We start from the raw sequence: 72,089 nt of genomic DNA, 5'->3' as shown, positions 1-72,089 counted from the left end.
CTCTTTCTATCTTCCTATATTAACTGAAGGAATTCTCCATTTGCTTCACTCTCTTGTCTTTCTGTAAGCTAATGAATTGCAGCATTTGAAGTATATTTAATATTCAGGAGAAGGTGGTCAGGTTTTCATTAATATTTTTTACTTGTGAACAAGAGAATGTAAAAACTTGAATGTAAACACATTTTCTGAAGGTTTAAAAAAATCACTTAATTTTAATATAGAGGCAATAGGTTCACTTTTTTGTATTATTACATGAATTACTACAATCAAGAGCTCAACCTTTTTGGATGCTCTGACATTGACAACCAGAAAATGGCATGGAAATATATACTGATATACACATGGGGAAAACATGGTAACATAGTAAAATATAATCTGAAAATGCACTGTGATCAATTTTCATGCAGACTGTTTCTGCCATTCATAGATATGAATTAATCATGGATGTAGGCATCAATGTAGGCATCCACTATATTTTAAAATTTGTCTGTGAAGTCTGTGAAGTGTTTGAAACACTTTGTTATTGTCAATTCCCATTGCTATACATCATTTTCAAAGATAGTTATTACTTATCTGTTTATAATGAGCTCGAGTTAAATTGTTTAATAAAATAAATCAAACCAGTTATGAGAATGCTGATATATTGGATTACTCTGTTCTGAATATAATAGCACAATTTCACTTTAGTTGTGCAGTGAGATTGTGCTAAATATACTCTCGATGGATATTACAGGTGTTGTCAAGGTAACAGTATTACTACATGGAAGATGAGAAGAGGCTATTTTCAGATGGTCATGAGTTATACTAAATTGAATGTAATACTGATAAAGCAGGTAACATTTGGTTGCCTCATAAGCTAGAAGCACAAAAGGACCCAATGTACTAGAGACCGGCTAAGTATGCTAATCTAAAACAATGAATCCTCAATTGGAGCATGCTGACCTGCTCTGCTCTTCTACAGTCACAGTCAAGTCACCATGTTTTAAAACAACCTGTAATATCACAGTGTATACTCTTGTCTGACCCACACACGTATATATATATATATATATATATATATATATATATATATATATATATATATATATATATATATGTTTGTTTGTTTGTTTGTTTTAGAAAGTAACTCTGTGTTTTTATTGTGGAGTGAAGCATGCCAGTGAAAAATGTCAACAATATCCCAACTGAAGTGAATTCAAATGGGTCATATTTTACACAACATTGTATGTATGTTGTAAAGTAAGATTTCATCCACAAACAGTTTTTTTGTGAAAAAGATACAAAACTTTGCTTTAATTCCTGTCATTTTATGGGAATACACAACTAGCATGAGGCAACTAATACCAAACTAAAACAAGCAATCCTGGAGTATTACTGATGTAGATAATGAGTATAACATGAGTGATTTATGGCGCAAAATTATCAGATTTGTTTTATCCCACCATACAAAACAAACCCCACTTGATGGATAGTGAAGCATTTGTTTTCCTTATACCAATTCTTCTGACACCTCAGAGCATCAGAGGAGTTCCTAACTTTGTTTAATTAGAGTTTTGTGCTGGATTATTTGCATTATAAATGTTTCATATTTGGGAGACAACAGATGGAAAAGATTGAAGAGGCTAAGCAGGTTCAATCCATGATATTGCTAATAACAGCTTCTTGCATTTCCCTGTGGAAATGGAGTTTGGATATGTTTATTCAACTTAATTTGTGATGTATATTTGTTGTTTTCTCCATTTTGACTTATATTATTGCAGTTAAGACATGAATAAAAAGACAATAATTAAACAATAACTTTATCGTATCTTGAAGCTTTACATTTTGCAATCCATGCCTTAGTATGTGCCTCACATACATTAAATAACTTCCTGAGCCAATATGAATGCTGGGTTTGTATTTAAATTGATACATAGAGTTCAATAAAGGAACCTGTACAGCCATGTACAACTGTTACCTAATATGACAAGCCCCATTGATGCATACAGGTTTGTATTCCACTGATTATGTAAGTGAATTTCTTACATCCTCAAGATTTCTGGTTAAACCTGAAAGTGCTCATTTGCATAAAGGACATTCAGTCAGAATGGGATCACTTGCTCATTAGTAAGATATTTCAATGTTGTTGCTGCCAGTTTGTTTGTATTGGTTGTTCTACCTCCACTTTCATTTAATCTAATCTATACATACACTGACCTAAAGGATTATTAGGAACACCATACTAATACTGTGTTTGACCCCCTTTCGCCTTCAGATATGCCTTAATTCTACGTGGCATTGATTCAACAAGGTGCTGAAAGCATTCTTTAGAAATGTTGGCCCATATTGATAGGATAGCATCTTGCAGTTGATGGAGATTTGTGGGATGCACATCCAGGGCACGAAGCTCCCGTTCCACCACATCCCAAAGATGCTCTATTGGGTTGAGATCTGGTGACTGTGGGGACCAGTTTAGTACAGTGAACTCATTGTCATGTTCAAGAAACCAATTTGAAATGATTCGACCTTTGTGACATGGTGCATTATCCTGCTGGAAGTAGCCATCACCAATTTTGGTGAGCTTGTGCAAATTGTAGCCTCTTTTTCCTATTTGTAGTGGAGATGAGTGGTACCCGGTGGGGTCTTCTGCTGTTGTAGCCCATCCGCCTCAAGGTTGTACGTGTTGTGGCTTCACAAATGCTTTGCTGCATACCTCGGTTGTACCGAGTGGTTATTTCAGTCAAAGTTGCTCTTCTATCAGCTTGAATCAGTCGGCCCATTCTCCTCTGACCTCTAGCATCAACAAGGCATTTTCGCCCACAGGACTGCCGCATACTGGATGTTTTTCCCTTTTCACACCTTTCTTTGTAAACCCTAGAAATGGTTGTGCGTGAAAATCCCAGTAACTGAGCAGATTGTGAAATACCCAGACCGGCCCGTCTGGCACCAACAACCATGCCACGCTCAAAATTGCTTAAATCACCTTTCTTTCCCATTCAGACATTCAGTTTGGAGTTCAGGAGATTGTCTTGACCAGGACCACACCCCTAAATGCATTGAAGCAACTGCCATGTGATTGGTTGGTTAGATAATTGCATTAATGATAAATTGAACAGGTGTTCCTAATAATCCTTTAGGTGAGTGTATATGGGTACTATAATTTTAAATGTTTTAATGTAGCAACAAATAATTAAATGTCAATTCTCCATTACTAACTTACATATCCACCTACATGGAACAAAACCAAAAGTTATTTATAGTAATAGCTTAAAATTAATTTATAATTTGTTCAAATACATCTAATGCCAATCATCTGATTTAAATCAAAGCTGAAGAGATTTTCCAGCTAAAATAATGTTCTTATTGAGTGCAAAGTGCATATAATTGTCCTTTCATTGAATATGTTATCAGTTTCTATTTAGGGCATGTGAAGTTCAAACAATTGTTATCTAGGTTATGTTACTTCACCCATCATGCAAATCATTGCTTAACGCTTTCTGTGAGACTGCTATGATATATTGAAAAGCACAGGGTTTGTTATGACCAAATAATGGAGAAGAATGGAAAATAATCATAGAGTTAGACACAAATGAAGTTGAGTGTATATATGTATACTGCAACCTGTTTGGTTAAGAAGATAAAATTACAAACAATTTGATGTGTCTATGTATGTTTTTGTTTGAAATCACAATAGTGATATAGGGTTCTGTGGTGGCTAGATATTGATTGGACCCCTGCAGCCATAACCTTGCTATCAAAGTAATGAGCTCTCAGAGGAATTGAGGGGCACAGAGCAGTGCACAACACATTATTTGTGTTAAAAAGCAAACAAGACGTCCAAAGACTATTGAGGGAGATATGGTTGTCATGATATATTTTATTTGTTCCACCAAAAATCATGAATAGTAGTCCCATTCATTCCGAGCTTGCATTGTTGCTAGCTTGAGTTATTTCCTCACCAGACTCAACCCAAAGCGTTTTGTATTTTTTTTTTTACTGCATCTCAGGTAACTATAAACTTACGTGTACTGTGCCCCTTGGCTGAAGTTCACTATTTTTTTTCCTCTTAAAAAACACTTAATTGCTTTCCATGAATGTGGGAGGAACTAGTTTGCAGTGCCTTAAGTACATAATGTCCTGCTAGATTTGTACTTATGCTACTTTGAACTTCATATGGCATGAGAAACTTCATCAGTTAAGCTGTGTTTTGTAAATGTCTCATTATACAGCTCTTAAATGTGACAGTCTGTGTGCTGAATACTCAAATAAATAGTGATTTAGATAAATAACCATTTAACCTTGAGAACTAATGTCTAAACACCTAGGGATTAATTTACAAAATCATAGATTGTAATACACACAATTAATCAATTACCAAAATATTATACTTTGCTGTGCTTGCTGTAATTGTTTAATGCAGATAGCTCATGAAAGAAACAAATATCAAGCAAATTCATTCAAATTACATTTAACAATCAAGGATAGATAAAAATAGAAAGCATCCCTTTTATAAAGTTCAACAATAAACCAGCAAGAAACAATATTTAACTAATTAAAAAAAAAAAAAAAGTTAAGGTACATAACCAAAAACAAGCATATACATTGCTTGTACATTTCTAGATGTACCTGCTACAGATAGTGTGTGTGAATTCACTTGCATACCTTTTTCTGGATCTGGATTCCTTTTAACTAGAAAATATTTACATGTTGTTGTTTTTTTTACATACTTAGTTATTAATGGACACCAAGCGAGCATGATGGGTCGAATGGCCTCCTCTCGTTTGTGAACTTTCTTATGTTCTTATAATAATTGTAGGAGATGGATAGTGTAGCAACCTACTAGATGGCTTATTAAAAAATGCTTCAGTTGCTTTGACAAATTCTATATTTACACAGCAATTATCATTTTTTATTATTTAATCTTTGTGCTCATGCTTTCTTTAAACAAATCTGCATTTACCAGCTCTGTGCAAACCTAACATGTAGTCAACCTGCTTCTGCTCCTTGCTGCACTGTGCTTACTCATGTAACTGATCTACAGCATGGTGTGAACAGGAACCATAAAAAAAGTCTCTCTCTGACAGTGTATGCCTGACACCTGCTGGTGCAGGGCTGAAATTATCTATTTAATATTTGCTGCCATGGAGGACTGGCCCTTCACCGCACATTGCAGACAGTGTCCTGTCCTGTCCTGTCCTGTCCTGTCCTGTCCTGTCCTGTCCTGTCCTGTCCTGTCCTGTCCTGTCCTGTCCTGTCCTGGGTGTGACCACCCTGACGACCTCACTCTTTTGACCTCCGAGTACCCAACCAATCAATCAATCTCATATATACACTCACCTAAAGGATTATTAGGAACACCTGTTCAATTTCTCATTAATGCAATTATCTAACCAACCAATCACATGGCAGTTGCTTCAATGCATTTAGGGGTGTGGTCCTAGTCAAGACAATCTCCTGAACTCGAAACTGAATGTCTGAATGGGAAAGAAAGGTGATTTAAGCAATTTTGAGCGTGGCATGGTTGTTGGTGCCAGACGGGCCGGTCTGAGTATTTCACAATCTGCTCAGTTACTGGGATTTTCACGCACAACCATTTCTAGGGTTTACAAAGAATGGTGTGAAAAGGGAAAAACATCCAGTATGCGGCAGTCCTGTGGGCGAAAATGCCTTGTTGATGCTAGAGGTCAGAGGAGAATGGGCCGACTGATTCAAGCTGATAGAAGAGCAACTTTGACTGAAATAACCACTCTTTACAACCGAGGTATGCAGCAAAGCATTTGTGAAGCCACAACACGTACAACCTTGAGGCGGATGGGCTACAACAGCAGAAGACCCCACCGGGTACTACTCATCTCCACTACAAATAGGAAAAAGAGGATACAATTTGCACAAGCTCACCAAAATTGGACAGTTGAAAACTGGAAAAATGTTGCCTGGTCTGATGAGTCTCGATTTCTGTTGAGACATTCAGATGGTCAGAATTTGGCGTAAACAGAATGAGAACATGGATCCATCATGCCTTGTTACCACTGTGCAGGCTGGTGGTGGTGGTGTAATGGTGTGGGGGATGTTTTCTTGGCACACTTTAGGCCCCTTAGTGCCAATTGGGCATCGTTTAAATGCCACGGCCTACCTGAGCATTGTTTCTGACCATGTCCATCCCTTTATGACCACCATGTACCCATCCTCTGATGGCTACTTCCAGCAGGATAATGCACCATGTCACAAAGATCGAATCATTTCAAATTGGTTTCTTGAACATGACAATGAGTTCACTGTACTAAACTGGCCCCCACAGTCACCAGATCTCAACCCAATAGAGCATCTTTGGGATGTGGTGGAACGGGAGCTTCGTGCCCTGGATGTGCATCCCACAAATCTCCATCAACTGCAAGATGCTATCCTATCAATATGGGCCAACATTCCTAAAGAATGCTTTCAGCACCTTGTTGAATCAATGCCACGTAGAATTAAGGCAGTTCTGAAGGCGAAAGGAGGTCAAACACAGTATTAGTATGGTGTTCCTAATAATCCTTTAGGTGAGTGTATATATATATATATATATACAGTACTGTGCAAAAGTTTTAGGCAGGTGTGAAACAATGCTGTAACGTAAGAATGCCATCAAAAATAGACATGTTAATAGATTATATTTATCAATTAACTAAATGCAAAGTAAGTGAACAGAAGAAAAATCTAAATCAAATCCATATTTGGTGTGACCACCCTTTACCTTCAAAACAGAATAAATTCTTCTAGGTTCACTTGCACAAAGTCAGGGATTTTGTAGGCATATAGTCAGTGTTTGATTAAACAATTATACCAAACAGGTGCTAATGATCATCAATTCAATATGTAGGTTGAAACACAATCATTAACTGAAACAGAAACAGCTGTGTAGGAGTAATAAAACTGGGTGAGGAACAGCCAGACTCAGCTAACAAGGTGAGGTTGCTGAAGACAGTTTACTGTCAAAAGTCATACACCATGGCAAGACTGAGCACGGCAACAAGACACAAGGTAGTTATACTGCATCAGCAAGGTCTCTCCCACGCAGAAAGTTCAAGGCAGACAGGGGTTTCCAGATGTGCTGTCCAAGCTCTTTTGAGGAAGCACAAAGAAACAGGTAACGTTGAGGACCGTAGACACAGTGGTTGTCCAAGGAAACTTACTACAGCAGATGAAAGACGCATCATGCTTACTTCCCTTCACAATCGGAAGATGTCCAGCAGTGCCATCAGCTCAGAACTGGCAGAAAACAGTGGGACCCTGGTACACCCATCTACTGTCCATTGAAGTCTGGTCAGAAGTGGCCTTCATGGAAGACTTGTGGCCAAAAAGCAATACCTCTGACGTAGCAACAAGGTCAAACGACTCAACTATGCACGAAAACACAGGAACTGGGGTGCAGAAAAATGGCAGCAGCTGCTCTGGACTGATTAGTAAAAATGTAAAATATTTGTCTGTAGCAGAAGGCAGTTTGTTTGCTGAAGGGCTGGAGAGCGGTACACGAATGAGTGTCTGCAGGCAACAGTGAAGCATGGTGGAGGTTCCTTGCAGGTTTGGGGCTGCATTTCTGCAAATGTAGTTGGGGATTTGGTCAGAATGAATGGTCTCCTCAATGCTGAGAAGTACAGGCAGATACTTATCCATCATGCAATACCATCAGGGAGGCATCTGATTGGCCCCAAATTTATTCTGCAGCATGACAATGCCAAACATACAGCAAGTCATTAAGAACTATCTTCAGCGTAAAGAAGAACAAGGAGTCCTGGAAGTGATGGTATGGCCCCCACAGAGCCCTGATCTCAACATCGAGTCTGTCTGGGATTACATGAAGAGAGAGAAGCAACTGCGGCTGCCTAAATCCACAGAAGAACTGTGGTTAGTTCTCAAAGATGTTTGGGCCAACCTACCTGCTACGTTCCTTCAAAAACTGTGCAAGTGTACCTAGAAGAATTGATGATATTTTGAAGGCAAAGGGTGGTCACGCCAAATATTGATTTTATGAAGATTTTTCTTCTGTTCACTCACTTTGCATTTAGTTAATTGATAAATATAATCTATTAACATGTCTATTTTTGAAAGCATTCTTACTTTACAGCATTTCACACCTGCCTACAACTTTTACACAGTACTGTATATATGTAATTGTAATTTTCTAACCAGTAGAAGGCACTGTTGATTCACCCACTCTATTAAAAGACTCCACCCTTCCTGTGAGTAATCAGGAGGACAGTTGATTTCGATTCCTGCTCATCAAACAAAGTAGTTTGGTTTACTCGGTGTTACTACTGCATTGTGTACTTATGTGTGAATTAATTCCTCAGGTTGTTTATTACGTTTCATTTTTTTATATTAAGAAAATAGCATCTATATGCATAATTGTATTATCTTGGTATGAGTTATGCTCTATAATTTCTGTGTTGAATATGTGAAAAATCACAGAGCACATTCAATTAAAAAAAAAATGCCATTTACTAACATTATACATTTCATTGGGGATCACATAAATACCACTGTCATAAAAAGATTAGATTAACTAACTAACACAGACTTAGGGCTGGACCAAATCAAAACTTTGACTCACCGGTGAGTCTCAAATTACATCGCATTTTGATTAAATCAATAAATTAAACCATTATAGGGTACAGATTTGTAGTGATTTTCGGTTTTCATTTGGTCTAGAAATTAGTTAGTATGAAAGTTATTAGTATGATTAGTACAAATCAAAATCAAAGACACAAACATGCTAAACATGCAATTTTATTTTTACTTTCACAACAGGATTGAAGACAAGTCTCCAAAAAGTGCTGCACAAAAAGTAATACTTTAACATTTAGCAAGAAACATTTAAGATAACAAGTAACACTTAGGTCTTCAGCTGAGATTCTGGTTTTAAGGCTTTTTCAATTTACGTTTTTGTGACATTGTCAGGTCTGTTTTTCTAAACTGTGGATTTCTCTAAATAGTGAGTACACCAAGTGGTTTATTATAGTCTTACTTTTCTTAAGTAAAGAAGTAAAAAATCTTATATAGTGATTTTTTTAAACATTTATTTAAACTTGTAACCAGTGGGTTTGATATAATTACAAATGTTATCTATTGGATTGAATAACTCTTTTCTAACATTTCATTTTAAATAAACGTGAACGGACTGTGGGATGTAGTTCTATACAATGCAATCAGATTGATTCAATGTGTTTTAATATAAAACATCCTGATTAACAAGTGTCTGTCTGATCATCTTTCAAAGGGAAAACAAAGTACAACCATGACATTGCACTGTATAAAATAAATACAAATGATTGTTAGTGGACATGTCTGGTTGTTTCCATTTAGCTGTAACTATCCACAGAACCTGTACAATTGCCTATTCTAGTGTAACAGCATTTGCACATTTTGGAGACATACAGCATAGTTTTCATATTTCACATATTCCGAATAGAACAAAATTAAATCAATACAATTCTTAAAATTCTCTAGAGGCCATGTTTACTAAACTCACTCAGTGTTGCTAATTGAATAGTGTGAATGGGGGTGCAACATGAAAACGTTGCCTGAATTTTGCTGGAACTTCAGTGTGAATGGGGCTATACATTGTTGGAAATGCAGGAAGAGGAGGTTATGTGTTACAGACTGAACTCTGAGGTCATACTACTTTCAAACAGAGAGAATCTCACTAAGACTGTGTCTGGTGTCACTCGGAGGTCTGCGAGTCGTACTATCTACATTGCAAACTCAGGATTAATAAAAATATACAATTTTGCATAACATCTGTACAAGTGGTAAAGCATCCACACATTACACATTAATTTTAATCTTTAAAGCCTTGTTCACGCTGGCACGTTGAAGTAACTCAGATCTGATTTTTGACTCATATCTGACTCAAACACGATTTACTCTATGCAGTCTAAAAGTCTAAACAGGTATAACCCACATGGAGTCAGATATTTCAAGCCACATTTCAAACCACATTCAGAGTTGATTTAAATCCGATTAGAATTAGAAGAGTCTAAATAGTCAAATCCAATTTATGTGCCTTGAGCTCACTCAGAAAGGCTTTTTCCATCACTCCATATGTGACACAAACAACATACAAGCATGGAGGGTCATATGATTACATTTACACCTTTTGTGCTTTAAAGTTTAGCGAATGTGTTCCTGACAGAGACTAGCTATCATTCTCACAAAGAGAAAGAAAGCAAAAACCTGGGACACTCAGACTTAGTCACTTGTAAATGCTGTTCAGTCAGAATGTAAATCAGATTTGAGTCACTTCAAACTGCCAGTGTGAACAAGGCTTGATTGACAGCTAGTGAGTGAAGCCAATTAATTGCATGCACCCTGTAATGTAGAGTATTATCAAAATAATTTAAAACAAAACATTTACAATATGAACATACACTGACAACTGGTTTTGCACCCAATTAGACTAGAGCTGTAGATGCAAATTTCTTCCCTCTTCATCAACTTTGTTAGCAGTGTTAAAAACAAAACAAGGGAGTATAAGTGCTGGCCTCGGTTATATTTTATATCAATATATGACAAACAAACAAAGCATTTTTAAGTTGCTAGAATAAGTTAATTGTTATTATTTAGCATGGCACATGTGAATAGTGAGAAAACAAGTTCTTACACCGTATGCAATAAATTAGATTGTATTATAAAATTGCACTTTTAAAAAAGATATGTTTTCCATGATTTTAAGGCACATTTCCAGCTCTTATGTTTTGTTACATAATTCCTCCAAGCAGATGATCAGTGATAATTGACCTGGAAAACGAGAAGTAGAACAATTCATCAGATGAAATGTCTTATTAAGTTCTTCTGTATTGTTATTATTATTTATAGAACATATTATATTTGACAAAGATCAATCTTACATTCACATAAGGTTCCTACTATTCATAGTAGTACACAGATTGCTTACTACCCCATAATTTATTAACACAGCTTCTGCCCAGCACACAGCCAAAAATAGCAGGTTTTTCAAGAGATGTTTAAGAAAATAAATGTGCTCCTTCAGGAAAGGTGACTACAAGTCAATGTCACACAAAATATAAAATAAGAAAAACTGAGCAAAATATTTTAACAGCTCAGTGTAAGATATCTGAATATATTAAATATGTCTAACAGTGAAAATAATTAGATCACTAACATTAATTATGATATTAACATATGAGAGCTCTTTCCTTGAGGTCTAGAATTTTACACCACACTTACACCTTAAGGTGGCCCCTCTGTAATTCAAAATCATTAACATAAAGAATTAAAGCCCTCATAGCTTTTAGAGGTATAGAACAGTTAGCGTGATGTGTTGCCACATACTTGCTACATAACTTTTTAGGCACAATAACACTCACTGTCTCCTGAAAACAAACAAAAAAGGAAACATTACACATCCCTTTAAATGACATATGTTAGCAGAAGTGTTTACTGTGCTGATAAGGAAACAAGAATCACACTATACAGGGCATGCACTGTAAGCCATGGAATTTAAATATATTTGTAAGCGTTTTTAAACACACCTTAAGCGTCACCTTATGTATCCTCTGTTTCACCTGAAAACACAGGAGGGAACAAAACTAAGACTCTCAGTTCTAAGTTGAATCATATTTCAAATACAAAGAAGGGAACAAACAAACATAAAATAGTTAATTAGACAAGTGTAGTAAATCTGACTGGGGAAGAATGTCCACCCCCAAAACAATTTCACAATCATCAATGGAAAAAAAAAGAATTCTGGTCTATAGCATGCTAAAATGAATAATTTTGATACTGTACTATAATGTTTTCACAAGGGTGTTTTGTGGTTTTATACTGGCATTTAGGGTCAACAGGTAAGTCTATTCATTCCATCTATTGTAAAAGATTTCCAGTGTATATCACACAACTTCATTCTGTGTTTTCCTGTAGCTCCCCATAAGAAATATTTTAAACCACCTCCACTCCCATGTTTGGCTGTTGTTCTAGCACAACAAAAGTATTTGATTTGTTTATCCACCTGAGCTTGAGATTCACTTCCGTCAAAAGGTAGATAAACTCATAACAGGGACAAAGAATGACAACACAAGTGACTTCATGACGGGACCCTAAGGCCTTATTCACTTCTTTCACCCAGCATGTCTGCAAAGGGGGACAGTGAGAAGACTAGACATTGGAAAATAACTATTACCCGTGTCACAAACAGGTTTAATAGAAATATGAGAAGAGGGAATACACAGGCTATACTGTATTCAGGGAATAAGGAACTATTAATATTAGTGCACATAACACACCATCAAACAACAGTTTGTTGTTTTCTGTGTCTACACACTACATCCATTGTGTCCATATTACATTAGTTATAAGCTAAAAGCTATAGTAATATAGTAATATTTATCTGAATTGTGAAAGAAATGTGAGGCAAATGTGATACATTTTGCCCTTTCCTGCTGAGTAATGTTGTGAGGACTTTAGGTGTGTTTAGGTAGTTCTGTGTAACATGAATCCTGGACTCTTATATTAAACCCTAGCCTATACTAGTGCCTCTACAACAGAAAATATAGAAGGTTTGTTAAACAGAAACTGCTCCTCAGTCCCAAAATACAGGGAACAAAGGAAACATGAATAAGTAGCATTTCCTACTGTGTACCTCCATCAGGATTGGTCCCCCCTTCCTGCTCCTCACAGTTTTGATCTTTGGCTACAAATTCAATACAGAAATGTCTGATTAATATTCTTTTACATTGTACCACAGCCACTACAGACAAACAAGAACATTCGTCCCTCAGTACATGTTCTGAGTAGTAGTGGTCTTTGGCTGGCTTCTTCATAGCCTAGGGTTATAGTGATGGTAGGAGCAACAAGTAATACACTATCTCTATCTACTGAAAACATTTTTAATGTATTAACAACTAAACATGCTAAATCTGGACATGAGACAAATTCAATCACATAAAATGACCCATCCACTAACTTCAAGCTACACAGTATAAAATGGCATTTTGATTTAAGGGAAGAAGAAATAAGCCTATGAGAATGAATTTGTAATTTGCAATTAGTGGGTGGATCAGAGTTTGATTTAATTACAGGACACACCAAAAATACAAAAGAAAAACCGTAGTTATTAATAAAACTAATATTCTAAATCATAATATCTTGCTTATGAGTGTACAATAATAACAGTTCGAAATTAGAATAACTTTCACTTACCTGTAAATAAATCCTGCAAAAAAAGTACTATAATACATTAACACATACACATATACTAGTGGAATTATCAAATTGGAATTTATCAGTGGAATTTTTGCAGATGTATTTTGAAAACACAATTCTGCTTGTTGTTGCTATCTATATACCTTCAGATACTGCGTCTCCACTCTCCTGTTCGGCACATGGTGAAGGTGAGGTTTCTACTGATAGAAATAACAAATAACATGAATATGTTTATATATATCACTACCATCTAATATAGAAATAACACTTAACATGTTACAAAATCAACAAACTCGACTAACAAGAATGTGTTTATGATGCATTGCCAGTCGAACCCAATTACTGAACAGAATCTCGAGCATCTGACAATGCTATAGCAATGCACAATTATGTATCTAAATTAAAGACGCTATTTTTAAAATGTCGCTTGCTCCAGCTAACAATCTGAGATGAACTGTTTCACTCTGAGGTACTGTAGGTAATTCTACAAAACAATAATAACGAAAAGATAAATGTACAGTAGCCTTGAAAATAATTCAGAGCCTTAATTAATTGTAATTAAAACTTAATTTATAATGCAGGAGGGCAACAGAACAGTCATTACATATAAAAAGTAAATAATTGTATGACTATCACGGTGTCTGACCTCTGTGATTGCCAACAAGGGTTTTGCCACCAAGTACTAAGTTGAACGGGTTAAATACTTATTTACCTCATTAACATGCAAATCAATGTATAACTTTTTTGAAATGCGTTTTTCTGGATTTTTTTGTTGTTATTCTGTCTCTCACTGTTAAAATACACCTACCATTAAAATTATAGACTGATCATTTCTTTGTCAGTGGGCAAACGTACAAAATCATCAGGGCATCAAACACTTTTTTCCCCTCACTGTATATGTTATATATGACTATTATTTGTATGTTTTAATGACATTACATGTTTTATATATATATTTTTTGTTTAAGTGCAGCGAGAAAACCTGCATTTTTTTCCTTCAATATAAAGCTGTACTTAATACCCTGCTGCTGCGACAGAAACTTAAACAATTTGTGGTGTTAGAGATTGGACTCTGTGTCCGTCAGGTTGATCACAGCTGTAGCTTCAACACATTGCCATAGCAACTGTCTCTGAATGAACCTCAGTGCAAGAGCATCACCTGCAGACAGTTAAAAAAACTATGTGGGGCTACTTATTGAAAAATATATAAAACTTTTTCTGTCAAAAACACTAATTGAGATGTGTATCCGGTCATCCATAAGCAATTGCTGCGAGAATAAAGTGTAATTCTACACATTTTGATATGATCATTTAAGATTTTTAGCGAACAAAGTTCTTGGCACGGAACATCCACACACAACAAAACTGAAAGCACACATTTGTTACAGTTATTTTTTAAATATTATTTTTATTCCAAAAAGTGTGCAACTTCTCATCTACCTGCTTTGTTTAACTATCTTAGTGCATGACTATGCTTAAGTTTGAGGCAGAGATATAAGAATGTTATTTTTAAAATATGTCAATGGTCATAATATGTTTAAACATACATATACTAGTGGACTTTTTGCAGATGTATTTTGAAAACACAATTCTGCTTGTTGTTGCTATATACCTTCAGATAGTGCGTTTCCATCCTCCTGTTCAGCAGATGGTGAAGGTGAGGTTTCTACTGATAGAAATACAACAGAGAAATGTTTCATGAATATGTTTATATATATATCGCTACCATCTAATATAGACATAACACATAACATGAAACAAAATCAACAAACTCGACTAACAAGAATGTGTTTATGATGCATTGCCGGTCGAACCCAATCACTGAACAGAATCTCAAGCATCTGACAATGCTATAGCGATGCACAAATATGTATCTAATAGGGCTGTCAGTCAATTAAAATATTTGATCGGTTAATCAGTGGGCATTAGTTGATTAATCGGTAGATTAAGCCACAACTGAGTACAGTTCTGTAGTTTTCGAATAGCTGGTGGGTAATCCCAGCCTAAATTCAAGTCACAATCTCTACCTCACCTGTCCACAGTCCTTCATGTGCTTGAAAAACACACTCATTCTATAGCATGACAAGTGTCTTCTTACAACTGTACACTGTGGACACTGAGAGCGATTACACCACAAATCAACACAAAATAATGTATTTGTTTTGTCTGTGCAGTGTATGCGTTTAGAAAGAAAAAGCACTTTGATGTTATTTATATCAATCATTTTTATGTTCATATTTACATTTCAATACCCTACTCCATGTGTGCTAGTTTTATTCATTCATTTGCTTTTCATTATACTACAGCGGTTAAATTAATCGAGGCAGCCGATTAATGTCGCTTGCTCCTGCTAACAATCTGAGATTAACTGTTTCACTCTGAGGTACTGTAGGTAATTCTACAAAACAATAATTAGTAAAAGATAAATGTACAGTAGCCTTCAAAATAATTCATATCCTTGATGAATTGTAACTAAAAGTTACAATTAATAGTAATATTTAGCAGGAGGGTAGCAGTACAGTCATTACATATAAAAAGTAAATAATTGTATGACTATCAATAGCCCCTTAACGACTGGGTAGTGCACAGGGATGTGTGCTCAATGATTTGGACTTTGTACCTTCGTCATGTGTGTTATTTTCCTTGTGCACCTCAGATCCCACGGTGAGAACTTTTATAAGAATAAAAAAATTCCAGGAGAAAAACATAAGTATTAATACATTATTTATCTTGGTAGGGATGAATATAGAATGCAAGAAAATATAGGTCTGAAATTAATTGATGGATTAAAGTCCATGGTTAAAAAAGGTTTCTACCAAGGTGCTTCAATTTACTTTAACTGCAGTAATGAATCATCAAATTTAGACTTGTACACTGCTGTAAAATTGGAAAAGGCCCAGAGAAATACAGAAACATGGGCAATAATAGAGGGCACATGACTCTGCTTTGGGGGTGTGCCACTAGTCCGCCTGTGTCAGTACACTGCGTCTGTACCAGGAAGACAAACTGGTCAATCCTGACTGACACACAGACAGGTCTGGATGGTGTTTTGGCATATTAAAGAGGGTTTGGGTCTTACTGTTATATAATGATTAAATCGGAGCAGCAAGGTAACATGTGTTTGTTTTATTTTGCGCAAGTGTTCACTATCCTTTTGAGCAAGAAATAATTGAATTGAGAATTTAGATTTACATTTAGCTTTTCCCCACTATCTGCCTGTGGAAGGCTGGCTAAAAATCAGAAACAAATAACACAGATGTAAAACCACACAACAGCACAAACTATACAATAAGTGGGAAGGAGATAGTTAGACCGATAGATATATAGACAGATAAATAGATCAATATGACACTGAGAGACACTGTAAAAAAGATATCCTTTCTTTTTCACAATCACTGGGAGGTAATACAGCTGTTTTGATGTTATCTGATCAAAAGGTATAGATAAAAGGTGCTTCAGCAAAACTTATAAAGGTATATTTGCTTGTCTCCTAAAATACAGGAAACAAAATTACCTATGAAAAGAAATATGAAAGAGGCTTTTTTAACAACTAATGAGTAGTAGTATTGCTGCCATACCCAGGACTTCTTCCTCATGTTTGTCAGGTCCTGGAGAAGCATCTATAAACATTTTTAAAAGTTTAATTAATGTTATTATATACACACCACTCTAAACTAATGTGCACATAATATGATATACAACTATGTGTTGCTTGTATACTTTTTCACATTCTGGGGTTACTTTTTAAAGATGTACATGTATACAAAGTCTCTAATAAAGAAAACACTCCATCCTTACCATTAAATGCAGTCATGGTAACATATTTGTCCCATGTTATTGAGGAAGAAGACATTACTAAATGTTTCTTTATATTAGCTTCATTGGAGTGCCAAATCATATACTAGTGGACTTTTTGCAGATGTATTTTGAAAACACAATTCTGCTTGTTGTTGCTATATACCTTCAGATAGTGCGTTTCCATCCTCCTGTTCAGCAGACGGTGAAGGTGAGGTTTCTACTGATAGAAATACAACAGAGAAATGTTTCATGAATATGTTTATATATATATCGCTACCATCTAATATAGACATAACACATAACATGAAACAAAATCAACAAACTCGACTAACAAGAATGTGTTTATGATGCATTGCCGGTCGAACCCAATCACTGAACAGAATCTCAAGCATCTGACAATGCTATAGCGATGCACAAATATGTATCTAATAGGGCTGTCAGTCAATTAAAATATTTGATCGGTTAATCAGTGGGCATTAGTTGATTAATCGGTAGATTAAGCCACAACTGAGTACAGTTCTGTAGTTTTCGAATAGCTGGTGGGTAATCCCAGCCTAAATTCAAGTCACAATCTCTACCTCACCTGTCCACAGTCCTTCATGTGCTTGAAAAACACACTCATTCTATAGCAGACAAGTGTCTTCTTACAACTGGACACTGTGGACACTGAGAGCGATTACACCACAAATCAACACAAAATAATGTATTTGTTTTGTCTGTGCAGTGTATGCGTTTAGAAAGAAAAAGCACTTTGATGTTATTTATATCAATCATTTTTATGTTCATATTTACATTTCAATACCCTACTCCATGTGTGCTAGTTTTATTCATTCATTTGCTTTTCATTATACTACAGCGGTTAAATTAATCGAGGCAGCCGATTAATGTCGCTTGCTCCTGCTAACAATCTGAGATTAACTGTTTCACTCTGAGGTACTGTAGGTAATTCTACAAAACAATAATTAGTAAAAGATAAATGTACAGTAGCCTTCAAAATAATTCATATCCTTGATGAATTGTAACTAAAAGTTACAATTAATAGTAATATTTAGCAGGAGGGTAGCAGTACAGTCATTACATATAAAAAGTAAATAATTGTATGACTATCAATAGCCCCTTAACGACTGGGTAGTGCACAGGGATGTGTGCTCAATGATTTGGACTTTGTACCTTCGTCATGTGTGTTATTTTCCTTGTGCACCTCAGATCCCACGGTGAGAACTTTTATAAGAATAAAAAAATTCCAGGAGAAAAACATAAGTATTAATACATTATTTATCTTGGTAGGGATGAATATAGAATGCAAGAAAATATAGGTCTGAAATTAATTGATGGATTAAAGTCCATGGTTAAAAAAGGTTTCTACCAAGGTGCTTCAATTTACTTTAACTGCAGTAATGAATCATCAAATTTAGACTTGTACACTGCTGTAAAATTGGAAAAGGCCCAGAGAAATACAGAAACATGGGCAATAATAGAGGGCACATGACTCTGCTTTGGGGGTGTGCCACTAGTCCGCCTGTGTCAGTACACTGCGTCTGTACCAGGAAGACAAACTGGTCAATCCTGACTGACACACAGACAGGTCTGGATGGTGTTTTGGCATATTAAAGAGGGTTTGGGTCTTACTGTTATATAATGATTAAATCGGAGCAGCAAGGTAACATGTGTTTGTTTTATTTTGCGCAAGTGTTCACTATCCTTTTGAGCAAGAAATAATTGAATTGAGAATTTAGATTTACATTTAGCTTTTCCCCACTATCTGCCTGTGGAAGGCTGGCTAAAAATCAGAAACAAATAACACAGATGTAAAACCACACAACAGCACAAACTATACAATAAGTGGGAAGGAGATAGTTAGACCGATAGATATATAGACAGATAAATAGATCAATATGACACTGAGAGACACTGTAAAAAAGATATCCTTTCTTTTTCACAATCACTGGGAGGTAATACAGCTGTTTTGATGTTATCTGATCAAAAGGTATAGATAAAAGGTGCTTCAGCAAAACTTATAAAGGTATATTTGCTTGTCTCCTAAAATACAGGAAACAAAATTACCTATGAAAAGAAATATGAAAGAGGCTTTTTTAACAACTAATGAGTAGTAGTATTGCTGCCATACCCAGGACTTCTTCCTCATGTTTGTCAGGTCCTGGAGAAGCATCTATAAACATTTTTAAAAGTTTAATTAATGTTATTATATACACACCACTCTAAACTAATGTGCACATAATATGATATACAACTATGTGTTGCTTGTATACTTTTTCACATTCTGGGGTTACTTTTTAAAGATGTACATGTATACAAAGTCTCTAATAAAGAACACACTCCATCCTTACCATTAAATGCAGTCATGGTAACATATTTGTCCCATGTTATTGAGGAAGAAGACATTACTAAATGTTTCTTTACATTAGCTTCATTGGAGTGCCAAATCTCAGAGCATTGGTTACTGGTTTGTAGAAATCCCCCCCTGGATTTTGCACAGCCTTGCCTACTAACTCATTTATTTGCACTTTGACTATGAACACTAGGTTTTCACCTGGATTGGATTGAACATAATCTGAGGGATTAAAGGAGTAAGCTTCTACACTGGGCTCTGCTACTTGATAAGTGGATTTTATCATCTGAGTCTGGGATGATGGTGATAATGATGATATACAACAGTTTAAACGGTTTAACACATTCAGCATTACTGATCACAATCTCAAGCATCTGACAATGCTATAGTGATATGCAAATTATATAACCTATGCTTACAGCTTGGTTTATTCCCAATGTCTCCTTAATTCACAACAACATACAATTGACTGGAAACATCTGAACAAAATCAGATTAAAAAGTAAATTACAAATTCAATCAATGTAACACTGCACTAATAATAATATTAATATTATTATTATTATTATTATTAATAATAATAATAATAACAACAACAAAAACTTCCCTCTCTCTACTTTACTTAACTATCTAAATCCATGACTATGCTTATATCTGAGACAGGGATATACAAATAATAATATAAAATATGTCAATGGTCTTTTGATAGCCTGTTATGTAGCTGAAAATCTCTGGCATGAAAACTGAGATATATTTGACCACTGGTACCTGACACAGGGAGGAGAGCAATGACCATCTCATCATTTTAAATGGATCCTGAACTCTTGTGGGCATTGCTCCCACACCACTGCCTCTTATGTACTGAGATAAATTACTGACTCATTTTTCAGTTTTTAACTGTGTTCCTATAAAACCTGGAGTCCTGTTCAGTACAGTTCAAAATGCTCCTACCTTTGCTCCGTTTGTTGTGAAACTTTCTGTACAGAAATCCACACAATAATAATAATACAAATATTAATAATGGAAAAATAATTGCAAAATGTGTACGTCCTCCTGAAAAAAAAAAAAAAGAATCATGCGTTTTCATAATGCAACTCTTAAAGCTTTTCTGTTGTACAAAATGTTTCTCAGATAGGCAGAGTTGAAATTACATAAATAATATTAAAGCTCTGTATGGATTTATTTAGTATTGACATCATAATTACATTATAATGGCCTTTTTTGTGCTGCATTAACCAACAATGGACATTTTTAAACTCTATGAAGAATGGGTGTTATATTTTTAATTACAGTGACCAGTAATAATGATCTATACAGGCAATTATGTATTCATTTCAGACACAAATGCACATAAATAATAAAAACAATCAGCAGGGAAGAAAGAAGCTATTTGAATGCCAAATTATATGTACTGGTAGATCTTAAAACTATTTTTTTATTTTGCAATCTAATAATCTGAACTATTTCTTTTGCAATCTAAAAAATTATTGTCAGTAGCACAGTGCTATTATACACAAGCCAGTCCAGTGCAGAAGGCTAGATCGAGCACCAAGTCCTTAAGTTTTGGCTCTTCTGCTTAATTTTTGATTTTAAAGGAAACTGCACGGTGCACCACTTCAGTTGTTACAAATTCTGTACATTATGTTGCTGAGCTCAATGACTGTGCTTACATTCTAATAGGAGTACATTCTACATTCTGTAGTTTGAAATGCAAATGATTTATGTTGAGTATCTTAGGAGATACCAAATACTATTACTAATAATACTACAACTAGTCATTATACAATGAGGGGAAAAAGTATTTGATCCCCTGCTGATATTGTATGTTTGCCCACTGACAATGAAATGATCAGTCTATAATTTTAATGGTAGGTGTATTTTAACAGTGAGAGACAGAATAACAACAAAAAAATCCAGAAAAACGCATTTCAAAAAAGTTATAAATTGATTTGCATGATAATCAGTGAAATAAGTATTTGATCCCCTATCAATCAGCAAGATTTCTGGCTCCCAGGTGTCTTTTATACAGGTAACGAGCTGAGATTAGGAGCACTCTCTTAAAGGGAGTGCTCCTAATCTCAGCTTGTTACCTGTATAAAAGACACCTGTCCACAGAAGCAATCAATCAATCACATTCCAAACTCTCCACCATGGCCAAGACCAAAGAGCTGTCCAAGGATGTCAGGGACAAGATTGTAGACCTACACAAGGCTGGAATGGGCTACAAGACCATCGCCACGCAGCTTGGTGAGAAGGTGACAACAGTTGGTGCGATTTTTCGCAAATGGAAGAAACACAAAATAACTGTCAGTCTCCTCGGTCTGGGGCTCCATGCAAGATCTCACCTCGTGGAGTTTCAATGATCATGAGAACGGTGAGGAATCAGCCCAGAACTACACGGGAGGATCTTGTTAATGATCTCAAGGCAGCTGGGACCATAGTCACCAAGAAAACAATTGGTAACACACTACGCCGTGAAGGACTGAAATCCTGCAGCGCCCGCAAGGTCCCCCTGCTCAAGAAAGCACATGTACAGGCCCGTCTGAAGTTTGCCAACATCTGAATGATTCAGAGGAGAACTGGGTGAAAGTGTCGTGGTCAGATGAGACCAAAATCAAGCTCTTTGGCATCAACTCAACTTGCCGTGTTTGGAGGAGGAGGAATGACCCCAAGAACACCATCCCCACCGTCAAACATGGAGGTGGAAACATTATGCTTAGGGGTGTTTTTCTGCTAAGGGGACAGGACAACTGCACCGCATCAAAGGGACGATGGATGGGGCCATGTACCATCAAATCTTGGGTGAGAACCTCCTTCCCTCAGCCAGGGCATTGAAAATGGGTCGTGGATAGGTATTCCAGCATGACAATGACCCAAAACACACAGCCAAGGCAACAAAGGAGTGGCTCAAGAAGAAGCACATTAAGGTCCTGGAGTGGCCTAGCCAGTCTCCAGACCTTAATCCCATAGAAAATCTGTGGAGGGAGCTGAAGGTTCGTGTTGCCAAACGTCAGCCTCGAAACCTTAATGACTTGGAGAGGATCTGCAAAGAGGAGTGGGACAAAATCCCTCCTGAGATGTGTGCAAACCTGGTGGCCAACTACAAGAAACGTCTGACCTCTGTGATTGCCAACAAGGGTTTTGCCACCAAGTACTAAGTCGAAGGGGTCAAATACTTATTTCCCTCATTAACATGCAAATCAATGTATAACTTTTTTTAAATTAGTTTTTCTGTCTCTCACTGTTAAAATACACCTACCATTAAAATTATAGACTGATAATTTCTTTGTCAGTGGGCAAACGTACAAAATCAGCAGGGGATCAAATACTTTTTTCCCTCGATGTCTGCATTGTAATAACGTTGCATTACACTATATCATTATACAACTATACATTTAACTGAAATCCACATGATGATCAGTTATTTACAACAGTAGTTGTTGCGACTGATTTACAGTAACATGTTTGGTCTTCTTACCTGCGGGAAAGCATTTTCTCACAACAAAGGGGTCACTCTCTTCTTCGCTCTTGGGGTTTTTGACTTTACAGATGTATACTGTATCAAGGTCAGTGTCTTTTGAAAAGGTCAGTGGATTTGTCTTCATATCCAGTTGGTCTTTACCATTGATGTTCCAGCTGTAACCAATGTCCTCGTCACCCACACAGGTTAAGTTGCAGATAGATTCATTAAATGAGTAGTTTACATGTGGCTTGGAGACAGGTTCTATAAAGAAAAATCTTGAAGAGTTAGACTACACATTTTTCATTAAATAAAATAAGCTGTGCCTCTGATTCTTAATCAAAAGAAGTGTGGTAACTCTGATCTCAATTTTCACTTTAACTTATTATAAAACACAGTTTACTACGATCTTTCTGTGCTTATTCAAATTTGAATTTTCTATCAATATTATTCTACACTGTCTACAATTAATGGTTCTGCTTGGGAACTATGCTAAATTGGCAGTTAAGGTGGTAAGCTACTTTGTGGTCATTGTGCAGATAAACCTCATAGGCAGTTTAAACTTGTTATTATCATATATTTAAATTGTAATTAAGAGAAGTCCCCATGAATGGAACATTTTCTATAGTGTAAAGAGTGTATGCTAAATAGAGCTTCATAGTAAAACTCACCTTTTACCATATTGTTAGTTAGGACTTTGTTGATGCAAACACATCATGTAATTAAAAATGTATTAAGTGTATATTTTACTGGCCATGGAGCCAAAAACCCTTATCCCTATGTGTGCTCTGCAATAGCAGGAGCAGTTAACTAGCCAAGATGGCGGCTCCAACAGAAGGACTTCATAGCTGTTGACTGCAATGTCATTATTGCCAAAAGTTCACTATAGCACTGATAATGTTCGGCCATTCTCTCAAAGACAGCAAGCTGACTTTTATGTTTTAGACCTGAGAACATATCAAATTACTGATCTCCTAGACAGCACCCTGCAAATAAAATATAGCATAAACAAAAACTCTTAAGTTACATGTACAAAGAGAAATACAGGCCTCTCTCTCTGTGTCTCAGTCCTTCAGTGTTAACATTTGTCTTTGACATGTCTGTTCTTCACTGGAGTAGCTTACACTTGAATGATAAGTAATTCATTTATAGGCCTACTATTAAAACATGAACGCATTCATACTGATATTTTAATGTGCCCAGTCACACTCTTTTCATTCTCTTAAAAATTAAATATCCTAAAGAATAAAGAAAATGACTTACTTAATACTGTGAGGTTAAAAATCTTGTCATGAATTTCTCCAGATAGTATACTCAACGTATAAAGTCCATTATCTTGAAAGGTTATATTTTTTATTCCAAGAGTTCCATTTTTATGTAGTTCTGTTCGACCCTTAAAAGTACCGAAATAAGATGTCTCTATAGAGTCCCATTCTGCAAGTTTGTCATTTTCAAATTTCCATAAAATTTCAGTTATATTTATTTTGATGTGTGGGGACATCACAACTTCTTCATTCAATAATCCATAGACAAGTTCTGAATGAAAAAAGGGAAAGTAAAGTTGCATTATTAATTATTAGTTTTACTAAAGCATTTTGGAGGTATGAAAATTCTAATGTGTAGGCATTATTTTAATATGTAAAAACTACACAGTGCCATATCAAGTCATTATTATATAGTGTAATAATTGTACCATATGTGAGGCTATTGAGTACAAGCCTGGGACAGAACTATTTACAGAAGTGTACATATTTTGAATGGCACAAATAAAGTGATGAACCAAGGCAATGTGGAGTAGTGATAATACACTAGCTGATAATATTGTTGCTGATGATAACATTTATTTATGTAACTAAAACATTGTACTGTCTCCTAGTGGCGTGTTTTTTTTTTCTTTCTTTTTAATAAACTGACAGACTTCACTTGGAAGAGACGAGCATCCATGTCTAATCTTAATACTGGCCACAATGTAGTCTTCATATGTAGTTAGACAACTTACAACTGATGTAGGTCTGAACTTAAGATGACACAATTGATTTCACTATCAGTTAATAGCCTCTCAATGAAATGCGATAGACCTACATCTTGTTTGTCAATTAAAACCATGGGTGACTTTTTTACATTGTTTCAAGCGATAACTGTAGGTTTTAAACAATTTAAGTAAATGACTTCAGCTTTATCAGTCAGGGCAAACCGCTGCTGTATCGTGCTATTTCCAATGCATATAAACACGTAATTTGACCTTTTATAAAATAATTAAATGCATTATGCCGAATTAAATACTTAAAGAAGTTACTTGAATATCCTACCAGTTTTCACATATTGTAAGGAATTTCCCCTTTTACTTTACAATGTATTTTTCCTCATTACTTTTTTCTACTACTCAGTATGTTTCTGTCGCAGACGTTTTTAAGTTGAAATCAAATTAACCATATTGAAGTATATGTATTTTTGTAATCTCTGAAATGTGTATGGAAATGTATGGGTTGCTTAACGTTGTATCGGCATCCCAAGGCCTGTTCACAGAAATACAATATTTAATGTCCATTTATTTCGTACACATACCTTGCGATAAGACTAGGTCCTGGAGCAGCAGAATCACGGAGATGACGAGGACAGGGGCTTCAGACATTGTTTTGGGGATTTTATTTTATGTTTAACACCATATTGTCACATTGCATATCGCTAAGAAAATGTAAATCGAAAGTGAAAGTTATAAGACAGTGAACGCCCTTCCTTATCCTACTTACTCCCCCGCCCTACTCCCACTCCCAGATACAGGGGAAATATATAATTGGGAAACAAAGTTTAAGTATTGTTCATATTTCTTTCGACAAAAATAGTGAAAATAATTATAGAATATATAATAATAGCAGGCCTACCAGTGTATCAAGCGGGTGACAGTGTTTTTGGGATGGAACCGCATAGCATCGTTTTGATTGGTCCGTATCAGTCGAGGCTGTTTTGCGGTTCTATACCTAAAACAAAACCGGCCGTCATACCAGCTGTCCTGCGGTTCCATCCCAAAAGACCGGGCCATAGTTATACCTTATGCCCTCTAGTGACAATCTATAGTATTACAGTCATATTTTATAAATAACAATACAACAATACAATACAAGGATAACATGGTCACTAATAGTATGTTTATTATTAAATGATATCGGGCATGGAAAAAGTATGTGATGGTCACATACAGACAGGCAGATAGTAAAAAAAGTAAAGGTGTGATGATGTATTGCCCTATAAACTTCCTGATAATAAGGAAATAAGTATGAAATGCACTTAATACTAGCTACTCATCAAGGCATCATTGTATTGTAGATAGAACATTTTAAACTGAATATGCTTTCACCATTAAAATCAATGTTTATATTTCTGCATCACATGAAGCCCATCACATGCGAGTATGACAGGTCCCCTGTGTGGGTGGGGAGGTGTAGCTCTAAATAAACCCATCTCTTATTTTCATAGACTTGAAGAGCTAGTCTGTCAACGTCTAGTTGTGTAGGCTAGCATGTGGAAATAGACACTGTCCACAAGAAATATTGTTTCAATACCCATTGCCAGTCTAAGCTTGAACCACTGACCTTCTTAAGCACAGAAAAATAAACAAAGAGGACACATGTTACTCTTTAAATTGTTTGAAAGTGGTTCTCTGTAGATAACAAATCATTACAAAATTGTGTGTGGTTATATAGTGTTGCAAATTAACTTTAAGGACTTGTTTTCATTAACAAAGTACATGACATATGATCAGTATACAGTATAATCGTACATTTCTGACTTTATGTGAACAAAAAGATACAAATTCGCCCGTTTTCTCATTGCAAATAGGTACTTTTCAAAATATCACTGTCCTGATCACAAAAGCAAAGTTTGTGGGGAATAATAGCTATTTTCTATACTTTTGAGGAATAAACAATTAGGAAATAACACTTATTACCCAGGAAAAAAAAAAAATGTTACACCGTGTAATTAGTTTAACCTGTTCTAAAATACTCTATTACTTAACAGACAAATAAACCAAAAGGCATAAAATGTGGAATAATTACAAATTAAAATAAAGTACAAATGAATAATATTCACATTACATTTTTCATAAGAATTGTACCTGAAAGAGAGCATTTTGTACTGTAAAACACTTTGAATCCAGTTGTTAAAACAGTTGCTTTTGAGACCATGGTTCAAGGTCATTGTAACCTTTCTCACAATTCTAGCTTTTCACAGTGAGGTCTACTTTCTATGAATCCATAAATTCCATAATATCTCTTGGCATTTACTTTACATGCATATATATGCATATATATATATTTAGAGAGAGAGAGAGACATATACACCGATCAGCCATAACATTATGACCACATGCCTAATATTGTGTAAGTCCCCCTTTCCAAAACAGCCCTGACCCGTCGAGGCATGGACTCCACTAGATCTCTGAAGGTGTGCTGTGGTATCTGGCACCAAGACGTTCGCAGCAGATCCTTTAAGTCCTGTAAGTTGCAGGTGGGGCCTCCATGGATCGGACTTGTTTGTCCAGCACATCCCACAGATGCTCGATTGGATTGAGATCTAGGGAATTTGGAGGCCAAGTCAACACCCTGAATTCGTGATTCATCAGACCAGGCCACCTTCTTCCATTGCTCCGTGGTCCAGTTGTGATGCTCACGTCCCCATTGTAGTCGCTTTCGGCAGTGTACAGGGGTCAGCATGGGCACCCTGACTGGTCTGCGGCTACGCAGCCCCATACGCAACAAACTGCAATGCACTGTGTGTTCTGACCCTATCAGAACCAGCATTCACTTTTTCAGCAATTTGAGCTACAGTAGCTCATCTGTTGGATCGGACCACAGTATATATTCACAGTATGAAGTGGGCTTTTACCTACAGTAAATTTAAAAATGATAAATAATATAAATGTTCATGAGTTTACTCTGTGAAGAGTCATATTAAATATTAGTGTTGAGGCTAACTATTCAACTTCAATGTGATTAAAAAGAGTGCATAAGGCAGTAAAGGCTAGTGCCACTTGTTTAAACATACTATATAGACTATCAGGGTTGGGAGAGTTACTTTTAAAAAGTATTCCGTTACAGAATACTGATTAGCTTGTTTTGAAAATAATCTGTAACCTAATCCAATACATTACTCCGTACAGACAATTAAAATGGTAATTAAGATATACATCGTTTAATTTTCTTGCATATTGTACATTGCATTTTGTAGTAATGTATGCATTTTTAAACAAGTGAAACTGCATTTCGATACCCTTTACATTTTTACAAACCGACATAAATCAGACATACCAATAATGCGTTAATGTCAAAGGTGTATCTCATTCACTGTCATTTTAATGCAGGCGCATGGTTTGTTTTCTGCTAATCAGTGATATGTGAAAAGCATTTTCTTGAAAACTTAAACAGGTATATTCTCTAAATTGTAAATACATTAAATGCTTACAAAGTCTACAGTTTATTTTGTTCTATCTGTGAAAGATACAGGGATCAAGCAACTTGCAACTTGATCTAAATGCATTGCATTTTCTATCCATGAGAAACACAGTCACAAGTTTCAAATCACCCGGCACCAAAAACACACATTGAAATCAATGCAATTAAGGCGGTATTTTTTAAGTGTCAATGAATGTTATGCATCTTGTTTCTGCAATTAACACACTATTGGTGTCTTACCTTCTTTAAGCGATATCTATCGGTTTGTAAAAGTTTAAAGGTTTAACAAGTGAGGATCCTCTGAACCCACACTCCGTTAAAGAGCACGGCACGGCACTGGTTAGGACGAGTTTATGCAGTTTGTGTGATTTATTTTGTTTTAGACCATCAACAGGTTGTATGTTGTTATTTTGGTATTATAATAAGTATTTTATTGTTAAGATCACATAACCACCTAGGATGCACAGGAAAGGATTACTGCAAATGCAAACTATTGACAACACTTTTGGTTATACCAGGCCTGTGTTGCCGTTTTGCTCATTATGCTTTCATAAAAATATTGTGATGACTTGCAGTCGATCACAGTTGCAGAAAAATAAAGTAAATAATAAAGACAAAAAGAGTTCTGCATAACAAATAACGTCACGAATAACCGGTTTATTTGTGCCCCTTTTCTCGGCTCGAGCACACAGCCTTACACGGTCAAAACAAACAGCTCTGCTAAGTATAGCCAAACTCAGGTATTGAAAAAGTACATAGTCAAAGTGAATACAAGTTTCCCTCCTTTTCTCTATCCGACACACTTTCTCTCATGCCGACTAGCGCACTTCCTCCTCCCGCTCCTCAAAACTCCTCCCCGCTGGACACTTCCTTCCACCTCTGTCTCTCCTCCTGTGAGCCCACACTAATGCTGCCCCCTCTTCTGCCCCCCCCCCCAGAATGCTACACTGCCCCCCCCCCTAAAGCCCTCATCCCCGAGGGCAGCACAAAGTCCTTGAACCGGGAGGGCAGGGGAGATGAACGATGGGGTCGCCCTCCCCCTTGTGTCGGGGCTGGGTTAGCAGCCAGAGGTGGGTCATTCCTAGCAGGCGGACTCTGTGAATGAATTTGGGTCCATGGAACTGGGGGCTGGTTCAGGTCACCCCGTGTCGGCGCCTTATACTTCCCCCGGTAAGTTGCCATCCGGTCCTGGTGAACTACCACCCTCTTCTGGCCCCCTGGCAATTGCAACTGATACACCACCTCCCCAATTTGATTCAAGACCTCACAGGGACCCACCCAGTGGCTGTCCAACTTTGGACAGCATCCCTTCTTCCGTCGGGGCTGGTGGAGCAACACCAGCTCCCCTTCGTGGAAGGGCCGGCCCCGGCTGCGTATGTCATAATTCCAGCAGCCAGGATCTGCTTCCGGGTGAATTGGTGAGCGACTTCCAGACGATCCTGTAGCTTGTAGGCAAAGTCAGCTCCTGGTGGCAATGAAATAGAGTCTGGAGGCTGTCCAACGGCCAGGTGTGCCGGTGTGCGCAGCTCCCTACCCAGCATAAGGAGAGACAGTGTGCAGGCAGTAGACTCTTGCACTGCCGTGCAACAGGCCAGGAGCACCAGGGGCAACTGGCATCCTTCTGGTGAGAAGAGGTGGTGAGTGCCAAATGAGCTGCTAGGGTGCGGTTAAACCGTTCTACCAGCCCATCGCTCTGTGGGTGCATGGGGGTGGTCCTCATCTTCTGGATCCCCAACTGTTGGCACATGGTGGCAAAAACCCGGTTTTCAAAGTTTCGACCCTGGTCTGTGTGAACTGCTTGGGGCACCCTGAACTGACTAAAGAATCACTCCACCAAGGCCTCCACCACTGTCTCTGCCTCCTGATCGGGGATGGCATACGCCTCGGGCCACTAGCACAAAACAGCTGCCCTTCTCTGATCGGGGAAAAGGGCCCAGTATGTCCACCCCGACTCTCTCCATGGGGCTGCCTGTGGGAAACTGTTGGAGAGGGGCCTGTGATCGCCAGGGGGGGCCCTTCTTTGCAGCGAAGACGAAGGCGCCTCAGGGTTTTGGTAACCCCAAAATGTCCCACCCCCACAGCTCCATGGTGAGCTTCCAACACCGCCTGCGTCAGGCTACGGGGTACAATTACCTGCCACCTTACCTCCCCTGTGGCATGGCTCCATCCACTGATGCTGAAGTAACCCCCCCCCACACCTGTAGACTCGCCCACTGCGACCTTTGTGGCCGGAGAAGTCATGCATATTTCCTCCCAGGATGGTCTGCGTCCTGCAGCCAGCCACTGTAGCACAGGCTGAAGGTCAAGGTCGCTGCTTGGCCCTCTTTCCAGTCATCTCCAGTCAATTTAAATTGGTGTGTTTTTTGTATTTGTTCTCAAGACATATGATATGTGCATGTCAACCCTTTCCAGAATCCTGCACAGTACTATCCATCTCTGCTCACAGACCCTGACTGCATTGTTTATTAAGTAATGCTTTCATTCACCATTGCATAGGAGAGGAACTGGTGTGCTAATACAAGTTTGAAACTCTATAGATGGATAACATTTAGCATCAGACAGACTGTCTTGACTAATACAGTTATGCACTTGAAGTGACTTTCAATACAACTTCTTTATTTTAACCTTCTGAGGCCCCCCCATTTTTTGCTTGATTTTACTGTTGTCATATTTTTACTCATAACTCTGTAAATACAAGGGCTAGAGGCAAGTTTCTTATATGCAAACACTCAGCACAAAATGGAGATTCAGAAAATAACAAACAATTGTGTTTGTCCCACCAACGTTAATAGAGAAATCAAAACAGTTAAGAAAAACAAACACTCCGCACCGCAGCGGCTCCAGCGCAGTACAGCGTTATGCCCTCTACGCTAAAAGGCCGGGCCTCCTACCACGGGAGGCTTAACACTGTACTACTTTTACCGAGGAGTTACGTCACTTTGTAACTGGCTCATTATAGTACGAATGAGCCCTGGTTACACTCGGATATGGGCGTGTCTTGTATCATTGGAAAGCTACAGCCCTGCCCTGTACGTAAATGACAGACCTGTTGGCCAATGAGGGACAGGATTCGGGTAACAGGGCATGGAGTGTGGCCCCCCTCTCTCCTCACCAAAAAAAACCAAACATACGCGTTTCTTAAAGGGGAGGTAGCTCAGCACTGCTTATACGGAAATAGCCGTAACTACGCTCAATCGAAAGCTAAAGACCTGCGGTTTTCGGGAGCGACAGCTTTGAGCACCCATGGATTTGAGTAATATGACGTAGAATGCTCGTACCGCCCCCGGGACAATTTGCAAAGGGCGGACCCCAAAGACTGCCATAGAGGACACGAGCGCGAAAGCAAGTCTCAAGTTGTAACAACCTGCCATCACACCCATGCATTCTGAGACGAACATGGTGCCCATTACATGTAAGTAGTTGGGTTGTACACGTATTTTAGATGCTTGTTTTGGGTCGGAAAAACGTATTTTATTGCATCGCACAATCAGCGAATCTCCCAAGAAAATGCATCGCAAATGGAGGTGAATTGACTCACTTTTTGAGATGCGAACCCTGACAAAATGTTCGCTGGAAGCGCATAACGCGGAACTGCCACAGCCCGGACCCTGTAGAAAAGGCAGTCTTGGAACGGTCGGCAGGAGCCAGGGCCACCTGCCAGTAACCACTTTTAAGGTTAAGGGAGGAGAACCAAGATGAGCCGGCCACTTGGTCCAATGATTCATCAATGCGGGGCAGCGGAAATTAGTCTTTACGAGTGACTTCGTTCAGCCGGCGGTAATCAGCACAGAACCTCCACGTCCTGTTTTTCTTGGGCACCATCACAACAGAAAATCCAATCCCAGAATACACGGATCCTGTACGGCGGTCACCAAGACAGGATGGCAGTCCGCCCAGCTAGAGAGATCTCCAACATAGCGCAGCTGTGCATGGGGGCTAACTGTCCTGTTTCTGTCCTCGGGTGGACCGTGGTGACCTCCAGGGAGATCCCTCTTGGAAGAACATCAGGTCTCACCAGTGTGACAGTGGAACCTGTATCCACCAAGGTGATGCAAGGCAGAACGTGGCAGAAGTCCCCAACAGTTGTTCAACCCACCACGACAAAGGGCCCTCGTTGTTGGTTCTGGGGATGAAAGGGGGAAACAAATGGGGACAGGCTAGGGGGTCGGCAGACTGGTCCAGTTGGCACGCCGACAGGTGGCATTGATGGTAGGCAGGCGATGATTGCATGTTGTGGCTAACAGGCATCAATGCTGTTGCTGTAGTTGTGGCGGCTTTCTGGGGGTTTGGACACTCAGTGCCAGCTGCCGACAACAGCAGGGTCCGCGGCAGCGTCTCTACACGGGCCCTCCCTCATTTCCCTATTGTGAAGGCAGGTTGGTGGGCCACGGTTTGCAGTTGGGGGATGGGCAGTCACGGGAAGCCCACATCCCCAGCAAAGGCATAACTGGGAACTTGGGCCTCCCGGGCCCCTGACCTGGAGGGCTCACAGCAGGGCCACAACCTCAGGGGCCATTGGTGGCACTTCAGTAACTTCTGTCTGTCTTGCAGTTGGCTGGTGGGCTGTGGCAGTGCTCTCCTCCCACTCTTGAGCCATGCACAGTGTGGTGGCCAGAGAAGTAGGTCGCTGTAGAGTGCTTTCTCAATTAGCCCGCGCCCAGTGCTTCAGTAAATTGCAAACGGACCTGCTCCTCTTGCTCTGTCCGACTGGATGTGGCATAAGCCCTCTGGCTCTCCCTCTTCAGGTCAGAGGTTACTTTGGCAAGGCCTTCCCCTGGCAAGCGTGTGCAGCGCCTCAGACGCAACTTCAGACCTTCTGGATCAACAAGGTTTCCGAATCGGCGGCCCAGCGCTCCACAAAGTGCAGCATAGTCCTTTTTTTCCCCCGGTGGCAGGTTAAGCAACACCGGCGCAGCATCCCCTTTTAGTGCCTGTATTATCCGACTTGCCTTCTCAGCTTCACTCCAGTTGTGGATTTCAGATAAAGTCTTAATTGCGCCAAGAACGCTTCCCAGCTCCCTCTTCCATCGAACCCCGGCAACTTCGATGTGCTCAACTCCCCCGCCCCTTCATTATGCATCATTCAGTGTGTCTTTATTGATCTCTCTCTCACTGGCACAATCCAGTACGCCACAAGGCATAACTAACTTGTCCTTGTAATCAAAGTACAAGTGCAACCTGTGCTTTAATTCTTTAAAGTCCCCTTCACATTTTTTTTTTTTATTTCAGTGGGCACTTCATTCCACAATTGCGTTTCAAAGCTCGAACACAGCCTGTTAATCTTTTCCTTTTCCGTCCATGCATCCCACTGTGCCATCATTTCAAACAGCGTAATAAAGTCATCCCTGTTTGCTTACTGCTGAAAACAGGCAGCCTTCCTTTAATTTCTCTTCCATTGCCTCCATCTTCCCCCGCGGCTCTGTAGCGATGTGTTCCGGCCGCTGACGAGTCCGACTCCCTCTGCAGCGGTGACCCGGTGAACGCTTTCTCCATCTCTTTCCAAGGTCTGTCAGGCAAAAAGCCCATGATCCCACTTCTGTAACACCAATGTGATGACTTGCGGTCGATCACAGTTGCAGAAAAATAAAGTAAATAATAAAGATGAAAAGAGTTCTGCACAACAAATAACGTCACGAATAACCGGTTTATTTGTGCCCCTTTTCTCGGCTCAAGCACACAGCCTTACACGGTCAAAACAAACAAACAGCTCTGCTAAGTATAGCCAAACTCAGGTATTGAAAAGGACATAGTCAAAGTGAATACAAGTTTCCCTCCTTTTCTCTATCCGACACACTTCCTTCCACCTGTCTCTCCTCCCGTGGGCGCACACTAATGCCGCCCCCCCTTACAACACTACAGTATCTAATTATTCAATTGTATTTGTTATCATTTTTATTAAAATGCGTATTTTCTACTTAATCCTGTTAAGGCTGCACACATCCATAAAATAAAATCTTACCTCCAGATGTTTGTTTTTTAGATTTGAAGTTGAGTCCTTTAGAGATCTACATTGTCCCGTGGTGGACACATTTTGCACTTTGTTCCATTTTCTTTCTTTGGAAGTGAACAATTGCCTGCACTTCAACGAGTTAAATCCCTGTTAACACACGTTGCCACAACGTTGTAGAAACCTAATTAATGTTGGCACAACGTGGTAGAACTGTGTGTTACAGATTTGCGCAATTTCCTTACACTTGTACACTTTCATGTAAATGATCTAGAAGTAATCAGTCATCTCTTACTCTTTTTTAAAAGTGTTGGTAATCAGAATACTCGTCTGGCAGGAGGAACTGTAACTGGAATACAAGTAATAAAAATCTGTAATATGATTATGTAACACCTGTACTTGTATTCCGTTACTCCCAACCCTGTAGACTATATAGTTTAAAACTCAATCATAACAAGATAAAAAAAAATCCTAAAGTGTTCTGCCGTGTTTTTTTTTTTTTGTCACAGAGCTTTCCCAAAACTAAAAGAAAGATGCAGCGATACATTACAGTCATTCATTTTTTCTTGAAAGAAAGTACAATAAATTATGTGAACATATGCCACGAGGGTGGCATGATTGGCTTGATTAGTTTATTATTTAATAGTTGATTCTTATTATTGTTTTTTTCACTTGTGTTGTGTGCACTTTATTATTATATTTCAGTTTTTCTTGTATTTTCACTTAAACATTAACCTTGCATATGGTTTCTTTCACAATTTATTTCCCCAATTGCTTTTTATATGTGTTTTGGTTTTACATGTGTGTTTAGTTAATTGCCACACGCATGCCGCCCGGTCACAGTCCCATGTGGACTCACCCACATCGCCTCCCTATTGCCGTTACCTGCACCCCTGACTCCCGGCACTAAAAGCTGGAGGCTTTTGTTCATTGAGAAGACACTCAACTTAAAGGAACTTGACTGGACAATAGTCATGAAGGATGACTGGAACAAGACCGGTGAAGAAAAGACATTTGCAGAAGGTGGACAAAGGCGGAGACCCCCTGTGTGACATGTACCTTTGTTTAATTCCCGTTTAAAGAGAGAAACAGTATTGATAATTTAAATTAAGGGATGTAGACATGACATTAGAATACTTTAGTAACAGCCTATGGACCATATTTCTGCATTTATACAAGGCCTTGAGATTTCAGTTCTTGTTCATACTACACACTGCTTTTTTTTAACCAGTCGTTTTTATTGTTGACAGAAACAGACAATACAAACTATACTTTTTTTAACCTCCCTATCCAATGCCCTCCCATATTCCCCCACCATCTCAGCTGTAAACAGTAAAATAAACTTAAAATAGCAGTGTAACACTACATTAAAAACGGTAATAAATAAATAACGAAATAAACTAATAATATTACTAATAATAACTAAAGAAATAAACAAATAAATACTACAAAAATAAACGAATATATATATAATAATATAATATAATATATAATATAATGTATGTATATACTTATATATTGCATATTTTATTTATTTGGGTGTTAATTTTGTCACACATTGTCCATAGGAGGCGGCACTCCAACCGGGACCTTCGGATCTGGGCTCTCCTGCAAGACAAAATAAACAAAATTGACATTTTCTGCAATTTCCAGAAAATGTGTCAGTATCATAACATTATTAACACTTGGAATACAGAGGGGGGGTCCTCAATTTCTCTCTTTCCTTTCCTCTCTCTCTTTTCCTCCTTTTTTCCTCTCTTTTTCTCTTTTTTTTCTTCCCCCTTCTTCCCCCTTATTCCCCTTTCATTTTCACTTCTTCCCCCCTCTTAACAGACTATTGTTCCCCAGCTTATTGTAATACCTATTACCGATAGACCGTTTCCTATCTTGGGGAAGAAAAAGAGGAGGATATCACCACTTTTTGTGAATGTGATGATAATTCCACAAAGGTCCAATACCCTTCACTCCAGGTACCTCAACTCTCCCACAACCCGGCAGGCATAGACCACTCACACAAAAACATCAAACGGGCGCTTCAGACCAAGGTTAATATAGTTGTGATTTTTTTTATTTTTTTTTTATTTATTTTTTATTTTTAATTTACATTTGTCAATGTTCAATGTTTGATTTAATTCCATTTTATTTTTTTCCATTTTAATTTCGTTTTCACTTTCGGGTTCAGTTTCTTATCTCTTTCAGTGTTTTCTTGCTTAGTTATTTTAATTTGTTAACGAAGATGGTTTAAATATGTTTACTGTGAAAATGTATTCATTAGTTCATCCCCCCCCCAAAAAAAATATCCTCTAAATGTTGTTAGTTTACTCACCCTCATATCGTTGAGTGCCAAATGTGGCATTATAGATTTCATTATTCAGTTTGATTTTTAAGGACGGGTTCACATAAGAGCAGTATTTTGAGGCCAGGCATGGGGAAATGGGAAAGTTTATTTATTTATATAAAGACTTATTAAAAGAGCTCGGTTTCAATGAAGTGGTGGATGACTTCGTGAGGAGGAAGACAAGAAAGAAACTCCTGTAAGAAATTGTTTTGGTAACCATATGCTGGATTGTATAATTGTCAGGGCCTGCAAAAATTGTGTGTGTAATTGTGTGTTTTCTTAAATTGCATTTTCTTGCTTGATGATCTGATGTATACAGGCATGCAATGTGTGTCACAGGGTGGTTTTATGGTGACAAATAATTTTTTGATTCATATGATGCATTAATATGTGTATATTTGACAGTTAATTAATTAAAGACGTGTGTTTCATATGCCTTACTTTGCCTCATTGTTGATTATTCGTTGTGTAGCTAATATTAGACTTGTAGAGAGAAAAAATCCTTGATTCTGTAAACCCTGTACAATGTGTACAAATGCTTTTTTAGAGCAGGGGTAGCATGTATTTGACGTGGAGTGAGAACGGTTTGAATATTCATGATCATCATAATTTCCACTTTCTATTACTGTGAATGCGCAGCTAAGGGAAAGCACAGGAAAAAATCGTGGGAGGGGGACCCTTGGAGATAATTGGCCCCAGGGCCTTTGCAAGTCATAACCCATCCCTGCTGGGCACCACACTTCAAGAAAGATATCGCTGCTCTAGAGGCAGTTCAGAGGAGAGCAACCAGACTTCCAGGTCTGAAGGGAAAGTCCTACTGAGAGACTGAGGGAACTGAACCTTTTTAAGTGTGATTCAAGTCTTCAAAACCATGAAAGGCATCGACCACATCAAAGCAGAGTTTTTGCAGATGAGCAGGGACACACGGACATGGGGACACAAATGGAAATTGGGCTTCAGGGCATTCAAGACAGAAAACAGGAGACACTTCTTCACACAGAGAGTTGTCACAATCTGGAACAAACTCCCCAGCGATGTGGTAGAAGCTGAAAATTTGGGAACATTTAAAATTAGACTGGATAGTATCCTTGGGTCACTTTAATGGACATATTAATGGACACCAAATGAGCACGATGGGTCTATGGCCTCCTCTCATTTGTAAAATTTCTTATGTGCTTATGATAGGTTGTGAATGCAACCCCAGTTATCTGAAAAAGGAAGCACTGCCCATGGGTTGCAAGGTCACGCAGGAGTCCTAGCTCCCAGAAAAAGAGAGTACAAAAGAACATGTTCTGGATGTTTTGGTATTTTTTAACAAACAAAAAAAGAGAAGGTATTGTAATGTATTTTGTTACAAGTAAATCTGCAGAAAGTCCTTAGAAAATGATAGGAGGCTACATCAAGTGTAACTAAGGTAGGCTCTTTGAGGATGTAACTTCTGCTTTGCCACATGCACAATGCCAAAAGACTGCCTGCAATATGATTTGTAATATTATTATATAAATCCAGTGCCCCCCCATCTTTCTTGTGATACTAAATTAGGTTGTTAGAAAGTATTAAACACATATATTCAAGATTATTATTGCTGAATTTACCATTTACCAGTTCATGGTTTGTGGGGCAAGTAAACAGCAAATATTAGTATCCAATGATCATATTGATAAGCTCCTGCAGGTCTGATTGGAGAGCAATTAAATTGTCTTTTATACTGTACATAGAGTAGCCTGTCATACCTGATATTTGACATTTTTCCCCATTCTTTTCTTTTGTACATTCATTAAGTTGTTAATTTTGCTGCTGATCTGATAGATGAACCAAATACACTGTAGTTAAGTGCATTTGCATTCTAGATATGTTGGGCTGCAAGTGATGATAAACTTTTGAGGTTATGTTTTTTAACTTTTTACCCATGACAAATGAAATACATGTTTCCCGTTTTGATTTAACAATCAGTTTCACTCTGAGCAACTAGCACTCCTTTATTTACTCCTTTACTCCTTTATTTTTACAGCATGGCAATAAACTCTGGTAATACATTATTATTACTGTTTACGGTTCATCAATGTACAGTACCACTACTGAACCATGTACACCATTTATTAAGAATAATTAAGTTCAAATAAAATTAACAGCTGAACAATAAAGTTCTGTTTTCAACCATTTTATTTTCATATCAGTGAAATTCTACATATCAATGAATTGAACAAGCTTTGCTACCTATACATTGTGATGCAGCACTGGGCAGGGCAGGTAAAGGCTGCCCTGAATGGCACTACATCCCCCAGAAGCCTATGGCTCACTCTGGGGTAAGCACATGATGTGCAGGACTCCCTCCAATGGCCGGCTGCTGCATATACAGCTCTGGAAAAAATTAAGAGACCATTGATAAATTATCAGTTTCTCTGGTTTTACTATTTATAGGTATGTGTTTGGGTGAAATTAACATTTTGTTTTATTCTATAAACTACTGAAAACATTTCTCCCAAATTCCAAATAAAAATTTGAATGGAATGGAATAGCTGCCATACAAAAAATTCCAGTGGTCTCTTAATCTTTTCCAGAGCTGAATAATCAAGAAGCTGTCACCTTTTGTTCTTGGGAAAGAAGGAGAAAAGACAGTGAAGAGACAGTGAAATCTACTGGTAACAAACATATTACTTGAAATTTGTATTGGATTCTTGGATTATGGACATTGGCTTGGTTGCTGTTTTGTTTTGGTTGTGTTAAATTAGGTACATTTTTTTGAGAGGTACCTGTTTTAAGTATTTATGTAGGCTCAAAAAGGAGCTAGGGTTTAGTTTATAGTTTTTTGTATGTCCTTTTGTTTTTATCACCTCCTCAGTGTAAAATATACCACCTCCTTTCACCATATCCTGGCCTGTGTGTTCCTACTTCATAGACCCTGCCTCTACATTTAGCCTTGGCATTGTGTCCAACTCCACACAGTGCCACAACATACAGTATATTTATGTTTACTATGTATTATGTAAGGTGATTAATTTCTACCCCATTGAAAATGGAAATGGGCATAACATGGTTTTCCATTCTCTAAGAGAATTAGAGTTTCCTGAAATTCACATTCAGTATTGAGATATGAATCAAGCACTTTGATTAATATAACTATTGTCTTTGCAGCAGGTTTGTCCCATTAGACTGATTAGATGTATGAATTCCACATTTCAAATTGAATATTTAAGCAGAAGCAAACAAGTGTAGTCATAGCCATCGTAGATCCTCTCTTCAACATGGATAATTAATATTGGACAGCCTTTCAATTTTTTAGCAAGTGATTTAAGGAACAATGAAAAAAATACAAGAAAACAACACTCGGGAAACCCCTTCATTCAGGACTATTGGGAGTGCTCCATTGTCATGGTAACCCCACTGCAGACACTTCTCAAAATATTATTTAAACAAAAAAGGTGTGAAACATCGTTTTATACAACAAATAAGAAAACGCTACAGGAAAGATAACCCACCTAGATTAATATTAGAATAATCTTCTACATTCATTTTTTGAAGAGTGTTCTGTTATTGAATTTGGGTCTCCCGCTGTGGCTCTCCCTTTTGCATTTGAGTCATCTGGTGTGTCTCCCCTTTTTGCATTTAGGTCTTCTGGTGTGTTTCACATTTTGCATTTTGGTCTTCTGGTGTGTCTCCCACTTTTGCATTTGGGTCTCTCCCCCTTTTGCATTTGGGTCTCCCCCTTTTGCATTTGGGTCTTCCGGTGTGTCTCCCCCTTTTGCATTTGGGTCTTCCGGTGTGTCTCCCCCTTTTGCATTTGGGTATCTCCCTTTTGCATTTGAGTCTTCTGGTGTGTCTCCCCCTTTTGCATTTGGGTATCTCCCTTTTGCATTTGAGTCTTCTGGTGTGTCTCCCCCTTTTGCATTTGAGTCTTCAGGTGTGTCTCCCCCTTTCGCATTTGGGTCTCCCCCTTTTGTATTTGGGTCTTCCGGTGTGTCTCCCCCTTTTGCATTTGGGTCTCTCCCTTTCGCATTTGGGTCTCTCCCTTTTGCATTTGAGTCTTCTGGTGTGTCTCCCCCTTTTGCATTTGGGTCTCTCCCTTTCGCATTTGGGTCTCTCCCTTTTGCATTTGAGTCTTCTGGTGTGTCTCCCCCTTTTGCATTTGGGTCTCCCCCTTTTGCATTTGGGTCTTCCGGTGTGTCTCCCCCTTTTGCATTTGGGTCTCTCCCTTTTGCATTTGGGTCTTCCGGTGTGTCTCCCCCTTTTGCATTTGGGTCTCTCCCTTTTGCATTTGAGTCTTCTGGTGTGTCTCCCCCTTTTGCATTTGGGTCTCTCCCTTTTGCATTTGAGTCTTCTGGTGTGTCTCCCCCTTTTGCATTTGGGTCTCTCCCTTTTGCATTTGAGTCTTCTGGTGTGTCTCCCCCTTTTGCATTTGAGTCTTCAGGTGTGTCTCCCCCTTTCGCATTTGGGTCTCCCCCTTTTGCATTTGGGTCTTCCGGTGTGTCTCCCCCTTTTGCATTTGGGTCTCTCCCTTTCGCATTTGGGTCTCCCCCTTTTGCATTTGGGTCTTCGGGTGTGTCTCCCCCTTTTGCATTTGGGTCTCCCCCTTTTGCATTTGGGTCTTCCGGTATGTCTCCCCCTTTTGCATTTGAGTCTTCTGGTGTGTCTCCCCCTTTTGCATTTGAGTCTTCTGGTGTGTCTCCCCCTTTTGCATTTGGGTCTTCCGGTGTGTCTCCCCCTTTTGCATTTGGGTCTTCCGGTGTGTCTCCCCCTTTTGCATTTGGGTCTTCCGGTGTGTCTCTCCCTTTTGCATTTGGGTCTCTCCCTTTCGCATTTGGGTCTCCCCCTTTTGCATTTGGGTCTTCGGGTGTGTCTCCCCCTTTTGCATTTGGGTCTCCCCCTTTTGCATTTGGGTCTTCCGGTATGTCTCCCCCTTTTGCATTTGAGTCTTCTGGTGTGTCTCCCCCTTTTGCATTTGAGTCTTCTGGTGTGTCTCCCCCTTTTGCATTTGGGTCTTCCGGTGTGTCTCCCCCTTTTGCATTTGGGTCTTCCGGTGTGTCTCCCCCTTTTGCATTTGGGTCTTCCGGTGTGTCTCCCCCTTTTGCATCTGGGTCTTCTGCTGTGTCTCTCCCTGATGCATTTGCATCTCCCACTGTGTCTGTCCCTGATTTTTCGGGTTCTTTCAGTGTACCTTTCCCTGATGCGTCCATGTCTCCTGCTGTCTGTGTCCCTGAATTACTCCCTTCTCCCATTTTGTTTGTCTCTGGTTTAGTCTTTTTTCCAGTTGGTTGTTTCCTTGATTCAATTGGTTTCCCTTGTTGAACGTCTCTCTGTTCCCCTGAAGTTAAGTTGAGGAGAAATTAAACTTTAGTACTTGGCATCAAGTTAAATGCCTTCTAAAAATAAAATTATACATATTTCAAACTAAAATCAAAATATTGTACATTTTGCATTTGGGTCTCCCCCTTTTGCATTTGGGTCTTCCGGTATGTCTCCCCCTTTTGCATTTGAGTCTTCTGGTGTGTCTCCCCCTTTTGCATTTGGGTCTTCCGGTGTGTCTCCCCCTTTTGCATTTGGGTCTTCCGGTGTGTCTCCCCCTTTTGCATTTGGGTCTCTCCCTTTCGCATTTGGGTCTCCCACTTTTGCATTTGGGTCTTCGGGTGTGTCTCCCCCTTTCGCATTTGGGTCTCCCCCTTTTGCATTTGGGTCTTCCGGTGTGTCTCCCCCTTTTGCATCTGGGTCTTCTGCTGTGTCTCTCCCTGATGCATTTGCATCTCCCACTGTGTCTGTCCCTGATTTTTCGGGTTCTTTCAGTGTACCTTTCCCTGATGCGTCCATGTCTCCTGCTGTCTGTGTCCCTGAATTACTCCCTTCTCCCATTTTGTTTGTCTCTGGTTTAGTCTTTTTTCCAGTTGGTTGTTTCCTTGATTCAATTGGTTTCCCTTGTTGAACGTCTCTCTGTTCCCCTGAAGTTAAGTTGAGGAGAAATTAAACTTTAGTACTTGGCATCAAGTTAAATGCCTTCTAAAAATAAAATTATACATATTTCAAACTAAAATCAAAATATTGTACATTTTGCATTTGGGTCTCCCCCTTTTGCATTTGGGTCTTCCGGTATGTCTCCCCCTTTTGCATTTGAGTCTTCTGGTGTGTCTCCCCCTTTTGCATTTGGGTCTTCCGGTGTGTCTCCCCCTTTTGCATTTGGGTCTTCCGGTGTGTCTCCCCCTTTTGCATTTGGGTCTCTCCCTTTCGCATTTGGGTCTCCCACTTTTGCATTTGGGTCTTCGGGTGTGTCTCCCCCTTTTGCATTTGGGTCTCCCCCTTTTGCATTTGGGTCTTCCGGTATGTCTCCCCCTTTTGCATTTGAATCTTCCGGTGTGTCTCCCCCTTTTGCATTTGGGTCTTCCGGTGTGTCTCCCCCTTTTGCATTTGGGTATCTCCCTTTTGCATTTGAGTCTTCTGGTGTGTCTCCCCCTTTTGCATTTGGGTATCTCCCTTTTGCATTTGAGTCTTCTGGTGTGTCTCCCCCTTTTGCATTTGGGCATCTCCCTTTTGCATTTGAGTCTTCTGGTGTGTCTCCCCCTTTTGCATTTGAGTCTTCAGGTGTGTCTCCCCCTTTCGCATTTGGGTCTCCCCCTTTTGTATTTGGGTCTTCCGGTGTGTCTCCCCCTTTTGCATTTGGGTCTCTCCCTTTCGCATTTGGGTCTCCCCCTTTTGCATTTGGGTCTTCCGGTGTGTCTCCCCCTTTTGCATTTGGGTCTCTCCCTTTTGCATTTGGGTCTTCCGGTGTGTCTCCCCCTTTTGCATTTGGGTCTCTCCCTTTTGCATTTGAGTCTTCTGGTGTGTCTCCCCCTTTTGCATTTGGGTCTCTCCCTTTTGCATTTGAGTCTTCTGGTGTGTCTCCCCCTTTTGCATTTGAGTCTTCAGGTGTGTCTCCCCCTTTCGCATTTGGGTCTCCCCCTTTTGCATTTGGGTCTTCCGGTGTGTCTCCCCCTTTTGCATTTGGGTCTCTCCCTTTCGCATTTGGGTCTCCCGCTTTTGCATTTGGGTCTTCGGGTGTGTCTCCCCCTTTTGCATTTGGGTCTCCCCCTTTTGCATTTGGGTCTTCCGGTATGTCTCCCCCTTTTGCATTTGAGTCTTCTGGTGTGTCTCCCCCTTTTGCATTTGAGTCTTCCGGTGTGTCTCCCCCTTTTGCATTTGGGTCTTCCGGTGTGTCTCCCCCTTTTGCATTTGGGTCTTCCGGTGTGTCTCCCCCTTTTGCATCTGGGTCTTCTGCTGTGTCTCTCCCTGATGCATTTGCATCTCCCACTGTGTCTGTCCCTGATTTTTCGGGTTCTTTCAGTGTACCTTTCCCTGATGCGTCCATGTCTCCTGCTGTCTGTGTCCCTGAATTACTCCCTTCTCCCATTTTGTTTGTCTCTGGTTTAGTCTTTTTTCCAGTTGGTTGTTTCCTTGATTCAATTGGTTTCCCTTGTTGAACGTCTCTCTGTTCCCCTGAAGTTAAGTTGAGGAGAAATTAAACTTTAGTACTTGGCATCAAGTTAAATGCCTTCTAAAAATAAAATTATACATATTTCAAACTAAAATCAAAATATTGTACATTTTGCATTTGGGTCTCCCCCTTTTGCATTTGGGTCTTCCGGTATGTCTCCCCCTTTTGCATTTGAGTCTTCTGGTGTGTCTCCCCCTTTTGCATTTGGGTCTTCCGGTGTGTCTCCCCCTTTTGCATTTGGGTCTTCCGGTGTGTCTCCCCCTTTTGCATTTGGGTCTCTCCCTTTCGCATTTGGGTCTCCCACTTTTGCATTTGGGTCTTCGGGTGTGTCTCCCCCTTTCGCATTTGGGTCTCCCCCTTTTGCATTTGGGTCTTCCGGTGTGTCTCCCCCTTTTGCATCTGGGTCTTCTGCTGTGTCTCTCCCTGATGCATTTGCATCTCCCACTGTGTCTGTCCCTGATTTTTCGGGTTCTTTCAGTGTACCTTTCCCTGATGCGTCCATGTCTCCTGCTGTCTGTGTCCCTGAATTACTCCCTTCTCCCATTTTGTTTGTCTCTGGTTTAGTCTTTTTTCCAGTTGGTTGTTTCCTTGATTCAATTGGTTTCCCTTGTTGAACGTCTCTCTGTTCCCCTGAAGTTAAGTTGAGGAGAAATTAAACTTTAGTACTTGGCATCAAGTTAAATGCCTTCTAAAAATAAAATTATACATATTTCAAACTAAAATCAAAATATTGTACATTTTGCATTTGGGTCTCCCCCTTTTGCATTTGGGTCTTCCGGTATGTCTCCCCCTTTTGCATTTGAGTCTTCTGGTGTGTCTCCCCCTTTTGCATTTGGGTCTTCCGGTGTGTCTCCCCCTTTTGCATTTGGGTCTTCCGGTGTGTCTCCCCCTTTTGCATTTGGGTCTCTCCCTTTCGCATTTGGGTCTCCCACTTTTGCATTTGGGTCTTCGGGTGTGTCTCCCCCTTTTGCATTTGGGTCTCCCCCTTTTGCATTTGGGTCTTCCGGTATGTCTCCCCCTTTTGCATTTGAATCTTCCGGTGTGTCTCCCCCTTTTGCATTTGGGTCTTCCGGTGTGTCTCCCCCTTTTGCATTTGGGTATCTCCCTTTTGCATTTGAGTCTTCTGGTGTGTCTCCCCCTTTTGCATTTGGGTATCTCCCTTTTGCATTTGAGTCTTCTGGTGTGTCTCCCCCTTTTGCATTTGGGCATCTCCCTTTTGCATTTGAGTCTTCTGGTGTGTCTCCCCCTTTTGCATTTGAGTCTTCAGGTGTGTCTCCCCCTTTCGCATTTGGGTCTCCCCCTTTTGTATTTGGGTCTTCCGGTGTGTCTCCCCCTTTTGCATTTGGGTCTCTCCCTTTCGCATTTGGGTCTCCCCCTTTTGCATTTGGGTCTTCCGGTGTGTCTCCCCCTTTTGCATTTGGGTCTCTCCCTTTTGCATTTGGGTCTTCCGGTGTGTCTCCCCCTTTTGCATTTGGGTCTCTCCCTTTTGCATTTGAGTCTTCTGGTGTGTCTCCCCCTTTTGCATTTGGGTCTCTCCCTTTTGCATTTGAGTCTTCTGGTGTGTCTCCCCCTTTTGCATTTGAGTCTTCAGGTGTGTCTCCCCCTTTCGCATTTGGGTCTCCCCCTTTTGCATTTGGGTCTTTCGGTGTGTCTCCCCCTTTTGCATTTGGGTCTCTCCCTTTCGCATTTGGGTCTCCCCCTTTTGCATTTGGGTCTTCGGGTGTGTCTCCCCCTTTTGCATTTGGGTCTCCCCCTTTTGCATTTGGGTCTTCCGGTATGTCTCCCCCTTTTGCATTTGAGTCTTCTGGTGTGTCTCCCCCTTTTGCATTTGAGTCTTCCGGTGTGTCTCCCCCTTTTGCATTTGGGTCTTCCGGTGTGTCTCCCCCTTTTGCATTTGGGTCTTCCGGTGTGTCTCCCCCTTTTGCATCTGGGTCTTCTGCTGTGTCTCTCCCTGATGCATTTGCATCTCCCACTGTGTCTGTCCCTGATTTTTCGGGTTCTTTCAGTGTACCTTTCCCTGATGCGTCCATGTCTCCTGCTGTCTGTGTCCCTGAATTACTCCCTTCTCCCATTTTGTTTGTCTCTGGTTTAGTCTTTTTTCCAGTTGGTTGTTTCCTTGATTCAATTGGTTTCCCTTGTTGAACGTCTCTCTGTTCCCCTGAAGTTAAGTTGAGGAGAAATTAAACTTTAGTACTTGGCATCAAGTTAAATGCCTTCTAAAAATAAAATTATACATATTTCAAACTAAAATCAAAATATTGTACATTTAATTTATTTTCGTAAATAGATTAAATTGTGAGGAGTGAGGGTAAACATACATTGTTTAACCCCTGCTGTTGTAAAATGCATGTTAGGAGAGAATATTGTATTCACCCTATACCTATTGTGAAGTGTTTTCTTAGGGATTTTTGAAAGCATTTAAATATTCAGTGTCTGTGTGGACTGTTTAGTTTTGAAGCAATATTGTGATCCATAGATCAAGAAACTACAGTGCCAAACAATAGTAATAGGTTGTTCAAACATTTTATTTTAAACTACTGATGGAAAACACATACAGTACTCTCTTGCCCCTTTTCCACTGGCATATCTGACCCGAGCTGGAACCAAGCTGAGCTCGCCTTGTACGGGTAAAGTGTGTATCCACTGCAATACCCTAGCCCAGGTAAATTACATCACACGCTGTGGAGATGGAGAGTTGTGTGCATGACGCTGAAACATAATCAGATTTTTCAGATGACAACAATGGAGGATCTCAGGAATGTGGTTATTCTCGTATTTATTTAGTGTTTACTAAACTGAAGTCAAAACCAAAGTAATATTAAAATCATAAGTATCTTGTGTAGCCAAACATGTGTTGTGCTTAAGGTTGAACATGTTTAATGTGGTTTACTATATTGGGCTTAACGTGAACAATAATATTATATGCCCTGATTATATGCAGGACTTAAAGTTATTATTATAATGTTACTTAAACGTCTCCATCTTTTATGTAATGGTTATGTTTGAAGCACATGAAGGTACGTTATGTAATACATAGCGTCTCTCACTTTAGACGTTGTAAAATAAAATACAGGTTGAATCTCGATAAAACAAAAATATATAAATATGTCCAAGTCCTACCCCATTGTCAATAGTAACATGCACTCTTTTTCGATACAATTACATTTCAGTACAATTCAATATTCTGATCTTCTCATGTAGGTGGATTTAACCTGTATTATCCCTGTACACAGCGTGGCAGCAGGAACATTCATGCTTCCTCCGTGCAGCACAGGAAAACACGCTCACTAAATGGTACAGAGCATCCAGCTCCACTGTGCTGTCATAACAACTAAACACATTGCGGGGTGCAGGAAGCAAATCATGCACCACCACGTAACACGGGAGCAGTTGTCACCTATTAGTGCAGCTAATGCAGGACAACAGCAGGCTTTACCATGACCATCAAACCATAACATTGCGGCATGCAGGAACCCGTTCATGTACTCTTTGCATAACATGGGAGCACTGGCCGCTTGTTACTCTAGCCCAGCTAGGAGAGAGGCCACACCAGCTCTACAATATTGTACAAATGAATAACAATATATATCGCGTGGCAGCAAGAACATTCATGCCGCCTGCACACAGCACAGGAGCAGCCAACTCAACTGAATAGTACAGAGTGGAAGAGCTCCACTGTGCTGACAAGTAGATTTCGTACAAATGAATTATATACACACGGAGCACAGGAACGAACTCATGCGTCACCCATGGAACACAAGAGCAGTTGACGCTTTCTGGTTAGGCCAGCTAACGCAGGGCAACATTAGCTCTACTGTGTTGACAAATTAACTATATACACAGGGGAACACGAGAGCCTGCTCACATGCTTACCGCTGAGGACAGCAGCAGTGGACTCTTGCTCCATGGCCCAAAGCCAGAGTGGGCCACAGACCTGCTGACCAAGGAACTATGTACACAGTGAGGCAGATGCCTCCAATGCAACACAATGCATAATGAACAAACTATATACAGGGCGGCCTCGTAAGGCAACGTGCCTGTAGGCTGCATGACAGACCCTGTGAACACATCGACAGGCTGTCAGTAAATCCAGGAGCAGCTCACATGGGTGCTCGACTGGAAGGCATAGTCCAGTGGAAGGGAAGACACGGTTCACTAGCTCCCTCAGGATGCACTTAACAGGGGCAGACTGGGGCAGGGGCAGACTGGGAGAGGAAAAGGCAGGAGCCAGAGCCCGTAGGCACCAGGTTCCCAATTGAAGGGACCCATCACATCCAACCTGTAGAACTGGGCAAATGTAAGCGGCGAGGCCCAAGCTGCAGCTGCACAAATGTCTGCCAAAGGGGCGCCTTGAAAAAGGGCCCAAGATGTGGCAACTCCTTGACTCAAGTGGGCCACCAGGTGTTCAGGCACCAGGGTCCCGGTGGACTCATAGGCCATGGTAATGGTGTCCACAATCCAATGTGAGAGTCCGCGCTCCATAAGACACAAACAGTTGGTCTGAGCGCCGAATGTCCTTAGTGCGGTCTTAGGTCCTTAGAATCTGCAGGGCCACCGAGGGGCTATCATCAGAACTGTTGTTCGTTCTCTAGGACCACCGGGAGAAGGGGGAACAGTGGGAACGCATAAAGGAGACAGCGCGGCCACGTGTGGGCTAGTTCGTCAATCCCTAGGGTTCCCGAGTGGTCTTGGACGGAGAACTATAGTGGGCAGTGTGTGGACTATGCTGAGGCAAAGAGATCCATGTCTGCCATGCCAAACCAGCTCCACAGTTGCTGTACCACAGACGGGTGGAGGCACCATTCCGAGACCAGGGGGTCTCCCCAAGAGGGGAGGTCCGCTGCTGTGTTGGCTAGGCCTGAGAGGTGAACTGCTCTGATTGAGCGGAACCGTGGTTGCACCCACAGAAGCAGACGGCGTGCTAGACAGTACAGTCTGCGCGACCGGAGACCTCCTTGCCACCACCTAGGCAACCACCGCTGTGTTGTCCGTCCAAACCAGCACATCTGTCCCGCAGGACTGGCAGGAAATGAGACAGTCCAAGGAGTACTGCTTGTAACTCCAGGACCTTGATATGGAAGGCCCGTGCTGGCTCCATCCACCTGCCTCGGACTCCACGTCCGTCGCAGACTGCTCCCCAACCCTGCTTGGAGGCATCTGTCGTCATAACTGCTCGTGGTAGACTAACCCCAGGGTAACACCGAGGGTCAAATTGTGAGGGCTCCGACCACCAATGGAGTGTCTTCCAGCACGACGAAGTGACTGTGACTCGGTGTGCATAATCGCAGCGAGGATGCATCTGTAAAGACTCGAACCACTGCTGTAGCGTCCTCAATCGGAGGAGGCCGAGGGGGAGTGTCTGTGATGCTACCGCTAGGAGGCCCAGCAGCCTCTGGCAAGGGGACACCCTGATGCGAGCTTTCATTCAGAAGAGGGAGAGAGATGCGTGTGTTTATAGAGACAAGTCTTTCTGGCACCAGCACATAATGGAAGATGTGTAGCCCCTGGCAATGCAAGAGGCTGAACACAACGTCCATGCATAAAGTGTGTTGGGCTAGTGACAGGCCAAAGGGGGGAACAGCAAAACTTTAATGCTCAGCCCTCTTAGGTGAAGCGGAGGAACTTCCTGTGCACCTGCACAATAGGGATGTGAAAGTAAGCGACTTTCAGATCCACTGAAATGAACCAGTCGCCGGGCCTGACGGCCTGGGACATGGTTCGCAGATTGAGGGTGCTGAAGTGCAACAACCTGAGGTGGCGGTTCAGGCGTCTCCAATCCAAGATGGGGCGGAAACCGTCACTTTCCGTGGGAACTAGGAAGTGTGTGGATGAGAATCCCTCGTGCTGCCCAAGTGGGGGCGCTTTGCAAATGGCTCGCTTCTCCAGGAGAGCGACGATCTTGACGCAAAGTGCCACACACTGCAACGGGTGCCTCACTCACGGCCACACAACACCTCAGAAGGGGGGTGGACGGGCCTGAAACTACAGGGAGTAGCCAACTGTTATAGTTTGGAGTTGTTGGGAGGTGTACGGGTGGGCCAGAAACCGCTGGAATATCACAGGGTCGAGGAGCAGGAGGGGAAGGGGACGGAGGTCTGCCAGCTGTCCTCCTGCTGCGCCTGGCGCCTGGCTGCCATGTGGGGCGCCTACCTGCCTACCCTGGGTTCTGGCATAGGCCGTTGCCGGACGGTCCCAGGTGGCTCTCAGTTCATCCAGGAGGTCCGGCAGCAGTGGGAGGGCTCGTGTGGCCAGTGCTCTCTCCTGGAGCGTGGGGGGGCGGGGTCAGAGGGCCAGGGGATTTGCAAGCAGTCCACGGCCCTCTGTATCACCGCCCAAAACTCCCGGTCCTGACTTACAGGAACAGGGGAAGTGTTGTTGCTCAATGGAGTGGGGGGGACGAAACCGGTTCCCCCTCCATGAGCTCCGCCTGACTTCAAACCTGTGTGCGGGTTGAGTAATAGGCGGTCCCCCTCCCAGATTACCTGTCTGTTGTCCTTGTCCATAGACAGGGCAGAGAGGATCCCCTCATAGTCCTGTGGTAAATGGGCTGGTAGTGGAGACTCGAGATGTGGGGGGGTCAGGGTCTGGGCTGCAGTTTGTGTTGCCTGTGCAGACAGGAGGGCGCAGATGTGGTCCATCCTGCTGTTCAGAGCAAGGATGGCCTCATCTCTGCCTCTGTCTGTGAAGCCGGTTCATCCTGCTGTTCAGGGCAAGGATGGCCTCATCTCTGCCTCTGTCTGTGAAGCCGGTTCTCCGTTGCCGATGGCATGGCGGGGAGGGGGCTAATGACAACTCAGAAGAGGGGGAGGGAGCCTGTGGACGTCGCAGCAGCGCAGCAGCAGATGCAGGCGGAGCAGCGAGTGCAGAAGGCGCAGCTGTCTCCGAAGCTTCGTGTCTGGAGGAGGAGATGGAGGGACTCGGGGAGAGGTAGAGATCCAGTGCCACCAAACCCCTACCATCACTCGCCGGAGTGGAAGATTGCCGGGTGCGGTGGCGATCACAGCGGCACCTGGTGGAATGGCGGACCTCTGGATACAAGCGCCGCGTAGGCCCGTAGGCTTAACCACAATGTGTGTGCCAGGTTTTCCGGGGACACTGGGTGACGCGGAGTCCGGGGTCTGAAGGGGCCGAGGGTAGTAGACTACCAGCCATAGTAGGATCTAAAACCGAGGCCTACATGCACGGACCGGGAGAGCTAGCAGTGCTCATTCTCAGTGAACTGAGAGAGCAAGATCTCCCACAGCCACAGCCGCGGGCTGTAGTGCGGGCGCAAGCTGGCGCAAGCTGGCGGAATCTCCCGATTCCACAGGCTTCTGTAGCATCTCGTTCCCATGGCTACATTGCTTTTGCTGGCGATCTCTGTTTCCTGTGTGTATGGGTACATCCTGCAATTTTTTGTCAGTCAATCTCAGTGTGAAAGGGGGTGCAACAAGGAAAAAACAGGCAAACGTTGCCTGCATTTTGCCAGCATTTCAGTGTGAATGGGGTTTTACAAATGAAGAAGGGCTATCACTCAAAATAGTAACAAATTCATTTATTTAAACTCATTGTGTAGATCAAACATTTTTTCACCAGTATATTATAAATCGCAGTAGTAGTTTAAGTATTTGAAATGTCTTTTATTAATGTATTAAGTATTTGTAATGTATTTAAACCTAGTAATTAGACTGAGGCTATGTGTTGACGAGTTCAGTTAACTCCTCCCCTGGCCCTGCTCAGCCCTGGGCCAGCACTAGGTAAGGAGCAGGGCCGAAAATTCATGGTCTGGTTCCGGGTCGGCTCGACAAAAGTGCCAGTAGGTGACATGCTGAGCCGTGCCAGCCTGGTTCCGGCACGGCTCGGATATGCCAGTGGAAAAGGGGTATCTTAGAAGTTAGTTACAGTATCATACCTTTTACAAACCTCAGCCGTGCAACAGCATATGGTATTGATGTCTCATCTTAGAAAAGAGTTTCCAAGTAAAAAATGTTATTCTTTTAGGTTACATGTACATCTTTTTCACATTAAAATAATATCACAGTTAAATGTTTTAAAACACATTACTTTGTCTTACATTCAAAATAAGTGGTCAAATCCATTTTGTATAAGTGGATACAGAGGGCATGTAATTTTAGTTTAACCTAGTAGTATGTTTTTCATACATATATACTGTATATGTCAGCTCTTAGGAGATAATCCACTGTCTTTCCTTCCCTAAGCCCTTCATTCTTTCAGTTCTCATCATATTGAGCTCTTGCTCAACTCTACTGTCCATTAAGGAAACCTTACCTCATCTAAACAGTTCAAACTGATCAATTTAATTTAATTGTATTCCCTTCATTTAAAATAACATTAGAAATAATGTAATACAAATTCCTCACTCTTCATACAAGGAGCCAGTGTATATTTTATATTTATATTTTTGTATATTTGAACTGTTTCGTCTGGTGATTGATGGGTATGGAAAGCCTCACCAATTTCTGCAGAGGACATTGTGTCAGCTTGGCCTGATTTTTCAACTTTAGTTGCTGGTAAAACAGAATAAGCATGTTTAGAGCATGGTGTATAGAATAGCTTCAGTATTAGTATTAATTTAAAATTAAACTAAATTAATTTAATTAATAAGCATGGAAAATGAATGAAGCTGCCATGCCTAGTGAATGAAGTCAATATAATATAGACCGTAGATGTTAAAACTAGAAGAAACACATATTATACAATATTTTTTATACTTGTCTCTTTGATTGTAATATTCCTATCTTAGAAAATAGACATTTTGAAATTTGCATGCATAGTTTGCATTATTCAAACATTATCTAAATGTAGTACCTTAAACATTTTGTCTTTTTGCTTTCTGTATTTTAAAATATTGCTGCATTTATTATTTTATTAATTGTAGTTTGTAGAATATTCAAAAGCAGCATATTAAGAGTTGATCTTTAATTGGAAAATGATTCCTATCTGCACAATGCATACCTGGATTTTCAGGGTCAGTGTTGTCTTCATTCCTTAAAAGTTCTGTAGAGTACAACATAAACCGCTTAATTAAATTGAAATACACAGAAGGGAACATCAATAGTAGGTGCATCAACTTCTCAACAATGCATATGTCCTTATATAACCCCTCTGCCCCAATCAGACACAAAACAAACTTAGAACTTATAATAAGCATTCCTTCCATAGCATATAAAGGCATGATGATCAGCGTCAGTTAAATTGCCTTCCATGAGGTTTCCCACATGGTTAGATGTCACACAGTAACACCAACTTTTGGCCTGACAAACAACTAATATAAAATACAACTTGTGCCCCTTAGCACCCAGAGGGTTCTTTAAATCAGCCTCTTGTCAAATATATTCAATCTCTTCACCTTTATCTTTCAGATTAATTGAGCTCACGCCCTTCCCCCCAGTAATAATACATACACTAGTCTGTAACTGCTCAATTAGACGTAAAGTAAGCTGGGTCTCAGACTAAACCATTTGACCACTTTTAAAATATGATAACCAAATTATTTTTAGGCCTTTAATATTATCTTCATTCAGTCATTTAATTATATGATTATATGATGATATGTTGGGGGATTCTTTTGTGCACATTGAAAAAAAAGCTTATTCCCAAACTGACTTCTTCATCCAGAGTCTTAAATATAAATACCCTACATCAATGATCTATTATTATTTCACACAGGTACTCACTATCAGCTTCATTTTCTTTCTGAACATTTCCCTCTAAGAAGGAGAGAAAGAAAGGAACATGTTAACTTCCATAAAACATTTAACAGTCTTTACTTTCTTAAGATTTCTTAAGTGGATTTAACACATTTAAAAGAGATTCACTTCCATGAAAAGATTTTGATTTGACACAGTAAGCAAATCTAGGAAGATAGTGTATCACATTGAAGCACATCTAGCAGATCCTGTCTATAAAAATCACAGGTGCCAGACATCTAACGATTCCTGCTCAACAGCAAGAAGAGTCTGCAGAATAGATGGGATACACAGTAATTAACACATATCCAGAGCTCACCTCAATTGTATTTGTTTTAACATTTCTATTGTTCATCTTTAAACATACAGTAAATACAAATAAATAACTTTAATATAATATACAATAATAATATAGCTTACCTTTCTTATATTTTTTCTTATATTTTCGTATTGCCAAAACAACTATGAAAAGTAGTGAAATCAGTAGAACAATTCCAACAATAATTGGAACTGAATTTGTACCTGTCCAAAAAATAAAAAACATGTTGGAAAGTCACAATAAATAATAGCATTGTGTGTGTGTGTATATATATATATATATATATATATATATATATATATATATATATATATATATATATATATATATATACATTTTTTTTGCTTGTTTAGTGCAAGACTAAATTAATGCTATAACATGTCCATCAAAATGAATACACTAATATGTTAATTTTAGCTTTCAAAAGTGAAGGAACAAAAATAACCCAGCTGGCACACAGCTTTATCACATTGGACTATCAATAAGATTCAGGAGCTCAATAGTAAAGACTTGTAAAATGATAGGTTGTGTATGCAACCCTGGTTATCTGAAAAAGGATGCACTGCCCAAGGGGGAGGGGTTTCTGTGCACTGCCGTAGGAACCCAATCGAAATGTCACTCTATCAAAGCTGCCATTGGCCCCTGTACTCGTCACTCAGAACAGAATGTGATGTCAGTGCAGGTTCATCCTCTTTTGCCGGGAGCCAGGACTCCTGCGTGACCTTGCAACCCTTGGGCAGTGCTTCCATTTTCAGATAACCGGCGCTGCATATGCAACCTATCGTTATTTTTCAAGTCGGAAGCACTGCCCAAGGGGGAGGGGTTACTGTATAACAAAACCGTTGCAAGGGAGGAGGCAGCAAGCTGATATGGGAGCCTGCTCCAAGGTGACCGCTAGGGGGTCTTGGCAACACAACTCCAGACAGTAACCTCAGGGGCCCCGTAGGGCCACACCTGAGCAGCCCAGGAGTGAGAACCGTAGTCACACTCTTACCGGGAACTGTCTGCAATCAGCATATACAAAGCAGGGCTACAGAGGTCAACTCTTACGCCCTCCACTAGCAATAGCAAGGCCGGCTGCTCCACTAGTGCATCTAGGAGTGAGACCGCATATCTACTTGCACAATATAAGGAGCAACTTGCAACTTCAAGCAACTTGTGCACCTTCGGGGCATTAACGTGGCAGAGGACCCCTGATCCTGCAGGAGCGGGGCCACAGACCCTCTGAATAACACACAGTCGGCTAGTCACTGATAGCGCTTTTCCACCAACAAGGAGCCGGTGCTAGTTTGGAGCAGGTGCCTAATTTGGAACCGTTCCTTGCTTTTCCACCGCAGAAGAACTGGCTCCGGGCCAAACAGAGACACTTTTTCTGGCACCAAAAACTTGCTGGTCTGGAACCAAAGAACCGTGACGTCAGGGGCCGGGGGGCAGGGTAAAGACGTCTCCACCAAAAGTTACTTGCTGGAGTGCAGCTGCCATTTTTGAAATGCCAGCAGAGACGAGAGCAGTGAGGAGAGTTTTGATTAAAAATTAGCGAAATCAACAGCAACTAGCGGTCTGTCAAGGAGAGACACTACAGTAACAATATGATCTCACCAGATCAACTAGCAATGAAAGACGACTGAGCTCACCTTCTGTGAAAGGAGAGACATGTTACAGCAATATTATGATGATGGAGAGATAATGTGACGATATAGATTGAACATAATTGTTTTTTGTTAATGAACTGGTCATTATCTGGTCCGCTGTTATGCCGAATCCAGTGCCCCTACGAGTCCTGTGTCCCGGGTTGGTTTGCGCATGATTAATAATTTATGAATAAATTAATTTTCTTAGCACAGGGCAAATTACACAAAACAGACAGTGCATCCAGAAAGTAATCACAGCGCTTCACTTTTTCCACATTTTGTTATGTTACAGCCTTATTCCAAAATGGATTAAATTAATTATTTTCCTCAAAATTCTATGTGAAAGAAGTTTGTTTGAAATCTTTGCAAATTTATTAAAAATAAAAAACAAAAAAAGCACATGTACGTAAGTATTCATAGCCTTTGCCATGACACTCAAAATTGAGCTCAGGTGCATCCTGTTTCCACTGATCATCCTTGAGATGTTTCTACAACTTGATTGGAGTCCACCTGTGGTAAATTCAGTTGATTGGACATGATTTGGAAAGGCACACACCTGTCTATATAAGGTCCCACACTTAACAGTGCATCTCAGAGCACAAACCAAGCTATGAAGTCCAAGGAATTGTCTGTAGACCTCCGAGACAGGATTGTATCAAGGCACAGATCTGGGGAAGGGTACAGAAAAATGTCTGCAGCATTGAAGGTCCCAATGAGCACAGTGTCCACCATCATCCATAAATGGAAGAAGTTTGGAACCACCAGGACTCTTCCTAGAGCTGGCCGCCCGGCCAAACTGAGCGATCGGGGGAGAAGGGCCTTAGTCAGGCCCAGAGCGGGGGTACAGGCCTGACGCATGCACCACTGCAACACAATGCATAATGAACAAACTATATACAGGGCGGCCTCGTAAGGCAACGTGCCTGTAGGCCGCATGACAGACCCTGGGAACACATCGACAGGCTGTCAGTAAATCCAGGAGCAGCTCACATGGGTGCTCGACAGGAAGGCATAGTCCGATGGAAGGGAAGACATGGTTCACTAGCTCCCTCATGATGCACATAACAGGGGCAGACTGGGAGAGGAAAAAGGCAGGAGCTAGAGCCCGTAGGCTACTGGGGCTCAACTGCAGCATATACCGGGTTCCCAATGGAAGGGACTGGTCCCGGGCAAATGTAAGTGGTGAAGCCCAAGCTGCAGCCGCACAAATGTTTGCCAAGAGTGCGCCTTGAAAAAGGGCCCAAGATGTGGCAACGCCTCGAGTCGAGTGGGCCACCAGGTGTTCAGGCACCGGGGTCCTGGTGGACTTGTAGGCCATGGTAATAGTGTCCACAATCCAATGCGATAGGTGCTGCTTTTGAAAGCGCCTGGCCCTGTGGCCCTGTGTCCGCACTCCATAAGACACAAACAGTTGGTCTGAGCGCCGAAATTCCTTGCTCTAAAGCAAAGGGAGGAGGATGAAAAGCCATCAACTCTATAGGCCTGTTGACATGGAATGGAGACATTACTTTTGGGAGGAACGCAGGATTAGGCCATAGCGTGACCCTGGAGCCATCTCCCGCAAAACGGACACACGATGGGTGTATGGACAGGGCGTGTAACTCACTCACGCGTTTTGTAGAGGTGATTGCCAGCAAAAATGTAGTCTTAAGTGACACCAGCTTCAGCTGAGCTGAATTCAGTGGCTCAAATGGGGCTTGGGAAAGTGCGTCCAGCACTACATCAAGGCGCCATGTGGGCAGTGAAAGGGTGCAAGGAGGCCACAGCCGTTGAGCTCCCTTTAAAAACTGCACAGCCAAGAAATGAGGCCCAGGAGGCTCACCATCAATCCGGACATGACATGCCGCTAGATACACTTTGAGCGTGGACGGGGACTTGCCCTGGTCCAACAGCTCCTGTAGCAATTGCAATATGACCCCGATGGGGCAATGAATTGGGTCTTGACTACCGTCTTGGCACCAGGTGCTAAACGTCCGCCAGCAGTAGGAATACTGCAACCTCGTAGAGGGAGCTCTCGCCAACTGAATAGTGGCTACTACCTCGTCTGACAGACCCCAGGCAATCAACCGCTCCTGGTCAGGGGCCAGGCCCAGAGCTGGAGGAGGCCCGGATTGGGGTGCCAAAGCGTGCCCTGCACCTGGGACAACAAGTTCACTCTCACTGGGAGATGCCAAGGCTCTCCATGGAGGAGGGCGATCAGGTCTGCGAACCAGAATATGCAGGGCCACCGAGGAGCTATCAGCAGAACTGTAGCTTGTTCTCTCCAGACCTTCTCTAGGACCACCGGGAGAAGGGGGAACGGTGGGAATGTGTAAAGGAGACCATGTGTGGGCTAGCGTGTCAATCCCTAGGGTTCCTGATTGGTCTTGGATGGAGAACTATAGTGGGCAGTGTGTGGACTCTGCCGATGCAAAGAGATCCACATCCACCCTGCTGAAACCGGCTCCACAGCTGCTGTATCACAAACAGGCGCCATTCCGAGACCGGGGGGCCCCCCCGAGAGAGGAGGTCCACCACCGTGTTGGCCAGGCCTGGGAGGTGAACTGCTCTGATGGAGCAGAACCGTGGTTGCGCCCACAGAAGCAGACGGCGTGCTAGACAGTACAGTCTGCGCGACCAGAGACCTGTTGATATAGGCGACCACTGCTTTGTTGTCCATCCGACCAGCACATGTCTGTACCGCAGGACTGGCAGGAAATGAGACATTCCAAGGAGTACTGCATGTAACTACAGGACGTTTATATGGAGGCCCCGTGCTGGCTCCATCCACCTGCCTTGGACTTCACGTCTGTCGCAAACTGCTCCCCAACCCTGCTTGGAGGCGTCTGTCATCATAACTGCTCAGTGGTATACTGGCTGCAGGGGCACACCGAGGGTCAAATTGTGAAGGCTCCAACTGAGCGCCTTCCAGCTCGATCGCAGCAAGGATGCATCCTGAGAGACCTGAACCACCACTACAGCAGACTAAATTGGAGGAGACCGAGGGGGAGGGTCTGTGATGCAGCCGCTAGGAGGCCCAGCTGCCTCTGGCAAAGAGACACCATGACACGAGCTCTCAGTCGGAAGAGGGAGAGACACGTGTGCGTGGAGGCAACTCTCTCTGGCGACAGTGTGGCGAGCATGGCAATGGAATCGAGGCGCAGTCCGAGGAACTGTGCCTGCTGAGTTGGCGTCAGGCTGCTCTTTTCTCGATTGACCCGAAGGCCCAATTCAGAGAGGCAGCCTAAAATCAGGTTTGTGTGTTTCTGAACCTGCTCCCTCAAGTGAGGACAAACAGCGGACAGCGGAGGTAGGGAAACAAATGCGGCTATGGTGGAATTCACGCAGGGAAATTCCTCCAAGCCCACTTCTGCCATGCCCTGGGTCCTGGCATAAGCCTCCCCTCTCTTGGCTAGGGCAGGGGCTGTTGCCAGATGGTCCCAGGTGGCCCTCAGTTCCTCGAGGAGGTCAGGTCAGGCCTGTGTGGTCCGCTGTGCACGCTGACCCCTCTCAAATCTGGAGCGCAGCAAGGCAGGGTCAGAGGGCCAGGGGAGCTGGAGAGACTCCACAGCCCTCTGGATGACTGCCCAGAACTCCCTGTCCTGTCCTGTGGGAACAGGAGGTGTGTCCATGCTCAACGGAGGAGGAGGGGTGGGAGCGAACAGCTCCTCCTCCATGAGCTCCACCTCAAGCTCTGAGTCAAGCTCTGACCCAGAGACAGGCAGTCCTCCTCCCAGGTGGCCTGTCCACTGCCCTCTTCCTGGGATGTGGCAGACAGACTCCCCTCAGTCTCCACTGGTGCATACGCAGGGCCCACTGCAGGCAGGAGGGGCGTGGCTGCCACCAGAGACACAAGCATGGGGGGCATGGCTGTATCCGTCATTGCAGCCCTGGAGGAGGAGATGGAGGGGCTTGGAGGGGCCCCCATCACCCGCCGGAGTGGGAGATCTTCGGGCGCGGGCAAGGTGTGTTGGCAGCAAGCGGCACAGTGGCGGGGGTGAGAGGAGCTCATCGCCGAGCACACACGTGCGTGCACAGCGAAATATGCAACAACTGAAATGCCTCTGCAACAAGTGGAGTGCATCTCCACCAGGCAACGTTTATGTACACGGGGGCACTGCGACACCAACCACATGCAACCTTGCTGTTGCCAGACTGAACACTGTGTATAACAAGCACCAGGTGCCAGATACAAGCTCCGCGTAGGCCCATAGGCTTAACCACACCGTGTGTGCCAGGGTTTCCAGGGACACCAGGTGATGCAGAGTCTGGGGTCTGAGGGGGCCGAGGGTAATAGAACACCAGCCGTAGCGGGATCTAAAACCGAGGCCTGCACACATGGACGGAGAGGGCTAGCAGAGCTCGTTTTCAGCGGACTGAGAGAGCAAGATCTCCTACAGCCTCAGCCATGGGCTGTAATGTGGGTGCAAGCCGGCGGAGGAGCACCTCACGCAGGCGAGATCTCTTATGACACACCGAGGCTCCGGCCGGGCAGCCGGGCCTCAGATTTTACTGCCACTGCTAGCGCTCCTGCTGTGGAGGAAAAAGCCCTGTGGACAAAAAACCAACACAGTAAGCAGTCGGAATACATAAATCACTATATAAACACAACAATTATTTTTAAAGTGTACTATTTGTAGCCGAAACTGAAACCGAAGCGCACCAGAGCCCCGGAGCACGGACGGAACAGAGTCGGATTAGCTATTAATAATAACTAAAGAATACAAATAGACACAGTGATAAATGGTGGTGACAGCACAGCCATGAAGCCAACCAACCAAATAATAATAATTGTTAAACAACAATAAGGGTCTAATGCACAGACAAGTCACAGAGAGCTCACGTTCTCGGGTCTAGACGAAGTGGCAAAAGAGGACGAACCTGCGCTGATGTCACGTTTTATGGAACAGGATGTGGGAAGGGACCTGTTTTGAGTGACGAGCGCAGGGGCCAATGGCAGCTTTGATAGAGTGTCATTTCGATCAGGTTCCTACAGCAGTGCGCAGAAACTCCACCCCCTTGGGCAGTGCTTCCAACTTGAAAGATAACATCACTTACTGTTGTCCTGAATATTTAGGGACTCACCCAGGAAGTAACTTATTGATTATAAAATGTTTGACAAACATGACTCAATAACTTTTTTCTTTGATGAATTTTATCTGTATTGCCTCATGTAACAATACCTTTCTTTCCATTTAACAAACTGACCATGTAGCGCATGCAGGCAGACCTTGAATTGAATTGGACATTATAAACACACATCAGTTTGGGAATCATTGTGCAATTACCTGAGGGGAAGCAGTGTTCAGCATGAAAAACTTCACTCCTGCTCTCACTCACAGGATTACTGACAATACACGTGTACTCTGAGTGCTGGCTCCCCTCTCTCTTGATCGGCAACTCTGATCCAGAAAGCTCTTGGTTTTGTGGTCCTTCCCATCTGTACTGAGTATTATAGCTTGTTTGGGCAAGACAGCGCAGAGTTGCATTAAGATCATCAGCCTTACAAGTGACTGTTGGTTTTGGGACATGCTCTACAGGAAAAGAACAATGTATTCAGTATAAATACATGTAGTACTATACATCTTTCATAAAACATGAATCCCAAAAGGTATTGTAGCCATCCTGAAGGCTTGCTAAGCCCGTGTGTCCACCAAAGCGTTTTTTCCTGAGGTCGGCATATTTTTTCAATTGTTTGCAATGGCAGCTCCACGTTTTTAAAATGCCAGCAGCGGGTCACGGCGCTGAGCGTCTTTTTCATGCTGAGTGCTGAACGTTTTTTCCTGGTCACCGAGAGTTGAAAAATATTCAATTTTGGGTAAAACGCAGTGCTCGTCACTGTCACTTTTTACCCAGCCGTCCAATCACAGTGGAGGAGGGGCAGGACAAACACCACACCGCCTGTCCGTTCTCTCTCTCTACGCGCTTCAGTCTTCCCTCTACCTTGTGCTGACATTGTACAGTCAGTCTTTGTTAGCAACACCAACTATCTGCGACATCAGGTACTTGACACAAGACTTCCGCGGATATTCCGTATCACAGCCCTGAAACAGCGCTGCGCCTCCAAAGCGCTGTGAAACGCTCGCAGCCGGCGCTTTCAGACGAGCTCCGGGCGTTTTCAGCTGCGGAAAACGCTTTGGTGGACACACGGCCTTAGAATTTAAGCACATTCCTCTAAAGGAAAAATATTTGTGATTTTCGTTCATTTAAATAAGTAATTAACGGCTAGTTTAACTCAAATATTTTACTAGATAAAATATTTCAGTGCAGGATAACAAAATTGTATTATGTGTGCATTAATCAAATTAAAATACAATTAAAATGTTTTATCAGTGACTGTTGACGATATTTTAATTTTTTTAATTTTTTTTATTTTTTACTCAACTTTAATTGAACTGTAAACCACATATTGTAAAAACTGTGGGTGTGTATAAAAGTGCTCTCTAACCATAACTTGCATGGAACAAGTTTTAAAAAGATGTATAGCATTTTTTAAATCTGTTTTTCAGGTGGTTTAATATACACTCTTAGAAGTAATGTGTAGAAATTATACACAAAAAATGTGTTAATAGTACTATGACACGTTTTGTGTTATTTTCTACACAATATGTGCAGGGTACTGTCTTTCTTCAAACACATGAAAATAAAGTAATTTCAGCCAAAAAAACGATGTTTGGAGTTTTCATTCTAGGTTCATCGTGTGTTTTTTCCTCTACTGTTTTTGTATAGTTAACACCAAGAAAGTGTATTTAGTTGTTTCCTTTTCTTCTCCCCCCAGATTAACCCTATCTGTCATCACTCACTCTCTCTCTTTCTGTGGTTGTTTGCATTTGCTAATACAACCAATTTTCAATGAAATTTCAACGTTGCCTATCTAACGTTAAATCAACGTAGATTATTCCAAGTTGATCCAACATTGAATCATCAAAGTTGATTCACCGTTGAAAATTCAACGTCGATTCCATTTGCAAATCCAATCAATTTTCAATGTATATTCAACGTTGAAATATGACGTTGAAACAATGTTGTTTCTAATGTATTTTGCCTGCTGGGAAGTTTTTAATACACTCGGATATTAACTGTAAGCAGTCATTGTTTCTGTACATGGATTTCATGCCATGCTGCTAATAAACCTATAATTTCTTCGTGATTGCAGCACTTGAGATTATATCTTCTGACATAATGTAGCTGATCTCCTCCTTGTCTGCCTACAAGTCAAGCACACCTTCGCTTCTGAAAGAGAAGTTTTTCCTCAGTGGCGTGACGGACGCTTACGGACACGTCTGGCAGCAGATAGTTAACCGTCCGGACGCTTAAGCCAGTGGAAACACCAGTTTAAGCATCCGTGGCCAGTGGAAACAGGGCATAAAATCTATGCTTTGTATTTATATTAACTGTACTTCTGCACTTTTGTAATTCATAAATTGTACTTTTTTACTTTGAATTACTGCATCTTTGTAATGTTTGTAAGGGCATCTGCCAATAAATAAATAATAATACAATTAATAAAACCTTTTAATTTACGGTTCTTGAAATACATTTTGATTTGGTCTGGTTGCTTTTTAGTGAATTCAAGCGTATTCTTTGTATACACATTGGCTACTGTTAGTTAAGGCTACTGTTAATTAAAATAATCTCAGCTAGACCTTTCAACGATGTCCACCTCACCTCCATTTTCACAGTTTACTATGAGATTTTACCATACTTTTTATATATATAAAATCTATCTATCTATATAATAAACTAAAAATACTTACCAAGGATTATTAAGTTATACGACTGCAGGGTTTGTAACTTGCCACTTATCTGCACATTTATGCTGTATTTTCCGCTGTCTTTCTTTGTGAGATCCTTGATTGTAAGATATCCGTTTTTTATGTCCAGGGTTGTCCTTCCGTTGTATTCCGCAAAATACAAAATCTGTTGATCTTGGTCATACTCTGCAACCTTATCCATATTATGTTTCCAGATAATTTCTTCTAAAAATCCACTGCTGATTGGTTTCAAAGTTATTTCTGCGTTTAATAATCCATAGATAACATTTTGACCTAAGTTTAGAAAGGTAAGAATTATTAAGTGAGATCATTTTGTACTCAATAATACATGGTTAAAACTTTGGTTGAAAAATTATACAATGTATGATGACTGAAGCTAGAAGTTACATTCAGAAGAAAACAAAATCTTTTTTTTTTTTGTATTTTAAAAATATTTGTCTTTGTATTGCACTGTACTTTAGTAAAATCAAAAAGTAATTTCTATTTGTGAGTTAAATAACAACAGCTAAAAAAGCTGAAAATGTGTGGAAGTCTCAAACAGGTTTAGGGCAATATTTAAGACAATTAATTCTGTAACAAATCAGGGAGTTCCCACTGTGAAGGAAAATTACATGTTTATCATGCAATTATATGAAACATCATCTAAAGTTCCTTTGACCATGTCCTGGTTTTGTCCGATTTAAGTGGTCTGGCTACTTCATTCTTCATTCACCTGATTGCAAACATCACCAAATCCAACATCACTGTATGGACAGTAGACTGCAGGTTATGCTGTGTCACCAAATCAAGATGGTACATCATGATCGGTCTGTTAGATATATCCATAATTGTTTTCTCTTCCCAACATTTTGATTAGATGTCCCACCATGGTAAAAGTGCCCCACCCCAAGTGAAATGTGACAACAATAGTAATACTGATAATATTGTACATAGTTTAAAAATGTCAATCTGTTACTTTAAACTTACCAGCCGTGATATTTGTGAAAGCAAACAGCAGAATGTAGATGACATAAAATTGTGATTTCACTGGATCTCCATTTTGTTTCATTTTCCAGCAGTATCCAGGTTGATTGTTACAAAGCAAGGAGAAAAGTCGCATCAACCTTTGGAATTATATTTTCATCATCTACCGTAATGATTATAATACTCTGGCTAAGGACAGGAGTTACACCATTCTGAAGTGATTCAAAATGCTTTTGGTCTTAGCCATGAAATAATAATTGTATTACTTTATAAATGTATGTATTTGTTTATTGATTTGTTTGATTGGCTTTCCAAATATGTGAATGTCTATTTTTAGTTTCACATATAGTCTAAATATTATGGTAGTATTTAGTCAAACTGAAAGAGAAAGTATATTTTGAAAGATAAAGCTGCTTTTATTGGGCAGTAAAGTGGACCTTCTTGAAACTATATTATTAAGCTTTAAGCTTGTTGTGCAGTCTATAATGGAAAGAGAAGATTGCTAGGCTATATTCTTAGAGAATTAAATCAGTCTATTGGAGCCATAAACGGTCAGAAAAAGTTTTTCTGTTTGTAACATCTCTATCATAATTATTTCACTTCAGCTACACATTCTATATAGCAGGATTAAAAAGTATCGTTTGGTACACTGAATATGAATTATTCTGTCCAATAACACTAATATTATTGTGGATTTTTATCTTTCAAAAAGGTACTTTCGTTTTCAATTTGAGAACACCAGCAGGTGTCAGTATAGTTCCACAAATATCAAATTGTCTTCCAGGACTTTATAACATAAACCTATTGGTAGCAGAATCTTAAACTGATTTCTTGTATGTATTATTTTCAAAAGTTTGAGGTCACTTAGAAAACATACATGAAATGAATTTGAATAGGAAATATAGCAAATATAAAAATTGTGTCCTTCAAACTGCTTTCCTCAAAGAATCCTCCGTTTGCAGCAATTACAGCCTTGCAGACCTTTGGCATTCTAGTTGTCAATTTGTTGAGGTAATCTGAAGTGATTTAACCCCATGCTTCCTGAAGCACCTCCCACAAGTTGGATTGGCTTGATGGGCACTTCTTACATACCATACTGTATGGTCAAGCAGTTCCCACAACAGCTCAATAAGGTTGAGATCTGGTGAGTGTGCTGGCCACTCCAATATAGACAGAATACCAGTTTACTGCTTCTTCCCTAAAAGTCTTGCATAGTTTGGAGCTGTGCTTTGGGTCATTGTCCTGTTGTAGAAGGACGCTGACGTTGAGACTGGTGTTTTGTGGGTACTATTTAATGAAGCTGCAAGTTGAGGACCTTTGAGGCGTCTGTTTCTCAAACTAGACACTCCAATGCATTTGTCCTCTTGCTCAGTTGTGCACCGGGGCCTCCCACTCCTCCTTCTATTCTGGTTAGAGCCAGTTTGCGCTGTTCTCTGAAGGGAGTAGTACACAGCGTTGTATGAGATCTTCAGTTTCTTGGCAATTTTCTCAGAACAAGAATAGACTGGCGAGTTTCAGAAGAAAGTTATTTGTTTCTGGCCATTTTGAGTCTGTAATCTAACCCACAATTGCTGATGCTCCAGATACTCAACTAGTCTAAAGAAGGCCAGTTTTATTGCTTCTTTAATCAGCACAACAGTTTTCAGCTGTGCTAACATAATTGCAAAAGGGTTTTCTAATGATCAATTAGCCTTTTAAAATTATAAAATTTGATAAGCAAACACAACGTGCCATTGGAACACAGGACTGATGGTTGCTGATAATGGGCCTCTGTACGCCTATGTAGATATTCCATTACAAATCAGTCATCATTTACAACATTAACAATGTCTACACTGTATTTCTGATCAATCTGATGTTATTTTAATGGACAAAAAAATGTTTTTCTTTTGAAAATCAAACGTCAATATATATATATATATATAAACACTGTCAGGGCTGGCCCTGACTAATTTGGTGCCCTAGTCATACACTCACACAGAAACTGCATAGCTTTATGTCTTTGAGGTTTTCTTCATTTTAGAAACAAAAACCCAACACAAAATAAAAACAGGATTAAATAAACAAGTGACATAAAACAAATTATAAATAAGTGGATGGTTCATGCAGCACACTTGAAAGAAAAAGTGTATTTCTCAAAATTATGTTATATAGGTTAGGTTATTCTACAAACACTTGAATAGTCTTTCCAACATTCCCTAATGAATATAAGGTAAAAGTAACATTGACTCTAGCTAGCTCTTCAAATGAGTGAACATTACTAGTATCGTCCAAAGTAAGCTGGCGAGTAGTACACCTGCTCCAACGGTAACTATGCAATTAGATAAACTATTCATTCATCAAATCACATTAGCTCTGTCCTTATCCCCTGTTTTTCCTCTTCTTATTCTTCCCTGGGCACCAGAGGACATTGGTCTTTTTGACATGGTTTGAAGTGGCTACTGATACTAATTGATCATGTTCCGTGTTCGGTGTCAATTACTGCTTCAGATAACTGAACTCGCCCCCCCCCACAATCAGGTCAGTCTAATTATCACGGGGGGCGGTGGTTGATGCACCAGGCCGGGGTGACGCTGCGGGCAACACAGAAAATATGGCCTAATAAGCTATGTAGTTATGTTGTTGTGAGGGCTTTCGATTTTTTTTTAAATATATTTCGAATTAATAGTATTAAAATAGTGTTAGTAAAAAATAGTAAAAGGAAGAAAAAAAAAATCTTCACTCATTTGGGCGCCCCTATGGATGGATGGCGCCCCTAACATTTGCCTATTCCGCTTTTGCCACGGGCCAGCCCTGAACACTTTTCCTGCCGGGACATGGCGCTGTGTCGAGGAGGGGGAGGGCTGCTCCATTTGCATAAGGGACAGAGGCATGCCATGAGCAGCCCCCTCGTAGGAGATGGACAGGACTTGGGTGGTGTGGTGTGTTGAGTAAGGAATCTGAATCGGCTGAGGAGGAGCAATGTATGGAAAACTAGGAATAAGCCAATTGAACTGCTGATGTTGCTACACAGATGCGTCAAGCTCTCTCAAACACTGCCTGCAGCAGTGGAAACTGGACACTCCTAGTCTTTCATGTCATGCACTGCAATGTGGATCATTCACTGCCCCTCCTCTCATGTATACAGAAGCAGTGTGCTTGGGCTTGGAGTTAACTATGACATGTGGCAATTTTTGGAAACATTTATTATATTCCTCTTTATATTGAAAGATGGCACGCACATCTGTTCTGCCATATAGTGCACTGTTTTTTCCTGTATCCTATTTGCCACACATGAAACAGTTTCTGCAAACCCCTCGTCTCTGTCCTGTATTACTGCTGCAGTCTAACCCCCTTTATGCTCACTTTGCTATTCTTCACCTGGTCATCCCCATGTTACACTAGTGCCAAAGCATCCCTTGCATTAACACCTAGCAATCATGCCTTTTTCAACAATTGCAAACAGTATAGGATCATTGCCAGTGATATTCTGTACTCCACTGTGGTCACGATACCCCATCCACTTTCTTTCCAAGTATTCACAAGGGCTGTCTGCTTTTATCCTGTAACTAAAGTCCGTTCTGTCCACACTGCCCTTGTCAGTTTTTCAATGCATCTAACTGCTGCTGAGCATCCATCTCTCCAGACCATCAAATATGAATAGATGGTCTAACCAGTTAGGTAGATTTCTGTGGCTCCACTACACTACTCCTCATTCATCAGTGGTAGCCATCACGGGATACCTCCCTTCCTTACAGCTCTGCGTTTTTCTCTCCCCACAGGTATCTTCGCTGGAGCCCGTCCTGGACCTGGAACACGTGTGTAACAGGCTTCTACTTGGAAGCGGGCATCACCTCCATCAGTGACAGTGTGTCTCATTAGTGCAAGACTTCAAACAATAGAAACTTGTGCAATCAGTTGTAGATGAAATTCAGTGATTAAATATAATACATGAAGAAAGAAGAGAAACACGTCAAGGCAAAACAACCAAGAAGTAAAAAACAAACAGATAAAGTGAATAAGGTCTGCTCTCTGGCATGTCACATGACAGCTTCTGCTCCATAGATTCCCTCTTCGGGATAAAAAGCAGATCTTCAGTACTCTTCCTTTCTGTTTTGTGTCCTTCTCAGTCTTATTAGAGCCACAGCCCTGTCCTACCATGTTCTGCCTCTGTAAGCTATACTATACATTTTCCATTGATATCTAAAACAGATAAGACAGATGACGTTTGAGATTTAGGGTCTGTACAATTATTTTTAAACCGATTTTACACTAATGCTAAGCTTTCAGCAGTATTCTATCATTCATGTAATTGTTGAACCTTTGGCATAATTTCTATAAAACAAGTAAATTCAGTCTTAATGTGTTATAATTAAAGGTTTACATTATATGTTGTTGTTTTTTGGGTGGCTAAGCTCATTCTACTGTGTATGTACTGTCACATTTAAAGTGTAATTTCAACATCAAACATTAACTGATTGTTCAAACTATGATTTAAAGTGATCACTATTTTACATTTTTATTTTAAGGAGGAAAACATAACAGATCATTTCCTCTTAAACTTCACACCACCCCCAGCCTTCGTAACAGGAAATCTTTTGTCTTAACGTTTCTAAATTCTATCATAAAACAGCCTTCAATACTTCTGATAAGATCACATTACAGAAACATGGGATATAAAACAGCCAATTTCATCAGTTTAGTGTATTTGCTTACAAGACTACCCTTTTCAGGTAAGTTAATATATTTATGTATTTATGTATATATTTAACAGTACCTAGGTATTATTTTTTAAGTTTTAAATCTGATAAATATTTTATGAAGTCAAATATATATAAGAATATCTGATAAACTGTCATTTTAAAACTATCTATATACATTTAGTGTTATAGCAATGTGTAATTTGTATATATTTTTAATTTTTAATTAAATGTACCATACCTTCTTGTATCATACTTAAATATTTCACATATTGTCTTTCTTTGTATATGGTATTAGTTTATTTTCTTTTGAAAACCTATCAAATATAATGCATTGCAACATAGCAATCAATTCATTATTTTCTCACTGTAATTTAAATATGTATCATTATTATTTTTTCCTAAACAATTGTGAAAAAATATATTAGGGACATCAAAGACATGTGCTCACATGTTCACAGAGCTTCACTTTATATCCAAACTATTATATTTTTAACAGATCAACAGATTATGCAATTTGATACAAGATTTAAAATGTATACATTTTAAAAGTCATATCTTAAAAACAGATTTTATTAATATCACATAAATGTATACTTTACAGTTAAAGATGATTTCAATTAATCATACAATATTTCTGAACCCAGCCCATCTCCAGGAACCATATATTTAATGTTTAGCAGAAACTGGAAAAGGAAAATGTCAAATGAATTTGAGAGGCAAAAAGCAAATCTTTATAAACCACTTAAAAATATGCATGTAACCCAATATGATGAAAGTATAATTTCAACACTAAACCATTGTCATCAGTGTATATGTACACAGTGCCTACAGAAAGTCTACACCCCCATACATTTTGTTCACATTTTGTTGTCAGTTCCTCAGAGTTCCATGTATTTAAATTAGGATTTTTTCAATGTATCTATTCACCATACTGTTAAAGGGAAAAACGTTTTATTGTGAATAACATGTATCTTAAAAATCCAAACAGAAATATCATATAATCATAATGTTTGAATACTTGGTGGAAGCAATTACAGCTGTGGATATGTTGGGATAGGTCTCTACCAACTTTGAACACCTAGATTTTGTGATGTTTGACCATTCTTCATTACAAAACTGTTCAAGCTCTGTCATGTTCCTTAGAGCAATCTAAGGACAGGGTTCTGACTGCACCACTCAGGACATTTATCTTTTTGTTCCTTTGCCACTGCGGTGTAGCTTTGGCTGTGTGCTTCAGGTTGTTGTCATGCTGAAAGATAAAGAGGGACACACACACAGAGGACATGGGGAAAGAGAGTGAGAGATAATGTACATATACATATAGGCTACATCGCTTTGCAAGTAATATTAGGGCAGCTTTACAGTCACCCTTAGAAATAAGAATATTGGCACTTTCAAATTATTCATTTAACTTAGTTTATTTACAAAATGGTAAATAATGGAGAAACTGTAAAAAAATATAAACATTAACCCAAACCCCGGCAACACTGTGCAAGAGAACAAAAAACACATGAGTATTGCTCACTTGTTGTCTATGGTCCAATAACAACATTTCAAACTGCACTTTTAAAACAGTTGAATATGCCTGTTTTTGTGCTGAGTGGCATTAAGTTTCTAGCCTCAATGCCCCGAATACCCAGGTTACTCAATCTGTTTGGTCTTCGTGTGGCTTCTCACTCCACTCAATGACTCAAACTGTATTCATAAATTCATATTCATATTCATCTCTGAATTACTCCTAGGAATCATGCTAAAAGTTCGTTTGGGAGTTAAAGTACTCATCCCTCAGAGTATGATGTAGGAGTTAGTTTTACACCTACTTTTAGATGGCAGTAGGATCCAATCGTAGGAAAAACTTTTGGCTAATTTTCACCAGACAACGGCTCACTGTGACATATTAACTTTATGTTTAAGAGAATTAAAAAAAAAAAAAAAAAAGCACGAGTTCATATGTAGACAAGCAGAAGTGCAAATACAACTATATGAATATGCTGAGCTAACTCAGAATATGCTTTGTATGAGCGGATCATTTTAAATTAACTGTGTGGCTTATTTTTACATGTATTATTTTTAGAAATACAGTCGGATGTAGAATTTGTGTAATGTAAAACCCTTGATGAATTTGGCTAGCCTACTGATTATGAATGCGGCTTGTTTCAGTGATAATTGCGCGCAGTGGTGGGGACATCAATAAACTATAAATCTCTGGTGCTGTTAAAGCCACTATGGTCTGATGGAAAAATGTGCTTATTGAAGCCTGTGACGGTCCAACCATCACTGTTCCCAGACATCGCAACATTGCCACCACCCGTATCTCTGCTGACAGCCGCATTTCTGACTAGATCAATAACAAACCATTTTCAATTTTTGTCCAATCTATACCGCCACAATAACTCTGTCATAACGCTGTAACACACCTTTCCTTTAATGAAGGTGTGCATGTCGTCTTCTTATTGCTGCCATTTGCCAAACTCCTAACTAGGGGACCTCGTGAGATCTCCTATATTAGTCGACTTATGAGTATTTTTAATTGCAAAGAATCTTTAGGAATAACTTTTACTCCTCAGAGTAAAAGTAGGATCAAATTGACGTCACTGTCAGACATTTCACGCACTTAAGACCGATTTCTCACCCAGGGGCCGGGGCGGGTAAAGTTGTCTCCTCAAAAGTGATTTGCTGCAGTTCAACCGCCATTTTTCAGAAGAGATGGAAGCAGTGAGGAGAGTTTTGGTTCAAAATGATCGACATCAGCAGCAAACAGCGGTCTGTCGAAGAGAGAGACACTTTAGTAACCATATGGTCTCGCCAGGTCAACTAGCTAGTTAGGAGTTGGCAGCAATATGAAGACGGCGCAACTCCAACGCAGAAAAGCCAGGTTTCCGCGCCACAGCGGTGACGAGTTATGGCGGCCATACAGGCTGGACCGAAACAGAATATTGTTTCTCACTGAACTGGTCGGAAATGCAGTTTCTTCCGCCGCTGGCAGAAATGCGCTGTTACGCCGAATTCAGTGCCGCTGCCAATATGTGTCCCTGGCTGGTTTGCGCACGATTCATATCATACATAACATTTTC

General features: G+C 40.7%; 3 protein-coding genes across 17 annotated transcripts in view; 1 reads left to right on the top strand and 2 right to left on the bottom strand.

The window, feature by feature from the left end:
* Window positions 1–8,727: 8,727 nt before the first annotated feature.
* Window positions 8,728–25,734, bottom strand: LOC136751169 (lymphocyte function-associated antigen 3). Of its 14 annotated transcripts, XM_066706534.1 has the most exons (15): window positions 25,669–25,734; window positions 25,352–25,471; window positions 24,050–24,322; window positions 22,805–23,050; window positions 20,278–20,379; window positions 19,106–19,147; window positions 18,148–18,198; window positions 17,141–17,197; window positions 16,758–16,799; window positions 15,800–15,850; window positions 14,792–14,848; window positions 13,323–13,379; window positions 12,617–12,667; window positions 11,511–11,543; window positions 8,728–10,755 (listed from the first exon to the last, which is right to left on the bottom strand). In XM_066706534.1, the coding sequence occupies exons 2-14, from the start codon at window positions 25,416–25,418 to the stop codon at window positions 11,524–11,526; spliced, it is 1,116 nt and encodes a 371-aa protein (XP_066562631.1). In that variant the 5' UTR covers window positions 25,419–25,471; window positions 25,669–25,734; the 3' UTR covers window positions 8,728–10,755; window positions 11,511–11,523. The 14 variants fall into 14 exon arrangements, with proteins under 14 accessions (XP_066562631.1, XP_066562632.1, XP_066562634.1 ...); XM_066706535.1 differs by lacking the exon at window positions 25,669–25,734 and having other exon boundaries at window positions 13,323–13,376; window positions 25,352–25,658; XM_066706537.1 differs by lacking the exon at window positions 25,669–25,734 and having other exon boundaries at window positions 14,792–14,845; window positions 25,352–25,658.
* Window positions 25,735–35,734: 10,000 nt separating this feature from the next.
* Window positions 35,735–64,460, bottom strand: LOC136751843 (SLAM family member 5). The gene is made up of 10 exons (XM_066707601.1): window positions 64,337–64,460; window positions 63,353–63,643; window positions 60,884–61,129; window positions 54,087–54,188; window positions 53,655–53,687; window positions 52,933–52,974; window positions 52,431–52,484; window positions 51,869–51,916; window positions 45,837–46,135; window positions 35,735–35,791 (listed from the first exon to the last, which is right to left on the bottom strand). The coding sequence occupies exons 1-10, from the start codon at window positions 64,416–64,418 to the stop codon at window positions 35,735–35,737; spliced, it is 1,254 nt and encodes a 417-aa protein (XP_066563698.1). The 5' UTR covers window positions 64,419–64,460.
* A 4,452-nt stretch (window positions 64,461–68,912) lies between these two features.
* Window positions 68,913–72,089, top strand: part of LOC136751168 (T-cell surface antigen CD2) — an 8,511-nt gene continuing 5,334 nt past the window's right edge. Inside the window, exon 1 of one of the 2 annotated variants that reach the window (XM_066706532.1) lies at window positions 68,913–69,045. In XM_066706532.1, coding sequence (XP_066562629.1) covers window positions 68,982–69,045 — 64 coding nt within the window. In that variant the 5' untranslated portion in view covers window positions 68,913–68,981. The remainder of the gene's footprint in view (window positions 69,046–72,089) is intronic. The other variant, XM_066706531.1, reaches the window with a different exon arrangement.

The sequence above is a fragment of the Amia ocellicauda genome, chromosome 6, assembly GCF_036373705.1.
Source record: "Amia ocellicauda isolate fAmiCal2 chromosome 6, fAmiCal2.hap1, whole genome shotgun sequence".
NCBI lineage: Eukaryota > Metazoa > Chordata > Actinopteri > Amiiformes > Amiidae > Amia > Amia ocellicauda.
The sequence above is the reverse complement of the archived record's forward strand: the minus strand, read 5'-3'. Positions and strand labels throughout refer to the sequence as shown.

Coding starts and splice junctions, on each gene's coding strand:
- LOC136751169 (XM_066706534.1), bottom strand. CDS start 25,418: ATGTCTGAAGCCCCTGTCCTCGTCATCTCCGTGATTCTGCTGCTCCAG. Junction 12,668..13,322: donor TGGAGACGCAGTATCTGAAG/GTATATAGATAG, acceptor TTGAATTTGTAG/CCAAAGATCAAAACTGTGAG. Junction 11,544..12,616: donor GGGGACCAATCCTGATGGAG/GTACACAGTAGG, acceptor CTGTGTTTTCAG/GTGAAACAGAGGATACATAA.
- LOC136751843 (XM_066707601.1), bottom strand. CDS start 64,418: ATGAAACAAAATGGAGATCCAGTGAAATCACAATTTTATGTCATCTAC. Junction 63,644..64,336: donor TTTCACAAATATCACGGCTG/GTAAGTTTAAAG, acceptor TTCTAAACTTAG/GTCAAAATGTTATCTATGGA. Junction 46,136..51,868: donor ACGGCTGAGGTTTGTAAAAG/GTATGATACTGT, acceptor ACTTAACTTCAG/GGGAACAGAGAGACGTTCAA.